This window comes from Melospiza georgiana, chromosome 2 (genome assembly GCF_028018845.1).
Source record: "Melospiza georgiana isolate bMelGeo1 chromosome 2, bMelGeo1.pri, whole genome shotgun sequence".
NCBI lineage: Eukaryota > Metazoa > Chordata > Aves > Passeriformes > Passerellidae > Melospiza > Melospiza georgiana.
In genome coordinates this window covers 37,626,228-37,698,316 of record NC_080431.1, presented here as the reverse complement: position 1 = coordinate 37,698,316, position 72,089 = coordinate 37,626,228, and positions in this window count along the sequence as shown.

Below are 72,089 nucleotides of genomic sequence, written 5' to 3'. Positions count from 1 at the left end.
GCCGTATTTACGACAGTCGGGCTTTACGGCCGTATTTAGGACACTTTTGCGACAGTCGCGCTTTACGGCCGTATCTACGACGGTCGCGCTTTACGGCCGAATTTTACTACATCTTTACGACAGTCGCGCTTTACGACGGTCGCGCTTTACGGCCGTATTTACGGCCGTATCTACGACAGTCGCGCTTTACGGCCGTATTTACGGCCGTATCTACGACGGTCGCGCTTTACGGCCGTATTTACGGCCGTATCTACGACGGTCGCGCTTTACGGCCGTATTTACGACACTTTTGCGACAGTCGCGCTTTACGGCCGTATTTACGGCCGTATCTACGACGGTCGCGCTTTACGGCCGTGTTTACGACACTTTTGCGACAGTCGCGCTTTACGGCCGTATTTACGACACTTTTGCGACAGTCGCGGTTTACGGCACCTTTTACGACAGACGCGCTTTACGGCACCTTTTACGACAGTCGCGCTTTACGGCCGTATCTACGACAGGCGCGCTTTACGGCCGTATTTACGGCCGTATCTACGACAGTCGCGCTTTACGGCCGTATTTACGGCCGTATCTACGACGGTCGCGCTTTACGGCCGTATTTACGGCCGTATCTACGACGGTCGCGCTTTACGGCCGTATTTACGACACTTTTGCGACAGTCGCGCTTTACGGCCGTATCTACGACGGTCGCGCTTTACGGCCGTATTTACGGCCGTATCTACGACAGTCGCGCTTTACGGCCGTATCTACGACACTTTTGCGACAGTCGCGCTTTACGGCCGTATTTACGGCCGTATCTACGACGGTCGCGCTTTACGGCCGTATTTACGACACTTTTGCGACAGTCGCGCTTTACGGCCGTATTTACGGCCGTATCTACGACGGTCGCGCTTTACGGCCGTATTTACGACACTTTTGCGACAGTCGCGCTTTACGGCCGTATTTACGACACTTTTGCGACAGTCGCGGTTTACGGCACCTTTTACGACAGACGCGCTTTACGGCACCTTTTACGACAGTCGCGCTTTACGGCCGTATCTACGACAGGCGCGCTTTACGGCCGTATTTACGGCCGTATCTACGACGGTCGCGCTTTACGGCCGTATTTACGGCCGTATCTACGACGGTCGCGCTTTACGGCCGTATTTACGACACTTTTGCGACAGTCGCGGTTTACGGCACCTTTTACGACAGTCGCGCTTTACGGCCGTATTTACGACACTTTTGCGACAGTCGCGCTTTACGGCCGTATCTACGACAGTCGCGCTTTACGGCCGTCTTTACGACAGTCGCGCTTTACGGCCGTATCTACGACAGTCGCGCTTTACGGCCGTCTTTACGACAGTCGCGCTTTACGGCCGTCTTTACGACAGTCGCACTTTACGGTCGTCTTTACGACAGTCGCGCTTTACGGCCGTCTTTACGACAGTCGCGCTTTACGGCCGTATCTACGACAGTCGCACTTTACGGCCGTCTTTACGACAGTCGCGCTTTACGGCCGTCTTTACGACAGTCGCGCTTTACGGCCGTATCTACGACAGTCGCGCTTTACGGCCGTCTTTACGACAGTCGCGCTTTATGGCCGTATCTACGACAGTCGCGCTTTACGGCCGTCTTTACGACAGTCGCGCTTTACGGCCGTCTTTACGACAGTCGCGCTTTACGGCCGTATCTACGACAGTCGCGCTTTACGGCCGTCTTTACGACAGTCGCGCTTTACGGCCGTCTTTACGACAGTCGCGCTTTACGGCCGTATCTACGACAGTCGCACTTTACGGCCGTCTTTACGACAGTCGCGCTTTACGGCCGTCTTTACGACAGTCGCGCTTTACGGCCGTATCTACGACAGTCGCGCTTTACGGCCGTCTTTACGACAGTCGCGCTTTACGGCCGTATCTACGACAGTCGCGCTTTACGGCCGTCTTTACGACAGTCGCACTTTACGGCCGTATCTACGACAGTCGCACTTTACGGCCGTCTTTACGACAGTCGCACTTTACGGCCGTATCTACGACAGTCGCACTTTACGGCCGTATCTACGACAGTCGCGCTTTACGGCCGTCTTTACGACAGTCGCACTTTACGGCCGTCTTTACGACAGTCGCACTTTACGGCCGTCTTTACGACAGTCGCGCTTTACGGCCGTCTTTACGACAGTCGCACTTTACGGCCGTATCTACGACAGTCGCGCTTTACGGCCGTCTTTACGACAGTCGCGCTTTACGGCCGTATCTACGACAGTCGCGCTTTACGGCCGTCTTTACGACAGTCGCGCTTTACGGCCGTCTTTACGACAGTCGCGCTTTACGGCCGTATCTACGACAGTCGCACTTTACGGCCGTCTTTACGACAGTCGCACTTTACGGCCGTCTTTACGACAGTCGCGCTTTACGGCCGTCTTTACGACAGTCGCACTTTACGGCCGTATCTACGACAGTCGCACTTTACGGCCGTATCTACGACAGTCGCGCTTTACGGCCGTCTTTACGACAGTCGCGCTTTACGGCCGTCTTTACGACAGTCGCACTTTACGGCCGTCTTTACGACAGTCGCGCTTTACGGCCGTCTTTACGACAGTCGCACTTTACGGCCGTATCTACGACAGTCGCGCTTTACGGCCGTCTTTACGACAGTCGCGCTTTACGGCCGTCTTTACGACAGTCGCGCTTTACGGCCGTATCTACGACAGTCGCGCTGTTGCCCGATTGATAAATGACACAAAACTCGGATAAGTTTTGTGGGTGCTTTATTAAGGGCCCGGGGAGCTGGGGGACTCATGTCCCAAAAACCCGAGCCCCCAAATTCACGTATGGGTGCTTCCCTCTTATACATGCGATTCACAACAAAGTCTCCAAGGAACAGTTTCCCCGTTCCCCTTGCCTAGCCTCCAAGAAACAGTTCCCCGTTCCCCTTGCCTGGTCACAGACCCCTTGTGATACATTCCTTGGTTCACAAACAAGATCATTAATCCTCTGCTTATCTTATTCTAAGAGCATTGTATGCTGCCTCTAGACAGGTTAGCATTCTTACTTTCTTGCACTAGTTTAATTATTTATTAAATCCCTAAGACTACCTGCTAGGTTACACACAAAACTCAACACACTTTTCAACGGCTACAAAACTGCTTTTAACAAACCAGTTCACACACAACTCACTATAATTAAATATTTTGCTAAATTTCATTTCTTTTCCAACATTTCCCCCCCTTTTGAGCATCCTTCAGTCCTGCTGCAAGGATGCTCAATCAACAGTATTGACAGTAACATCTTCATAACGAGGTGGGGAATGTTCTTCATTCTGCCGCCCACGGGTCATCGCCTTCAGCAACCGGAGAGATCGCCTCTTTTCCTTTTCGATCACACCTAAGAGGCATCTATATACAATCCATATAGTCACTAGAAATACTAAAAACATTAGTACATACTGTATAGCAGACGTAATCCAGCCAGACAGGTGAAGCCCCAAAGAATCAAATACTGCTCCTATCCAATTATGCTGTGCTTCCCTTTCAATTTCCTTGGTTTTTGTTTCCACTTCTGCCAGTTGAGAAATATCTTTCTCAACTTCAAGTGTAACATTTGGAATGTGTACACAGCAATGATCTATTCTCCTACTCAGGTAACCACAAACTCCATGTTCCTTTAACAGTAGCAAATCCAATGCCATTCTGTTTTGTAGGGTCATTCTTGATGTAGCTTGCAATTGCAAATTTAGATCCTTAAATCCCTTCTTAGTAGCTGCTGCCAACCTTTCTGTCTGTCCTAACAAATTGTTGAGCATTTCCCTGTTTCGATATGTCGCTACCGGAGGGAATAATGACTCCAATATCCATCCAAATTGCACTCCTGAGCCAGGTTCATGCCACTGCTCCTCTAGGGATTCTTCCCTCTTTCTGAGTCCTTTCCTTTGGATCAATCTGTTCTGTTTCCAGTATGGACACAATGTGGGAACCCCTAGGGTGATTTGTGTTATTGATCCATCTAGAGGTAAATGTGTGGTCCACTGTCCATGTCCCAACACCCAGACTAGATTTCCAGGGCTATGCACAGTAGTATATCTGCAATCTATAGGTCCATCCATGGACTCTCTGCTAACCGTGTGATCATACCCCCTACACTCGCATCCCCACTTTAATGCCATTTTTACCGGTACCAATCCGATTCGGTCTTCCGGTGTATCACATGTAAAAACCTCAGTACAATTCCAATCCTCTTTCTGCGGTCTGAACTCTCGGGAAGATGTAGACGTGATAAGGGCCCTATAATGTGACTGATTCTTTACTCCTGACCATTGGATGCACCATTGTACTTCCCCAAGGTAATTATAGTGTTCCAAAACACTAGGTCCCCATAATGTCTTCCAACTATTCCAGGTGTCAAAATTCTGTGTGACATTCTGACAACTCATCTCATTTTGTTGGGATTTCGTTCTTATTCGTACTGTATTGCATGGCTCATCTATTGGGGTTGCAATTAAACACCTCCTGGTATTTTGAATCCAACCATAATGATTGGATTTCTTTTCACATTCCTCTCTAGTCATAGCCTGAATGGTCATACACAAATCCCTCCATACATCTACTGGTTTGGGAACTGACTGGCAGGACCATGAAACATTCTTGAATGTTTCAGGCATTTTGGTTACTGGTATTATTCCCCAGGGAATTGGTTCACCTGCAGCCTGTGGTAATGGCAGGCAAGCTGTTATTTTAGTCACATTCTGCATGATCCCAAAATCTCTGATTAATCCTACCACTAAGTTTTCCTGCTCAGTATTTCGTTCTATTGTATCATTAAACTCCCGTCTACTCCTTCTACTGTGTCTCTGTAAGGATAACATCATTCTGTCATGCCTCTAATTCCTCTAATTCTGTCATTCCATCTAATTCCTTCCACCCACAACCTTTGCCTTCCTTCTCCCACCAACTGGTCCCGTCCTCTATTCTGTCCCAGGTCAGTTCCCTATTTTGCTTCCACCATTTGACCCAAAGGTTCCTTTGATATCTTGATCTTACTAGGAAGGAACAATTTATTCTGAGAGGTGGCCCATCTCACATGTCTACTGCCATTGATACTGGATTAACCTTTATGTTTTCAGCACGATCCCCTGTCCATGGCAAAACCCTCATACTCACTCTTTGTAATCAAAACTATCCCGTATTTTGAACAAACATGTATATTCTCCCGTATCGTTTGTGGTTACCTTGGTAAGATTCAGTGTTTCCTTGTTGTTTATCCTGATCCTAACCGACTCCTATCTTGCCTCGGCTTCTTTCAGCCCCCCGTTGCCATATTGCAATAACTTCACCGGCCTCAACTCTCTGGCTGTCAAAGATAACACAAGTTAATTGAACATCCATCCCTTCCATGACTGTAACCTTTGTTTCTTCAACCTGTACAAGAGTAGACCCTTGAACGGGTACTAGTCTCATGATCACTAGCAGTAATATAATTAAGAAGGCGGCTTTGCGCGGAAGATCATCCGGGTTGGAGACACTATCTGGGTTTCCCACTGGAACGGTGCCTTCTTTACCCTGGTGTAATGGATCCAAGCATCCATCCCCTGGACCTTCACCGCCATGTAGGTCGTCATCATCACCTGGTGGGGTCCGCTCCATGATTCCCGTAGCGGATCCGTGATCCACTTCTTGACGTACACCTGGTCCCCAGGCTGGATGTCGTGGACAGAATTCTCCAGCGTGAGCGGTCTATTCCACTGTAACGTATTTCTTAAAGAATTCAAGATCTTATTAAGTGACATAACATACTCTGCAATCGCCTGGTCCCCACTCACATGTACCTCCCCTTTTAATACAGTTGCATGATATGGTTTGCCATATAATATCTCATATGGACTTACGCCTACCTTTTCCCTTGGTTTAATTCGAATCCTGAGTAGGGCCAAAGGCAAAGCTTGAGGCCAGTGCAGTTTAGCTTCCTGGCAAATCTTTTTGATTTGTCCTTTCAGGGTTTGATTCATCCTTTCCGCCTGCCCACTAGACTGAGGTCTCCAGGGGGTATGCAAATTCCAGGTTATATCTAACATTCGTGCTAATTCCTGCACTACCCCGGCTATAAAATGCGGACCCCTATCTGATGACAATCCTAAAGGTACTCCAAATCTTGGTATTATTTCTTTTAACAAGGTTTTTACCACCTCCTTAACCTGATTAGTTCTACATGGAAAAGCTTCCGGCCACCCTTAGAATGTACATACGTACACTAACAAGTATCTGTATCCCTGTGCCCTAGGCAGTTCAGAAAAATCAACTTGCCAGCAATCTCCTGGTTGTGGCCCGACTTGCAACTTTCCCATTTGTATTTGTCTCCTGACTACTGGATTATTTTTCAAACATACCGGGCACATTGCATTAACTCTTTTTGCCATTGTTAACATCTGATTAGAGATTATCTCATTCTTCAAAAATTTTACCAATACTTCTGCCCCCCAATGACATTTATTATGTTCAGATTCCAAAATAAATTTCATTATGCGGGTAGGTATCACTATTTGTCCCATTGGTGTAACATACCACCCAAGTTAAATCTTCTGTGCCCCTAGCAAGTTTATTAGTTTTCCATCTTCTATTGAATATTTGGGCTCCTGATTCAGGTATGGGGTAGCCGGATTTGTTCTTACTGGTACCAATGCCATTTGAGTCCATACTTCCCGTGCCACTTGCCGTGCTGTAACATCAGCAAATCGATTTCCTCTGTAAACGTCTCCTTCCGCAGTCTGATGTCCTCTAACATGCATTACTGCAACTGCTTTGGGACTGTGTACCGCATCCAGTAGCTGTAGCACTTCTTCCCGGTGCTTGATGTTGGTTCCCTGTGAATTCAAAAGCCCCCTTTCCTTCCATAACGCCCCATGTACATGAACCACACCAAAGGCATATTTAGAATCTGTCCAGATATTAACCCTTTTGTCCTTGCTCAAATACAGGGCTCTGGTGAGTCCAATCACCTCTGCCTTCTGGGCCGAAGTTCCAGGTAACAAAGCCTTTGCCTCTATTACCCGATCCAATGTTACCACTGCATACCCGGCATAGCGAGTCCCATTCTCGACAAAACTGGATCCATCAGTGTATAGTTCCCATTCAGGTTCTTCCAATGGTTCATCCTTTAGGTCGGGTCTGCTGGCATATACTTGTTCAATTACCTCTACGCAATCATGCACCAGTCCCCCAGCTTCCTGGTCACTGCGTAAAAACTCTGCTGGATTAACATGATTAGTAGTCCTTATTTCAATATCATCCTGTTCTCTCAGGATGGCCTGGTATTGCAACATTCGACTGGATGATAGCCAGTGACCCCCCTTTTGCTCCAAAACGGCCATGACCATATGGGGAACAAACACTTTCATTTTTGCCCCCAAAGTCAATTTCCGGGCCTCTTGAATAAGAATTATTGTTGCCGCCACGGCTCGTAAACACGAGGGCCACCCGGAACTTACCGAATCCAGTTGTTTAGAGAAGTATCCCACTGGCCACTTCCAGGATCCCACCTTCTGGGTGAGGACCCCCAATGCCAGTTTTTGCCTCTCATTCACGTACAACTGTAATTCCTTGGTCACGTCAGGGAGTCCTAGGGCTGGGGCCTCTTTTAGTGCCTGCTTCAATTCCTGGAAGGCCTTCTTTTGCTGTGTCGTCCACTCCAACCGATGCTGCTTCAAGGCCTCATATAGTGGCTTGGCTAGGAGACCGAAATTCATGATCCACAGTCGACATCATCCCACCATTCCTAGAAAATATCTCAATTCCTGATGGTTACGAGGCAAAGGAATAGCACATATTGCCTCTATTCGGTTTACTCCCAAACGTCTCTGCCCTTGTGTGATCTCACAACCGAGGTAAATAACGCTATTTTTGACCAATTGAGCTTTTTCCTTAGAAACCCGATACCCTGCTTGGCCAAGCATGTTGAGTAATTTAATTGTTAATTCCACGCACATTTCCCTTTCCTTAGTAGCCAGAAAAATGTCGTCCACGTACTGCAGGACTACATACAAGGATGGGGATATTGTTACCTGGGTTATCTTCCATTCCTCCAGCTCCTTGGCCAGTTGGTTTCCAAAAATAGTAGGGGAGCATTTAAATCCCTGTGGGAGTCTCGTCCACATAAGCTGCTTCTTTCTCCCAAAATCAGGACTCTCCCACTCGAAGGCAAAATATTTCCTACTCTCTACTGCCAGTGGGATGCAGAAGAAGGCATCTTTAAGGTCAATCACTGAGAACCATTTAAACTCCTCTGATACAGATGTTAACAAAGTATAAGGATTAGCAACAACTGGATGTATGTCTTTCACTATTTCATTAATAGCCCTTAAGTCCTGTACCAAACGGTACTTACCATTAGGTTTCTTTACTGGAAAAATTGGAGTATTATACTCCGATTCACATTCCTGTAATATTCCTTGAGCCAAAAATTGTTTAATTAACGGGGCTACTCCCCTCCTTGCCTCAAGCTTCAAGGGGTATTGCTTTATCCTCACTGGTCAGGCCCCTTCCTTTAGTTCCACCTTTACTGGCTGCGCAGCTTTAGATTTTCCGGGGACCCCTGACTCCCATACCCAGGGTACTACAGCCTGCTCAATTTCTTCTGGAATAGGAGAGGCATCCACTTCCTTGATTACAAAAATGCCTGCTATTTGTTCCTCAGGTATTTCCAATTTCACCCTTCCCCCTTCAAATATTATTTTCACATTAAGTCGGGACAACAGATCTCTGCCAAGAAGGGGTGTGGGGTAGTTTGGCATATACAAAAATTGGTGATCTAATTCCTTCCCCCCGAACCTAAGATTTAAAGGTTGTAAAAATGGTTGTTCCTCTAGTTTCCCTGTTGCTCCCAATCGTCTATTGAGTACAGAATAAGTAGCTCCAGTGTCTACCATAAATTCTTGATCCTTTCCATCTATTTCTAAAACTACCCTTAAATCCTTTTCTAGTCAGCTTTGATTCTGATAGTTTCCCAAAACTAGTGCTTGAGCAACTTCTGCTGGTCCTCCCGTGAATCCTCCCACAGGGGCATTCCCCATTGGACCTGTCCTTAATCCCATGTTTCCCATGCCCATACCTCCTCTAACCGGGCATTCATTTTTCCAGTGTCCCAATTGTCGGCAAAACGCACACTGGTTTGGATCCAACCTCCCCATGTTAGGTGCAAACCCAAATCCTCCCCGACCTCTTGGCAACCCCCTCTGTCCGTGATTAGCTCCTCCCCGACCTCGACCCCTAATGGGTCTTCCTCCTGCCCCTGCCTGTTGCATTACAGCCAGAATACTAGCTTGTTGTCTTTTTGCAGTTTCTTTTTCCCTGTTGTTGTATACCTTCTTTTCACCATCACCACCATCACTATCACTCTCACTAGATCCCATTTTTATAGCTATATCCGCAGAGGGAGCAGGGGGCACATTAGGAGCAACCGGAACCCTCGGAGGTGCTATACAATAAGACAAATCTTCCTCGACTGAAGGATACAAATTACGCTCCTTTCTTTCTTTACATCCCACACACTCCCTTTCATCATTCACTTCTAAAACCAAAATACCACATTCCTTTTGCCATTCCTCTTTCCGATATAAAACGAAAAACAAATCCAAATATGGTATTTCATCCCATTTCTCATTCCTCCTTAAAAATTGCATCAAAGATTCCATTATCCCCAATTCCAGTGTACCATTCACCGGCCATCCCGCTTCCCCAATCTCATATTCAGGCCACCAATGATTACAATAATCTATCATTTTACTTTTATCCAATTCCTGATAATACCCTTCACTTTTCCACCGTTTCAATATACAACCTAATGGTGTATTTCCAGGTATTTTACCATTGGCTTGCACTAAGGTTTTAAAAGTTTTAAAAGACATCATATTACAACCTTTAATTCCACTATTAATCCCAATAAACCAATATACCTTAAACCACTATACCTTCTCGCCGTCCTTCCCTAAAACAAACAGGAGGTGAGTTCCGGTCCTGCGTCCTTAGACGTCTTATGGCCGGAGCCTAGGCTTTTTTACCAACCACCAAATCCAAATCCAATTATCACCTTTTTTTCCAATATAAAGCACCTTCGGGCTTACCTTAATGCAGTTTGTCCGACAGGCGCGGGGGGTCGGGCACGACCGATGACTCCCCGAGAAGTGCTCGGTGCCGGCTTGGAGTGGATCGGGACGCGAACCGCCCCAGCAGCCCTCGGAGTCCTGACGCGGTCGCCAGAAAACTGTTGCCCGATTGATAAATGACACAAAACTCGGATAAGTTTTGTGGGTGCTTTATTAAGGGCCCGGGGAACTGGGGGACTCACGTCCCTAAAGTCCGAGCCCCCAAATTCACGTATGGGTGCTTCCCTCTTATACATGCGATTCACAACAAAGTCTCCAAGGAACAGTTTCCCCGTTCCCCTTGCCTAGCCTCCAAGAAACAGTTCCCCGTTCCCCTTGCCTGGTCACAGACCCCTTGTGATACATTCCTTGGTTCACAAACAAGATCATTAATCCTCTGCTTATCTTATTCTAAGAGCATTGTATGCTGCCTCTAGACAGGTTAGCATTCTTACTTTCTTGCACTAGTTTAATTATTTATTAAATCCCTAAGACTACCTGCTAGGTTACACACAAAACTCAACACACTTTTCAACGGCTACAAAACTGCTTTTAACAAACCAGTTCACACACAACTCACTATAATTAAATATTTTGCTAAATTTCATTTCTTTTCCAACAGCGCTTTACGGCACCTTTTACGACAGTCGCGCTTTACGGCCGTATTTACGACAGTCGCGCTTTACGGCACCTTTTACGACAGTTGCGCTTTACGGCCGTATCTACGACAGTCGCGCTTTACGGCACCTTTTACGACAGTCGCGCTTTACGGCCGTCTTTAATAATTGACAATAATTAATAATTTATATTTAATTAATAATTGATTAATAAGCAACACATACCTAGAACATATCTGAATTTTTAAGTTGGCCTCGGCCTATTAAATAATAATTATTAATTGGCCTAATTATTAATTATTAATTAATAAATAATTAATAAGCGACACATACCTAGAACATACTCAGAACCTGCCTATTACATGTATAGAACATATATGAATTTTTCAGTTGACCTTGGCCTATTAATTAATTAATAATTAATATTTGGCCTATTAATTTATTAAATATTAATTAATAATTTATAAGCGACACATACCTTGAACATACCCAGATATGTATCTAGAACATGCCTAGAACATATCTGAATTTTTAAGTTTATCTCAGCCTAATAAATGATTTATAATTAATAATTATTAATCACTTAATAATTAATAATTGATAATTAATTAATATTTAATTAATAAGGAACACATACCTAGAACATGCCTAGAACATATTTGAATTTTTAAGTTGACCTCAGCCTATCAATTAATTAATAATTAATAATTGATAATTAATTAACAATTAATAATTGTTAATTAATTAATAAGTAATTAATAAGCAACACATACGTAGAACATACATGTCTAGAACATACCTGAATTTTTAAGTTGATCTCGGCCTATTAATTAACTAATAATAATAATTGATGATTAATTAATTATGAATAATTGATAATTAATTAACAATTAATTAATAAGCAACACATACCTAAAACTTGCCTAAAACATATCTGAATTTTTAAGTCGATCTCAGCCAATAATTAATAATTAATAATAATTAATTATTAATAATAAGCGACAGGTACCTAGAACATGCCTAGAACATATCTAAATTTTTAAAGTTTACCTCTGCCTATTATTTAATTAATAATTATTAATAATTAATTAATTAATAATTAATAATTAAGAAATAATAATTAATAATAAGCAACACATACCTAGAACATACATGCCTTGAACATATCTGAATTTTTAAGTTGATCTTGGCCTATTAATTAATAATAATTATTAACTAATAATAAATAATTAATTAATAATTAATTATCAATAATTAATTATTAATTAATAAGAAACACATACCTAGAACATACCCACAACATACCTAGAACATGCCTAGAACATATATGAATTTTTAGGTTGACCTCGGCCATTTAATTATTAATTAATAACTAATAAATGAATTAATAACTAATTAATAAATTGATTAATAAATAATATTTAATTACTAATATTTAGTAATTAAGAATAAATTAATAATTAATTAATGTTTAATTTATAATTAATTATTAACGACACCAACAAAAAAAAAAGAATTTATTTTTTCTACCCAAACTTTATTCAACAACTTCTACAAAAAACCAAAAAAAATCACTACAAAACGGAGATTTTCCGTGAATAAATTAGCATAAATTAGCATAAATTAGGAGAATTCTGCAGACTATTCAAGCAGATCCGGTGATGGCGTTGAGTTTTTTCATCAGCCCCTCAGGGCTCGCTATTTGTTCACTCAGCTCGTCTTGTTCGTAAACCTGGAGAAAAATATTCAAATTATATGTAAATTTTATGCAAATTTCATGCAAATTTAATCTTAATTTGATTGTCATTTTGATTCTTAAATTGATCTTTTTTTTATCTATTTTTTAATCCAAATTATGCTAATTCTTTCACAATTCTTTCACAATTTTTTCTAAATTTTTTTCAAATTATATGTAAATTTTATGCAAATTTCATGCCATTTCCATTTAAATTCTATTCCCACTTTGATTTTGAAACTGATCCACTTTTAATGTAACTTTTATTCTGATTTTTTGCAAATTTTTCACAAATTTTTTCAATTTTAAACAATTTTATGCAAATTATATGTAAATTTTATGCAAATTTGAAACAATTTTCATCTAAATTTGACCACCATTCAGATATTTAAATTGATCCCGTTTTTATCTAATTTTTATTGCAATCTTTCCCAACTTTTCCCCCATTATGCAATAATTTTATGCAAATTTTATGCAAATGTAATCTAAATTTGATCCCCACTCGGTTTTTCGAATTCATCCTGTGTTTATCAGATTTTTTTCCCAATCTTTTCCAAATTTTCTCCTATTCTAAACATTATGCAAATTTGATGCAAATTTAATGCAAATTTTATGCAAATCAAATGGGGGGAAATTGAAATAAAAAGGGGAAAAATTAGTGAAAAAATCCGAATAAAATTAGGAAAAATTGGGAAAAAATTCAAATAAAATGGAAAAAAATGGGAAAAAATTGAAATAAATTGGAGAAAAAATGGGAAAAAATCAGAATAAATTGGGGAAAGAAATAAAAATAAAATAAAAATAAATTTTGGATAAATTAAATAAAATTTGGGAATTTTGGGGGTTCTTACATTGAAGGAATTCTTGGGGTCCTCGGAAGCTTCCGGAGCCGTGGGGAAGACGGCTTTCATCCGTCTTGGAACAAAACATTAAATTGAAATCCAGAAAAAGTCTGCAATTGAAACAGATATCCTGTGTTCTTTGGCCAGATGGATTTGTTTTGATTAGTCTCCAGAAAAATCTGTTGCACTGAATGTTTGCCTAGGCCAAATATAAGGGTGATGGGGCGGTTCCTCTGGAAAGTGGAGGTCAGAGGTCAGGTTTTTTCTGCATGAAAGAAATAAGTTAGAAGTAGAAAGGTTGAGACAGCTGTGGTGGTCCTATTTTGGATAAAGGATAGGATCACCTAATATTACTACTGAAAAGATTTTACACACATTTCTTGCTCTAGAGGGGACAGCGAGGTTTTCTGGGGTACGAATGGTAGCAAGGGAAGTGGTTAGGGCTGTAGTCTGCTATAAGTCTGGTGAGTGCTAGCCTGAATCCTCTCATGAAATTGTAACTTCTGTAAAGTCCGTGGGAGCTTTCTCACTGACCTACAGGGAGACAGAATTTCCCACATGCTCCCAACAGCTTGGTCTTGAGATGTGATGAAAACACTAACCAAGCCAAATAGGTATTGTCTCTCTGTGATGATCACTCCTTCAGGTCGAAGTGTCTCTACAGTCTAATGGGTTGGAATAATAAATAAACTGAATTATTTTGCTTTTTTACCTGCACTAGACAGCCGGGGTGAACATGTAGATTGGGGAAAAAAATGCATTATCATAAAATCTACATAGTACTTCACTGAGCTGTTTTGTTGAATATTTGTCCTCTATCAGGACAAAGTTTTTGCGAATGTGATTATGAGAATTCAAAAGGGTCTGGCTGAAATAATAGTGGACTTGGAGACTATGTCAAAACATCTAATAATCTTCCTGGTCTTAAAGGACTGTTACTAAAAATTGAGAAAGTGAGTGTAGACATGGCAAATCTGAAGCACTACCTACATTTTTTTATAAGTCAGTAAAATGCCTAATTAAATCAAGGTGAATGCTATTTACATTTTTTGGATTCCTGAGTGAGAAAAGTTTCCTTTTTTCAGAGTTAACAACTAAAATATTTTCCACAGTTTCCTAATTTAATGAACATACACCACAGTGAAGATTTAGACAAAATAGCAATAAGAAATCCACAATAATTCCAGTTACTCGGTGAGACAAAGTAAAAGGTACTGTTACCCTATAATTTATTTTAAAAAACTATAAGTCTTCAGGTTTTTTTTCTGCATATGGCCTGTTTGAACTCACATGTAAGACTTTAAAGGAAAAGAATTTGCAATGAGCAATCAAAAGAAACTTTCATTATTTTTAATCTTCACTGCTATTACCATTGTATTACTCCGTGAAATTGCAAGTAAAGCACATTAGCGTCTATGAAATGTTTATGAAAGTTTGGGGTTTTTTTAGTTTTAACCTTGAATGTTAGAATATAATTACAGTATTTTAATATAATAACTCAAAATACTTCATTTTGCCAATCAAGAGATTAGCTTTGCGGAAATAAAACTAGAGATTACTTTGGATTTCAGTATCATGACTTTGCAGATCATTACCCTGTGTAATGTAAAGCTGTCTTGGAGTAATTTGAACAGTATCTTTGGTTACAATAACCAACGGTCATCTGTAATAATAGCTATGGTCTCTGCCTGAGCAAATAAAGAAAAATGTCCTGATGGATGGCTGGATGGCTTTTATGCGTTATTTTATAACAGGCAAGAAGAAAGACCTGCTCCTGTCAATTAAACACTTTATATGTGCCATTTTCAGTTCATTGGCAGAAAGTGTAGATATGAATTTAAACAGTGTTCACATATCTTCAAAAAAATAAAATCAGAGACCTTAAAATTTCTGATGTAGCCACAGTCTGAAAAGAAGCACGTAAAAACTAATCCCATGAAGTCTCAGGAAAACTCAGGATCAGATTTTTAGACTGATACTCTTCTAAAATGACAGAACAGGAGATAATAGCAAAGGGGTAAAAATATAGGGAAGGGCAAGATATAGTTTTTAGTGTTTGAAGTGTTCACACAATATTGCTGTAATTTGTGGAACTGTCCCATTGTGTTTGCACTGGATTAATGAAAGCCAGTTAATCGAAAGTCATTGTCATCCTAAAAATGACCCTTAAGGCTGTTTACATTAAGGAAAAAAAATATGTTCAAGTGCTGCATCTTCCATATTCTATGTATAAGATTTGGGTCCACTTCAGGAAGCTTAGAATGGTGTTCATAAATTGCTACTAACTAACCATGATATCATTTCCCAAGGTACGCACAATAACAAGAGTTTTTCTGGACTATGACAATACACTAAGTGAATTCTACAGACACAGATGTCAAGCAGGTGAGAGGTTTCAAACAATAAGACAAGAACTGCTGAAATAAAACCTCAAAGACTTTCATGATTTTCTTGTTTAAATACCCATCACTTCCACATGCCTACCAAAAGAGGGAAAATGGGGAAAATCCAATTTTTAAAGTGAAAAGAATTGGCTGTAGTTTGTAGTTGCTCTCATATTGTTTCTCAAAGTATATGTGATCCTGAGCATATCTAACGCAATTATACAATTTTTGTGAAGCAGAAAGTAGAAAATTCTTGTCAAATCCTGAAAATAAAAAGGGAAATGATAAATGACCTGCAAATTAGAGAGAAGTTCAGCTACCTTTTTCATGAAGAGCATAAGCTCATTTCATTTGTCCAGATGATTTAATTGCAGATTATTTGCTGAGGTGTGAAACTGCACTGTTACTGCTTATTTTTCCAGCAGAAACAATAAGGTGCCAAAAATGAACACCTAAAAACTCTAAATAAAAGCATAGAGTACCTAAAAATCTTTAATAAACCATATATCAATTTTAAAGGAAATGGAAAAAAATAGAATACATAATTTAAATGAAGGCATACATACTGCCTATAAAACAGAAGTGAAATCTGAATATTTAAGAGCTGAGATACTGAATAAGTAAGGGTTTGTTTTTTTTTTTTTTTACCACTAGCACATGTATTATTTTTTGAGAGAAAATCAGGAGTAGCTAAGAGAAGTGTTAATCTGGTAGTGATGGCTGCCTCTGTCTAAGGTACTTTTCACACCTCAGTGATTGATTCTGTGATGTTATGAATTAATCTGCAGTGTCAGTTGTCTATTCCTATTTTTCTCTGTCATGATGACATTCCTTTTATCACAGCAACCACTTGCTTCCTGATGAATTTCTGCTCATTGTCTTTCCTACAAGGACTCAGCATTTGTACTAGAGCTAAGAAACATTTTTGAGACTGGGTGCTCAGGATTATCAATAAAAGATTAACAGTGTGTCACCACCACAAATACAGAGGTTAGAAATTCACATATTACTCTGAAATCTGGTCTGTGTAATGAAAGTAAAAAGTAGTGAAAAATTTTTAGATGGGGTACTAGAGAATCAGCTACAATATGTTATAAAAATGAACAGCTGTGTGGAAGTTATACATAGGTGACAGGGTCCTGAGGACTGACTGTCCCTATCCAGCCTTATCAGGGCTACCCCTGCCCACAGCCCAGGATCCCATGGCACCTCCCAGTGCCGCTGTCACCTGCCCCATGGGTGCTGCAGCAGAATTGTTCTCCAGCTCCCACTGCCCTGTCCAGCCACGCCCCTGGTGAGCCAGGCCCACCCTTATACCCTGGTGCAGCCTCAACCTGTCACTCTCCTGGGGGATATGCCCAGTGCCTGGAGCTGTCCCACTGCCCCTGGCTGTCTGGCAGCTGACAGTGTAACTGGGAGAGGCCCTTCTGTCAGGGTCTGCCCTTCCTGCTCCACTAGCACTCCCCATGCTCCAAGTGCTCCCTCCAGCCCAGGGCTGATTCCTTGTCCGAGCCCAGTGAGCTCATCTGCTCTTCCAAACTCCAGAAGACAACCTAAATGAACAACCTGACACAATCATTTTACTTTCCAACACCAAGCGCCCCTATCACATCGCATTCCCAGTTTGTTCTTCCTGCCTTTGCTCCGTGTCCCCTGGCAGAGCTGTGTGACAACCCACAGCAATTAAACCTTCCTTCAGACCCAAATCTGTGTGCCCTGACAACATACTCAGACTTTTGCCAGTCCCAATTTCAAATACTGCAGGATGTAAAAAAGCTGACCTCTCTAAGACTCCCTATTTATTTATTTATTTATTTATTTATTTATTTATAAATTTAACCCTGGTTAGGTTAAATTCATAACAGGTGACTGGCCTCACCTGTGTTATCACATTCAAAAGACTCCAGACTAAGTCTTTCACCATGGCATGTGTAAGTCTTACACTACATGCCATGTTGTTTGGGGTATCTGACTCCTGTTAGCTCCCACACTCCATGTCAGGGACCAGGAAGTTTATAAATTCTCATCTGAGCAACCTGGGTCAGTATCTACATCACATAACATTTTGACTTAATGAAGAAGAAAAGATTAGTATTATGGAATAACTTTTGCTAGACATCATTTGTACCCTGAAGAGGAAATTGTCCTTATGCCTTTTATGCTCTGAGTGTGAAGGTAAGATGTGCTAGTGGGTCAGCATTAAGTGAAAGACTGTGACTGTTCTCTCTGAAACAGCTTTCACTGCAGCTAAAGGCTAGGGAGTTCAGCATGAACACTGTGAGGGCCATGCTTTATTATACTTGTCCATATTTCAATGAAAAGCTTGGAATATGTGGGTTTGTCTGGAAAAAAAGGAAGCTGAGACACACACAGGATGAGAAAATGCTACAAGAAAAAAGACGGCCACAAAGAGGTAACCTTTCCCTTCAGTCAGAACAGAAAAGAACTGAGCTGAGACAAAAATTTGTTAGTATAGATAGTAGTTGAGAAAATTTTTTTAATGAGTCACATGATTAAAACACTTAATGATGTTTTTTAATAGTTTTGGGTGTTGTAAGGGTAGCAAAGAAATATTTTTAAAAATTCATAGAAAAATGCCTGCCTTAAACTTACTTGATTATGCTTTCATTAAAAGACAGACTAGCTGATACCTTAAAATCCCTTCCCACTCTATTTAACCACAGTTCTATCACAAATGGGATGTTTATAGGGATGTTTACAGGGTTGTTCTTTTTCCAGAGCATCTTCAGAAAATACGTTTAATTTTCGGTTTGTGGGTTTGGGGTGGGTTTTTTTGTTTTGTCTTGCTTTTGGTTTTTTTGTTGTTATTTTGGGTTTAAGATGTTTTTAGTTCTTTTTCTAGCTTATTTAAAATATTTTCTCGGCAGTCCAATATGAGAACTTTGAGTCAGCTAATGTAAGGATAATATCTTCCAACTACTTCCATAAAAATGCTTGAATAGCAGCTTGAGTCATAAAATATTAGATGGGCCACTGCATTTGGTTTCTTTGGTTTCTTGATCTGGGTGGGATCAGCATGTTCAAGATCTTTAAGTCACTATTCATAGTTTTCATTGCACATTTCATTTTATCCCAACAAAATGCTCTGTGCTAACATCTGCATCAATCTCCTTGCAATGCTTGAATATTTAAATAGAAAAATAAATGAGAAAAATAAATCCTACTGTGCATAACTTAATAGACTCAACTAAGGCTCTACTCCTTACATTGTTTATGCTTTTTTGCATTTGACAATGCCTGGGAACAAAATCAAAACTAGTTATCTGGTTGTGCACAGAAGCATTTTACTTTTTTTTTTCCCTTATGTAAATAAATCAATTTTTCTCTGCATATCTTCCTTCCAAGGAAGATGCCCACACTTTCTGTGCTGCACCATCAAACAATGTAATATTAATAAAAAGCTGCAATTTGTTGCATGCTTGGTGTTCATTTCTGAGAGAGATTGAACCCACCATTGTCATTTTAAAGCTCAAATGTGCTATTTTTTACCCCTCTAAGAAAGTTCTGGAGTTATATTAGCTTGAGTGTAGTCTTCCATTCAAGGTTTTTAAACTTACAAATGAGCTAATGTCAGAAATACACATTTTCCTTAATGGAGAGTAGGCCACTACCAGAGGCATTGTATCAGCTAAGAGTAGCTACAGCTCTATCACAGCAGGCCAACTCTTCTGTTGTGGTGTCTGTGTAAAGAATTACCTCAAGGGAAAATAAAAATTCATTTTCCATGCAGAGGGCACCATCATAAAATTAAATTAGTAGGAAAAGACTGTGCTAAAGGTAGAATGCTAGTTTTTCCCGTCTTTTTTCATTCCCAAAGATGTATATCAAAATGTTAGAGTATGATTTTGCTGAAGAAATAGATGATAAAACATTCTAATTTAAATGAGAGTCCCACCAGTGCAATCGCAGAAAATACAATTGTAACACTGGCAAAACTTATAATTTGCTTTGAAAAACATAAAATGAAAAAGTTATTGCATTAAGTTTAGCCTCAAATCTTTCTGTGCACTAATTTAAAATCCTAAAGGATAACATTCTGTCTGCAGAACTAAAAAATTGGTGTATTGTAACTGGAATTTTCATTTAAAAATTGTTTGGGGTATTTTTTGGTAACACAATCAGAGCTGTTCCACTTCACTGAAATAATTCAATATGCATCCAACAATAGAAATAGTATTTCCTAATACAAGTAACCTTCCCAATACAAATCTACATAATCTCATAAAATATTAAATTGTATTCTTCAAAACTGTGCAAGATGAGTGATGTTGTTCAAATATGAGTCTTGCCCTACACCATATTTCTTTATTAATACAACGTTTTTCAGCTTTCTGGATATGAAAGAGTTTTGTTGCGTGATATGCTTCTTGTTTTTGTTTTGGCTTTTTGTTTGTTTCTCGGTTTGATTTTTTTTTTTTCTGGAGGCAGTCCACTTCACAACTTGCCTATACCTCCTAAAAAGTCCAAAAATAATTACACCAAAATGAAGAGTAGCATTAAATGTCTGAGGCTTTTTCCCCCTGTTATGCTACTGTTATTGGTCCATGTAAAACTGGCTGAAAGGGTAGCACTACTATCAGGCTGTGTTAAAAAGTCTCAAGGATGACGTGGTAAGGAGTATGTATATGATCAGACAGACATATTGCTGTCCATTAAAAGTTTTGAAAGGAATCACTAGAGAGCACTTAGCAGAAGCCAGAAACATCCTCAGTATTGAACAGATAAGGTTATCCAAACCCCTTAATGCCATCTCCAGAGACAAGCCTGAGAAACCTGATTGAGTTCAGAATATTTTAGCTTTTATGTTGACAAACTGATGCTACTAGAACTGTAAAAACGAAGCTTAGATGACAAAGTTGGCAACAACAGCATTTTTCACAGCAAAGAAAGCATTACCTGCTTACTATAACTAAAAGAATAAGGAGCAAATGGGATATAAAATAAATCTCAAGCTGCCAAAAATTTAAAAGAACATTTAAATCACACAGTCTGTTCATTCTAACTTGTTTTCAGCAAGAGTTTTTACATAAGTTGTAGCTGATTTCCTGAGGTTTTTATTTTGTTTGCATTAACCTTGATAGAAAACATGACAACACCAATACTGGAACAGAATACAACATATGGAAATTGGCTTAAGATTCTGAAGCATTAGTTTTTATTTTATATTACCATAAACTAAGATGTCTAAGACCATTTTTCATTTTTCTTCTGTCTGAAACAAGAACTAACTGTTCTCTCAAAGAGCACCCACCAGTGACATAAAACCAAAATATTATTTTTGGTATGGTGTACAACCCTCTCCCCTCCATAGCTGACATTTTAGTATAATTTAAGTACCAGTTCTGTTTTTTTTTTTTTTAATCATTGCATCAATGAGCCGAAGGGAAAATTATTTAACACATAAACTCACTCTTAGTAAGATACATAATATATTTTATCATTCATGTAGGTTTTTTTGGTAGAAAATCAATTTATTTTTTCTGATAGACTCCTTTATCGTGACAAATAAATTTAAGAAATGTTTTGTAAAAGTGGAGAATGTATGTCTCATATTTTTTCTCCATGACTATCTATCTATATATATATGTGCATAATATGTGGCAGGAATTGATTCTATGACTAGGCTGTGGAGACATTTGGGAATCCAGTAACATGCAAAAGAACATCTGCCTTGGTATTTGTCATTTTACCTTAAGATAAAAATTTTAAAAAATTATGCATTTGTGAAAAATTTCAAGAACAATTATCATGAAGTGACAGAGAACTTCTTGTTTCTTCGCAAGAAGGAAAAATTACAAATAACACCTTGTAGCTGTGCAGCTATTTATAGACATTATATGTCAAGTACCATTATTTGAAATACATCTCAGCCATCTGCTCCAGTCCCAGAATTCAAAATGGGAAGATTGTGCAGTTATGATATGCAAGTCTAAGACAAAATGTGAAAACGTGTCTATAATCAAAGCATTCTTGTCCAGCCTAGTCTAAAAAACATTATCCTCTTATTAGTCATAGGCTTTACATTTGCAGCACAGATAGGAAGAGTTTTTGTACCTTCCAAATATCAAGAGTAACTTTATTAAAATAAAAATTTAATGCACAACTCTATTACAGAGTGGGCAAATAAACATTATGCAAGTTTACTGCAAAGTTCCTAGAAGAGTGATCTCCAGTGTTATGCAGTAGGAAAATTCGCAGGCAGATTATTTCCTGCAATAGGTTACCATGAAATTTGAAAAATCTTTCAGCATTTATGCCTTATACTTTGAAAAAATCCATTTTATTCAAGACATTTATTAATTTGGTATTCTGTCTTAGAAAAAATCCCTTCATACTGATGATTATGGGAGTGTTCTGTATGTGTGTAGATACAATAGCCACGCCTAAAATGACATCATGTGTTCTGTATCTGTATAGATACAATAGCCACTCCTACAATGACATCATGGGCCACAGGAAATTTACTGCTTTCCTTGAAACTGCAATGCTTAGATCCATGCTGAATCAGAAATTGACAGGTCTGGATCCGTAAGTTCCCTCCCAAAAGAGGAAAAGCATCTGAAATATACTATAATTTTTTTCTTTTAAGTACCTTATTGTTGAACTTCACATAGATTCATGTTTATGCCATAGAAGTACTATACAAACAATTTCAATAGAACAGGGTCAAAACAAGATAACTGCTAAAGCCACAAAAGAAAGGGAATCTTAAAAAATAATAAGGTAGGTAGATCTTTCTGAAAGAAATCTGAGCTGAAGTTATATGATTTGACATAGAGTGATGACTGTAAGAAGAAAAATACTGGAACAAAAATATAAATAAACTGTGATATAGAATTTACATGTCTATAGTTTTAACTTCTGCTTAACCTATGATACTAGATATTTTCATGAGATATTTTCATAGTTTCACTAGATTTTTACTAATGCCGTAATTTCCATAGCTTTTACAGAAGAGAGGGAAGACAGTTTTGTTCTTGTTTAGGTTTTTGGTTTTTTTTTTTAAACTATTCCCATAAAGCTTTAACATAGGGAAGCCTTATGTCCACAGATCTGAACAGAAAACTAACCATGGAGCAGTTCCCACAGATAAGTATACCTCTATGTGTATATATGTGCATAGTTAAAACACAAGTTCACTGTAATTCCCTAGGAATAAAGTTCAGTTTCTGAAAAATTTTTCTTCTAAGTCACTTTTCTCTGGCTCCTAAACACCGCTGCACTTTCCTCATACATCTGTATTAGTGACAGCATCAACAGATCTTAAAATTGCACCACCCTTTTATACACAATTTCCTTATTCTTAGTGTTGAAGAGCAACTCAGCATCATAAATCATACCTCAGTCAGCGTAGAGAACCTGAAAGCTGTAATTCTTACACTATGCCTCACAGTATATTGGCATGGCAGGGGTTCTTGGCAGTGGGCTGAGTCCTTTCACACAGTAATAGCTAATGGGCAGTGCCTGACTTCTCCCTGTCAAAATGAAAAAGGGTTTGTGCAAGAACGATATTTATTACTACATGTACTATAGCTGCTGTGTTCCCTTTCCCCTTCTTTACCCATTGTGTGAGACCTCAAATCCCCATTTCAATGTTCCTCTCAGTGTGAAGAACTCACCTTCATTATCCCCATGAAAGGGCTCCAGCCGTGTTTTCAAAGAAAATGGCTGCAACTGCATTTCACTGGGAATTCAGTCTTCCTGCGGTATAAATATTTCAGCAGTGAGAATACCTAAGGGTTCTCTAGTTATACTTTCAGAAAAAAAAACAAAAACAAACAAACAAACAAAAAAAAACCAAAAAAAAAACCCCAAAAAAACAAACCCACCAGTCACTGATTACTGACAAGGCAATCCCTAAACCACTCAGTTATTAATATAAAAGTACTCAGAAACTTTAGAGCTGAACATGAAAGCAGCTGCCAAGCTATTGACAGGGATAAGCATTGGTACAGCAGGTTTTTCCTCTCCTTGTGTTTTTTTGGAATCTGCGCCCTAAAATACACAGGAGGTTAATATTAAGTTCTTAAATCCCTTGGTAAATCTAAAAATCATAGAATACAGCAAATCTAAGGTTGCAGCTGCACCCTAGTGTTATCACTGTGATCCTTCCCTTTACTAACATAGTCAGGAAAGAGTCTGATTTATTTTCATATTACATTCTCTTTCTATGTAAGGGTACTGCAGCAAATAAAAAAAAAATCTCATTTGTTCATCAGCTGGGTTATTTTAGAAAGCTTTGCAGTGGCATATAATAAACTGCATATGAACATGGCTCCCTCTACTGACTGCCTTTTAGAGGCTCCAAGAGTTTGTTTCCTCTGGCTTATTTTATGTCTATACGTTTACAACAATAACTATATAATAATCACAAAACAAATAAAATTTTGGAAGTTTCTTCAATTCTGAAAAACAATAATTTTATTTTCTTTGTTGTTTTTTTTTTTTTTTCTCTTCATATTACATGCTCTTTGGCCAAAACATTTATTCCTTTAAGTCCAAAATTCCAATTTGCTGCTAGGGCACTCCTGCCAGTTCAAAAGAAATTTTAAAAATCCTCAAAAGGGTATCTAACAAGTTAATTAGCAGAATGATATTTGCTACACAGTGTCTGAAATCTTATTTATTAAAAATATTGAAATATAAAGAAGTCAAAGGTTGAAATCTAACATAAAAAGAGATGGATAAGGAAAACCAGTAATTAATAGAGTTGTCCTGGAATAGGTCATTAGTCAATACAAAACAGCCACCACCAAGACCAAAAAACTCCCAAACAAAAAAAACCCACACAATCAGCCAACCAATCAAAAACAGTGAAAAACCCCAAAAACTCACAAAAGACACAAAAAACAACCCACACCAAAAAACCCATGAAACAACAAAAAACCTACTCAGCAAATTAGAGAGAACATCTTTCATTTCATTTCATATAGCTACTTCAGAAGAGGTTTGTATCATTCACAGTTATCATGCTCCAGAAACACACATTGTAGAAGTGGTCCAGGTTTCCCTTATAGTCATTCCAGGAAAATGGTCTATGTAGCAAGCATGGGCCTCTGACATGTTTTAGATGTCTTTACAGCAGGAAGAATCACCCAAGTTGTGTGGGAGTTTCAATCTGCTACAAGGCTCTACAGAGGTAAATGGAAAGAATTAATCAACGGGCCAAAGACAACTTAATGAGATTAACAAGGCCAAGTACCAGGTCTTGCCCCGGGTCACAGTAGTCCCTTGCAGCTCTATGGAATGGGGACAGAGTGGTTTGAGAGCTGCTCAGAAGAAAGGGACATGGGAGTGCTGGCTGACAGTTGAATATAGGACAGCTGAATGTAAGCCAGCAGTGTGCCCAGGTGGACATAAAGTCTAGTGGTGTCTTGGCCTGTATCAAGAATTTTGTATCCACTAGGAGCATGGAAGTGATCGTTCCCCTGTACTCAGCCCTGGTGAGGCCTGCCTTGAGTGCTGTTCTCAGTTCTGGGCCATTCGCTTGAAGAAGGGCCCTGAAGTGCTGGACTATGTCCAAAGAAGGGCAACAAGGCTTTGTGAAAGGTCTAGAAAATATGTCTTAAGAGGAATGGCTGAAGGAGCTGGGTTTATCTAGGCTCAGGAAGAGGAGGCTCAGGGGTGACCTCATTTTTCTCTGTAACTGCTTGACAGGAGGGTGTAGTGAGGTCTCCTCGGCTGTGTCTGAAGTTAGAAGACTAGAAGAAATGGTTTTAAATTTAGACAGGGGAGATTCAAATTAGATACCAGAAAAAAAATTTCACTGTGATCATTGTGAGGCATTTGGTTAGGTTGCCCAAGGAGGTGATAGGGTTTAGTAGTTTAAGGGGTAACATGGTAGTGCTGGGTTGATGGCGGGACTTGGTGATCTTAAGGGTCTCTTCCAACCCTGGGGATTCTATGGTTCTTTAATTTCTGAATTTTCCCAAAAGTTTCAAATATTTTCAAAATCTTTGGCGTAGATGTAGTAACTCAGCGACTTCTCATCCTAAATTGCAAAGTGAAGCTACATGCTGTCTTAAGGCAGAATAGAGAATTTGCTGTAGCTACTGTATGCAATAGTATTACTCATATACTTTTCATTATACTTTGCTCTTTTATTCTTCAATGACTCTAAATCTACTGCCATTACATTGTTTTTAGGGTTTCTGTTACTATAGTGATACACAACGTGTGCCTAGCTGTCTCTTCTATCCGTGAAGCCTTGGTTAGTAATATAGATATTGAAAAACTTCACTTAAAATTCTTCCAAATTTTCACTGCATTACATGAAGCCTTGGTTCAGGTCATAGCTTAGAATTACTGATCTTTGACTTTCCCATTCCTTGGGTAATTTGTCTGTTTTTGCTAGGCAATTGTGTTACTTGAAGCACTAGCCCACTAGCCTGTATTACCAACAATGCTGCTAAGCCCTTCTCGCAGCGTTGTCAATTCCAGTCATTCTTTATGGCTGCAGATCTTTGTGCAGAAATTTTAATACTCATCAGATTCTTTTGCATCCATGATAAATGCAAAATGTGGAAAAATACTATTTACAAGAATATGTACTGGTAGGAAAAAGGGGAATGGGTTTAAACTAAAAGAGAGTAGGTTTAGATTAGGTATTGGGAAGGAATTCTTCATTGTGAGGACAGTAAGGCAGTGGAAGAGCTTGCTCAAAAGTTACTGATGTCCCATCCCTGGAAGTGTTTCAGACCAGGTTGGATGGAACTCTGAGCAACATGATCTAGTGAAGGATGTCCCTGCCCACAGGGGAGGGTTTGGGGCTAAATGATCTTTAAGGTCCCTTCCAACCCAAATCATTCTCTGATTCTAGTCTAAAATGGAGGGAAACTCACCTGTTGTAGTGCTAACACATAGGGGTCAAAAACCCCAAAAATTCTATCCAAGACTATATATTCTTATGAAGGCTTTATACTTGTTGATATTTATTTAATAAAGATATGATTGACCTTCCAAGAAAAAGACATCTTCTGCAAGTTTAAGTTCAAAAGGACTTAGTTAAATTTTGACTAATAGAAAACACTTTAGAAAAGTAAAATAACTAGCCATATGGGTAAGAAATATCTAGAAGAAAAACATCTAATATAAAGGAATTTTTAAACTAAAAATTTACAAAATAACAAAATTAGAAACTTATTTATCTAATCTGTATACTAATATTATTCTGTATATCTATTTCTTAAAAATATACATTCTTTTTTGTGACATATAAGTATTTTATAGATTCAGGGATTATTAGACTAAGTCAGAATTAATAACTTGGAATATGGGACAGAAACTACAGTCCTACTTATCTGAGATTCATAACTAAATCCAAGTAAAATAAAGAATGTAATGTGAACTCAGTCGACAACAGATACAAGATAATCACATTTTCTTAGTAAAAATATAGCTCTCAACAAACTAAAATATTCTTGCAAATTATGGAAGCTTCGGTCTGACAAAGGTGTTAGTATCTGAAATTGTATGACATATGCAGTGGAGGCATAGCATTTAATTTGGCAAGCTGGATCTAGATCTTTAGCAGATGTTAGTAAATTCTTCTCTACTTTTAATCTTAGAGAAAAGGAGGAAAAGTTAAATTTAATCCCATAACTAAAACTGTAACTATACATGCACTCTTACCCAAAATAGTATAAATGTAGATGTCCTGATTAGAGGCAACAGAGAAAAAATAGACAAACAGGTTTAGCAGTGAGGAAACTGAATAAATTGATAAAAATTCAATCATAAAAACAATATAAAAATTATATGTCAATGAAATTCTCAGTCTCAGGAATAGCTATTGAACTAAGGATACTTGCTCCTTGTCATGTGGTGAAGTGTGCACTAAAACAGCAAATATACTCAAGAATAGCATATAAGGACACTTAAGCTAGTCTTAAATTGTATTTTTAAAAAAGTGAACATTTTTACAGAGCTAAATTAGATAACTGCATAACTGAAAATGAAAATAAATTCATCCTGGTGATAAAAGAGAGCAATGGAGAAGATCTTTTCATAGGGGTTCTTTAAATTGATGAAAGAGTCAAGATGCAGAAAAAATGTAACATTCATTTAAAAATGACATGCACTCTGGATGTCAAACCCATTTGCTTGGCACAAATTCACAAGGTAAATTTTAACTTAGGCATCTGAGCTGGAACTAAATGTGAACATTGATAGAATCCAAAGGTTTACTTCAAAAGCCTCATTTTACTCTGTACCCACATAAACTCATAGAGCTAACTGTTTTTTACCAGGTCTAAAACATCTTTTACAATACTTTGTAGGTGATGGCTAAAGACATAGATTCTACTTCAGGGATAAGAAGGAGAACTAGGTATAAATATATCTAATCTATCTTATTATAAAGATCTACATTTGGGCTGTTCCTTTAAGGTCGCCCTTGTGGTAATTGGAACACAATACTTCAGAAATCACATATTTTTGATTGTTATTTTGATCCATGGACAAAGGGAGACTTAAATGATTACTTAAGATGATATCTGCATTATAATATGGCTAGAAAGAGGTAGGAATACTGTTTAAAAAATAATGGTTTTGATGCTTGTAATGAGAAAATATGTACAGATGTGAAACTACCCTCTTTTATTCCACATAAAGGTAAATTGTAAATGTTTAGATTAAAGTTCAGTATAAAGACCCATTGAGAGAAAGCCACATTACAATTTCCAGTGGTGATTTTTCATGCCATGTGTGCTACACTTTAAAAAATAGAAAAACAGAAATAATTTTTCAGTAGTTCAGAAGCTAACATTGTCACCATTTACATTCAACATTACAAAGACCATTAGACCTAGGATATTTGTATTTATCTTGTCACTAAGTCAGAGTGATATTTCATCAGATTCTTATCCAGCAGTTTTTTCTGCATTGTCCTACAAAACTCATTAAAAAGAAAAGGAAAAAAAAGAGTCACCTTGCTTAATGAAGTTTCATCTCTGATGCTATCAGTCACTGTATTGTGCTAAGCAAGATGATTTTATGAGCTGGAGAAAACCCATGGCTCATAAACTCAGCAGAGGTGAGTGAGTTATGATAGTCGTTCAAATGCGCTAATGAAATTCCTAAAACATCAGTACGGTACATTAGTCTTCCTAACATTTAGCTTTATTAAGCACACAGATCAATGGGAAGCTGTCTTGTGTGCCAATTGTTTGGCTTCTTTAAAATCCCTAAATTTTTAAACTGCTTTTCTGCCCATAGCAGAGGAGAAACTTAGATGGTCCAATTTCAAACTTTGGATGAATCTAAGGATTTTGCAGGTGTACATGCGAGCTAAATCAAATCTGTCATTTCTAAGAAGTTGTCATTGTGAACACATTTGTTCACTAATGGTAGTCCTAACAGTATCCCCATATAATGTTTATCTACAGCTCTTGACTTCCATTAAATTTGCAAGTGCTCATGTGTTCCAGAATCAGTTTTTGGAACTGCCTACACACATTTCTCATTTTTACCCTTGTGAAAGTAGAATATGATGTCATGGCACATATTGCCAAGGTAGTGACAATTTTATGATCAAAAAGTAGCAAGAAGTTTTTAGAGATATAAATCTGATTTTCTGAGAGAGATTTGAAACAGAACTTCTGAAAAAGAAGCTCAAGAGATTAATCATGATTTAAATGAAAAAAGCCTGCATTTCTATTCTGAAAGTAACAAATGACAATTTTAAACATTAATAATCTTTTGCATGGAAATATATTTACATAGAGTACTTAGTGATTGCATTAATAAAGAACAATTAAGAAATTGTATAATGCTTTGTATTTGAATGCAAAGGAATTGAAAATAGTGAGTTAGGTCACTTTGTCCATCAAGGGACAAATGCCCATTGAGTAAGTAATGTAGAAAATGCTCACTCTGTATACTTGCTGTAAACAATACACCATGCTATTCTGCATTTTACAACACAAAATGTACATCTCAGTTTGATTCTTATGTGCCTTTCTTATTTTCCTTGTTTTTTTCTTTTTGCCTATTTATTATGAATAGAATAAAGCTAACAACAGCACTAAAAAGCACAACCCATAGAGGAGAGAAAACTCTTGTTTCCTTAGATATATATGAAAAGCATGTAAAAATTCTCCACTTCAGATGCCTACATCCTCTAATTTAAATTTTTGTTAGATGTTCCTAAATTAAGAATATTAAAAAGTTAGTAAAATTCTGGAATTACACAAGGTCAGTAGATTAAAAAACTGCCAAGTGAAAAACATGGAACAGTTGCCAGTGTTGAGAAATCACTGTTTTATTTGAAAAGAATCAACTTTGGATATTGTACAGTAATTGAGAGAATCAACCAAATTTAACAATGGATAAAATAAAGACGTACGGATCACAAATGGTGTTAATAATAGTAAAAATAAAAAAATAGATGCAAACAGAAGAGTCAGAAAAATTAGTCTGGATGACTTTGTATTTCAAAGTAAAGGATCACAGTCCAATAAAAGTGCTGGAATTCAAAGAAATCTGTTCAATAGGAATAAAAAGAAAGCAATGATTCTGAAAAAGATATAAAGATTATTGCAATTTGCTGAGAGTACCTATTGCAATGTTGGTGGAAAAGAATACTTAATGACATAAAAAGAAGGATCATAAGAGTAAAAGGGGTGATATTATCTCTGCTCAGCTTAGTGAGACCAATATACACAGTTAGTGTCCATATTTTTAAAAGATGTAAAATTGTACAAGGTATAGAGAAGAGACATTTCCAACAGCTATAAAAAATGGCTCATGGTGGAAGATTTAGAGCACAGTCTGGTTGATCAAAAAGATAAGTGATTTGACTACACTTATAAATACTTATATGGGGGCAAAATGCCCATTGCTAACAGGCTTCAATCTGGCAGAAAAAGGGCTATCAAGGACCTCTGCCTGGAAGCTGAAGCCAGATAAATTCCAATTAGAATTTAGGCACATCTTTTTAACTGCAAGGACAATTAATCACTGAAACGAGCTACCGAAGGATGAAGTAGATTTCTCTGTCTGTGGAAACCTTTAAATAAAGAATGGTTGCCTTTCTAGGAGATATACTTCAGCCAAACACAAGTTATTGTCTACTCAAATAAAAGTTATTGAGCTCAGAAGAGCTCAATAAAACTGGGTAAAGTTTAGAGTTTTGTAATTGAAAAGGGCTAAGATTGATGATTTAATGGTGCTGTTTGACCTTACTCTGGAAGATTTTGTGGTGGATATCCTTAGTCATTTCTGTGCCACTCACAATTTGTTTATGTATAAAAATCTTGGGCCAGAAAACTCAATCAACTCTGTGAAAACCCACATTTTGTCTTCTTTTACATTTGCAGAATAGGTATAGTGTTTACTAATATGGAACTTTGTTGGTTTTATTGAAGGGAATAAAAAGCAATAAAGATAATATTTTTGTGATTGTTCCAAATATATATATATTTCAAATATACATATAGCCTAAATCAATATTCTTTTTAGCTGATCCACATAAAATTCAAGTATTGTAAAAAATAACACAGAAGACTGTAGATCTCAAAGCATCATGGGGATACACATGATTAACTTTACCAAAAAGGCAAAGTACCAGTCTGAAGTCAAGTAATGAAGTCAGTGGAACTGATCACAGTCAAGTATGTGTACAAATTTTTGAAGCGTCAGTGTTTTAGTTTTATCCCTGTAATGATTCAACATAATTTTGAATATATGTGAGAAATAGGCATACAGAATAAAATATTCTAATATTTAAACTATCACAAACAGGTCAGAGATATCTTTAATGGCATGGAGGTTAAGTAAAATATAGGCCCAGGCAATTGGGGATAGGGACAGCTGGGATGTGAGTGACAGTGTTGTGGATGATCTGAAGACTGATCCCACTGCAGTGTTGCTGCAGCAGAGGCTGGTGGCCCAAGCAGTGGCTGAAATGGGTTTCTGCTCATCAGTCACTGGTGGGGGGGGACTTAGGGAGGCTGGACAAGAACAATGAGGTGAGGGCTGGTGGTGCCTGCAGGTTCCAAACACTCAGCAATATCAATCACATCCCCTCTGGCCCCAGAAAATAGGCCACAAAAATTTTAAGTAAGCCATCCGTCTCCATGCCCTTTGTTACTAGGTACCCTACCTTACTGGGAAACATGTTAAGGTTTCTCATGAACCTTTTACTTTGGCAACGTACTTAGAGAAACCCTGGGCTTTGCTCTTTCCTTTTCCTTGTTAATTTAATCTGCAACTGAGTTTTGGCTTCCCTAACTCCACACTGCACACCTGGGCAATGTCCCTCTATTTCCACCATCCCTTCTTCCACCTTCTCTATGCCTCATTTTTGCATTTGAGCTCAGTCAGGCAATCACTGCCCAGACCTTGCTGGCTTTCTGCCTTATTTACCTGACCTTCTGCAAGAATCAGGTTGCTTTTGCACTCTGAGAATCTTGTTTCCTGAAGATCAATTATCTGTCCTGGGCTCCTTTGCCCCTCAGAGCAATTTCCCATTGAATCTTTCCAAGCAGATCCCTTGACAAGCCCAGAACTGCTCTCTTGAAAAATGTCTCTCTAATTCTTCTACCCTTCTACATCTCACTCACTCAGGGTACACTCTCTCCAATTCTCCGGAATTCACAACAGCCAAGTCTGCCATTAACCTTCACAGCTCTGGCCAGCTTTGGGGTCAGTAAATCTAGTGGCACACATCATCTTATTGGTTTGTGGAGCATGTAACTCAATAAATTGCCTTTTACATTCTTCAAAAATCACCTGGATTAACTGTATTCAGACACATTGCCTTTGCAGGGTTCTGCTGAAGTGGTTGTTTCTCCCCATGAAAACAAATGCCTGCAGGTGTGAGATTTACTTTGCTGTGCATACAAGACCTGCTAAACAGACACTATCCCACTGTTAAATATGAAATCTGGACATTTATTTAATGTCAACAAAAATGCACAATTAGATGCTTGATAATTACCAGCTTTTTCTGGGATGATATTTCAGACCAAATGGTAAAAGTTACTAAAAACTTTTGACTAATGAAATGATCATCATAGAATTAGTTTTTAAAGAATTGATACAGTCTAAATGAAAATTATTATTTATCTAAAAGAATCTGAAATTTTGTTCTAAGTGCAAATGAAACCACACATGATTCAAAGTAAATTTTAAAACATTTCTTAAAGAACATACAAATTAGGAAGATAATACAAAGAGAAAAATAATGAGAAACTATGTGAAGACTTGGTATAATATGGCACTATATTCTACACTCCTACTTTGATATATGTACTTCTCTCTCTCTTTCTCTCTCTCTCTATATATATAGAGAGAGAGAGACAGAGAGAGAGAAGTAAACAAAGAGTAAGGTCCTTAACATACACAGTCTAATGATTAAAAAAAAAATCTGTCAAACAATTCTACTTATTTCCATTGTCGTAAAATTATGACCCAGATTTTTATTCCTATTTGAATATTGTATAGAGATTACAGTGTTTGCAACAATTATGTCATTTATTTTCCTCTGGTCTGGACTTGGTTTGTGACATCAATTAATTTTATTCATTGACTAACATAATATTTATGGCAATGTGAGAGCTAAATTAAAAAAAAAAATGGGATTTGAGAGTCTTTAATATAAAGGGCCAATATTGCACTATAAATACATGGATACTATAAATAATTATGATTCACATGGCAGGAAATGTCTTCCCAGCCCTAAGCAAAGGTACAAAGGAAGACAGGCAATATGATAGACAAAACTGCCCTTGAAGGGTTGGAAAAAATACAGGTAACATTCTCCTTCACAATAGTCACAAGCTGGTTTAAAGTTATAGAACTCATCGTGTATCCTTCAAGAGTCTTTTGGTAGATGTCACTGAAGTGATTTAAGAAATAAAATACATCATATATTGGCAAAGAAATATGCCAAAATTATTTTATATTCAAACTGTTATGAGACATTTCTAAAAAGAGAAGTATGATCACAAAGTACAGCAACTGCATTCTTATTTAATAAATAGATTTTTTAAATACTGAAAAATACACAGTGAAGTTTTTGGGAATTTCTAAACCAGTCCATCCAGTTAGTAATTTAAATCCATAAACATTTAATGCACATCAATAATACTCTAAGTAAAAATGTAGCTTAAATGCTGACACACAAATATAATTATTTCCTTTGGAGAAGGATTCCAAATAGCTAATCTGCTTAAACAGATGCTTTGTGGAAATATCTTTCTCAAAATATCTTTGCAAAACTGATAAGACTATTTTGAATAATGCATTTCACCTCTAGTTCTGAAAGGAAATATACATCAGAGGACACATATATTGTCAGTCCCCACATCCAGTTTGAAGCCATTCTTACACTCATTTTGCAGAAAATTAGTTTTTTATGTAACAAAAGATGATACACATGCATGCATGTGCAAACACACAAAGGTCTTTTCTCAGATGCAATGAAGGCTATATTGCATCTATTTTTTATATCACAAAACACTATTCATATCTTTATTTTTCATATCTTTATTTCTAAATGAATTCTGCACATACATTTCAATATTAAGATGAATTGGATTTTTTTTTGTTCAACAATCCCTGGCATAGCAAATAATGACAATTATGCCCATGCTGAAAAATGGTTCCACAGCTATTAATATGTTCAGTTGAATATTGAAATATTAGAGGTAAAATGTTCAAACACAAAAATAAATTAAAAACCTATGGAGGGTGGATGGAAAGGTAATTGTCACCAGTGCTATGAGAAGGATTGCTGCAGTTTTAACATCACTTCATCATTACAGGAGTTTAAGTATGATACAACATTATCTCTGTATCAAACTTAAGGGTTCTGAGAGCAAAATGTTACTGCAGCTGTAAGAAGTAGTCATGGAAAGAACATAAGATTTAAATTAAACATATTCACAGGATATTTGCTGATTTAACTAATATATGAATGATCAACTGATTGAATCTTACACTTTCCTTGTTAACTCATGAGGTAAATATGTGATACTATGATACTACTTGAAACTGTAAAAAACTCAAAATAAGATATTTTGCAGAGATTAAAAAAATTACTCTAACTTTTTGAAATAATTAAAAAAAAAAGTAACTATAAGTATCTTACTATATCTTAGTGGAACAATGCATTTTCTGAACCGAATTTTCAAAAGCTTCTGTTTCAAACATTTTAGAGCATAGTTATTCATGTACTTAGCAGTTCTAAGTGATTACTTTTTCCTGAATAATTAACTTCAGGACAATACAGATTATTCCCAATGACATCCCTGATTTAATGTAAGTCATTAAATCCCTAGAGACATTTCTAAAGGAGAGCAAATCAGAAGATGGTTGATTCCTTGTGAATTCTTAAGGATGGCAATCTCAAATATGCTTGTAATGGATTATATGCTTGCCCATATATAGTGAACATTAGCTATGAACTCTTGATTAAATTTTCCAGTTTTACTGTAGTGCTATTCAGAGAAAACTGAGAAAAAAAATAGATTTCTGAAGCAATAAACCTCTTAGCCTGTGTGGCACCATGACTGAAATAAAAGTAGCTGCTAATTGCTGACTCTTCCCAATTACTCTCAGAAATATTAGTTACAAACGATTCAAGTAAATTTGAGAAATACTCATATATGTACTTCCATGGGCTGCCTGGAATATCTGGCCATAGAAAGTTCAGTTCTTCCAAAAGTGGCTGAAAAACAATTAGCTTTTAGTATGGAAAGTTGGTTTAAGCCAAACTAAACTAAACCAAACCAATGAAAACAAACAGAAAAAATAAAGGGAATGTCCATGGTCACTGAAAGGTTTGCTGTTTTCATGTATGAAAGATTGGCTTGTAAAGCTGTGGCCAGTCATATAGCCTGTACTTAGGCTTTGTAATTTACTTTGTAAATTTTGGGTTTAGAAAACTACGAATCATAATAACAGCATAAACTACTTAATGATTCAATGATAAACAAATTTTGCTAAAATAAATACTTTATATGGTATCAAAATGACTCAAACCCAAAATTAATCTAATGTTTCCATTAAAAGTTTGTTAAAACTGCATATATATTCACTATGCGCAACTCCCTTTTACAGTAAGTTGTCCTCTTAAAAAGCAGAACAGAAAAGATCCCTAAACAGTTTTATATTCAGCATTTCTCCAATGAATCTTATACTACTTTAGACAGTCTGAAATGTGTTCTTTGTCAGTTGATAAACAAAAACTGACAATATTTTTTCATTTTGTCTAGCTGATGATTAACTGAAAAGAAATTATTCATTTTGACATGCTTTAGGTTCATAGTTATCAAAATTTTACATGACAAATGTTGCCCCGTTACTTAAGCATGTCTGCAGTAGTAGTATTTGAATAACTATTATTTTTATGCAGTATCTCTTAACTATTTTAAAATATTGCAGTAACTTTTACAGTTGCTGATAAATTTCTGTGAAGGATTAGGTCCTGTAATTGGGTTATGCTACCACAAAGGCTGTTAACTCTTTTAGCTGCAGAGGGAAGTAAGGGCAACAAAGGTCAGCAAGGCCAAATTTTCTGGTTGCCCTGGAATCCAATTTCATGCTTAGACAGTACACAGCACAGCAGGATTGCCTAAGGGAGCCTTTCTGTAGCCCAGGAAATATGATGTTTTGTCATTGCTTGTAAAAAGCCTCAGGCTCTGAAGTGGCCTGGCAGTGCTGTCTCTCAGGACTCTCTTGCACTTGCTTTGTCCTGAGCTGCTGTTACCTTGCTTTCCCTTGTTGGTAATTGTCTCACAATCTGGTAACTATTGCCTAAATCTGCTTCAGATTATACAGCAGTAACAAGCAGCCATTCTGTGTGAGGGGAATTGCTGGTGACAGCAGCATTAAATGTGGTGTTGAAGAGAGTGCATATAGGGTGACATCAGAAGTTGCAGCTCATGAAAACAGAACCCAGTGGTCAAAAGCTGATCAATACAGGAGTGCAATTGTGTGAGCCAGCTAAAACTAACTTCAGAGAAAAAGTAGAGAACAGAAAAATTGAAGCCCAAGGCAGAAGAACTCCCTACCATTAACAATAGATGTATTTTGGCAAAAAGCTCAGGACACTGATGGGTTGTTTTAGCCCCCCCACTCCCACCTAAGGAGACTGATGCTCTTGACCTTAGTACCCAGTGAGAGGAAAGGGTAACATAACAGACAGGAATATATAATAGGAAGCTGATATTTATTAACTGCTTGTATTGAGTCAGTGTTCTCTCTCTTCATTTTAGTTTTTACTGAGTGAGGGCTACTGTTATTGAAATTTTAAGTGTCACTATTTCTTGCATTATTTTTAGATTTCTGAAAAATTACCAGGAAATAAATTCTTAACCCCATACATAGCATGACCCTTTGTCCTGAAGAAGACTCTCAAGAGTGTTTCTTACCTCTGTTCCATGAAAGTATTTTCTATGTCTTCTTCCTAGGACTGTGGTGATTCTCACAGCTCCCAGACATCAATTTTTGTATCCTTCTGAAGCTTGGTAATCTGGTTGATTTAAATTGTTATATAACTTCTGAAATGTTAAAAAAAAAAAAAAAAAAAAAAGTACAAGTCAAGCAGTACCCAAGTAGGCATAAGAAAGTTATTGCTACTTTGTGCAGAAGACACCTTTAATTCAGTAAAAAAAAGTCCATTTACAGATTAAGTGAAACTCAAATTAAAAGCTAATTAAAGACTTTTAGTTGAGGGATTCAATAAGAGTAATGCAGTTTTCTTTTTTTCTCTAGGAAATGCACTCTAGTGATAAACAAGATACACCTCACCATAAAATTGGTTTAGTAAAGCATATCTTGCTTTTTATCTGGTATGAGTGCAGTCCAGTAGTAGCTCTTTTTACACAGAAAGGAAGAGATTAACATGTCCTTCTCTACTGACTGACTAAAAAAAGAAACAAACCTTAATGTCTCAGAGTGAGAACATTCCTACGTGGTCACATTCTTAACTGCTGTAAATTGAGTTAGTTTCAGAATCACTGAGCTATACCACCAGTCTCTAATCTATGTCTCAGGTAATTTTGTAAAGCTATTATGTATAAAAAACCCAGAAACTTTTCCAAACTGTGTTTACAGGGTTATTTGGTCTAAACATAAGTTAAACAGACAATTCATCAAACAGTTGCTAATCACTCCTTTCTATAACTGTGTAAAACAAAACAAATTTTTAATAGAGCTAATATTTCTTTAGCATTTTCCAAATAAAGGCTTTAAAGGCTGTTGTTTTAGTTATAATGTTTAAATGTTTATATAAGAAAAAAATAATTTCCGTAGTCTCAGTAAATTTACTTCTGTATTTTTAAGAGTAATCATAGCTTGCTTATACTGTCAAGTAATGCACCAGTTTGTCTGCCATAAAAGTGCATATCCTTAGTGGGTACTTGTAATAAGGCAGCTACTCTGCTTTAAGTTCTCTTCCCATTGTTCTCTGGATTTGACATTGCTCCAGTCTCCCCCTTGAAAAAGTAGATTTTTTCATTCAAAGGATAACAAAATTTCAATATCAATAACTCCTTGTCCCAGCTAACTTCAAAATTATGCAAAGGTGGTGGCATATGAAAACCCTTCACCAACCACATTAAATTATATTCCTCTCCACTGTGGTAATCTGAATATCTTTCAATTCCTTAAGTCATAATACAGGCAGGATAGAGGAAGACTCTTCATATTTTTGAATAAATGAAACACAAAAAAATCTGTGTTCAGAAACCAGCATACAGAATTGTGTTGGTATTCATCTCATCTCACTTCAACTAATTAAAAGTTCAATGCTTCCTCTAAATGATTTTAATGCCCCTTATAAATTAAAGAGAATTAAGAAGATTTGAAAGGTTACTTGCTGAACATAAGCCATCCGAGGATACTGTGGGGGTGACTATCCCTTTTTACTGTCCCTAGAGGTAAGGCAAAGACAGAACTTTCAGCTTTTTGATTAGGACTAGATGAGCTGCCTTTTATTTTAACATACACTATGATATAATGAGATTTGGACACATTGGTGTGTCCAAAAAACACAATGGACACATTGGTGTGTCCATTGGCTGAGTAAAAAATACATTGTTCTCAAAAAGTGTAATTTTCTTCAAGGCAAAATAACACAAAGATCACCCAGAATTTTTTCCATAGATGGAGGTAAAACTTGTGTTTGAGGGAGATGATGCAGTCATCCTCACTGGAAGATGGTTTTACATCAAAGGGCTCATGACCCATATGACAGGCCCAGGCCTGTGCTGTGCTTTGCTGTGCTGAGCTGGATGTGCAGCCTGGCCTTCAGGACCTTGCTGTGCTGTGCAAATCCCTCGTCTGCAAGAAGAAATTGTCCAGTAACAGAGGAGACACAGGGACCACAATTTTGTCACCTCTGCGGCCTTGTCTTTACCTGGTAGCACAGCAAGTTCTCATGCAAACATCCCTTCTGTTTGATAGTGAATATGAGGAATAGTGTTTGAAGAAAAAAATTGGAAGAAAATTCTGTGACAGCTTGAAGAACCAAAAGGAAGTAACCCTCTTCACAAATGTGGCCTTCATGGTGCGCTGCCTGTGCATTGGAGATGTTCAGTGATGCATTTCTCAAGGTTCTCACCACTGAAATAGATAAGTGTTTATATTTCTCTCTCTTCCCTTATAATGCTAGCTCTAATAAATTTAATTTCAAGTGAGACTTTACAAAGTCTAAGTGTCTTTGTGTTTTCATAAAGCCCCAGCACCTCCTGGTATAAAATAGATGATCAAAAGTTTATTGTATAAACACAAATGAAAAAGACATTGTCTAAAAATTTAGAAATGTTCAAGAAAGTATTCAAGACATTTTCATTTCCAAGAAACAGAAAGTTCTTATAATGTATCTTACCATTGCATTGTCTGAATATTTTTCAAGTTGTGTGTTAAGTGAGGGATATAATAAAAAACAAAAAATTGTTATTTGTTCTGTGTGACAAAGAAAAATTTGTCTGCAGATTAAGTTTTCCAATATGTACTGTTTTCTATCTGCATAAAAAGGTTATCTTTATGAAAAAATGCCAAAACAGCATTCTTCATGTTTGCTGAGGTTTCTGGCAGCTTTTTGGCTCCCTGCAGAGGCTCTTACCTTCATCATCTGCACAGAGAATTGCCCTTCTGGATAAAAAAAAATTCTGTTGACTCAAGGAGCGATGTTCACTGTTCTGATTATCTCTTGAGAGACTTAGGTTGCTATTTTGAATAGTGTTTGATCTGTTAATTGAACTAGAGCATTATATTTGATGTATTTGTAATACTATCCACTACTGAGAAGAGCATTGCAAGGGTTTTCAAAGACCTGATGACTTCATTGTTAAATGCAGTCCGTGGATTTTATTCATACTGCAGGGAAAAAATACACATGCAACCAAATGAACGCACCTACAACCAAAACAAGGTCATTTGCCTCTCAAATCTTCTCAGTGAACTTGTGACAGTGGAGGAAAAACAAGAATCCTCTGTGACTGACAAAATTACATTTTCTTGTGTAAATACCTGGCCTGTTCTGTGTCTCAGCTATGGCCCTTTTTAAGGCAAAAGAGTAAAGAAAATTATAGGAGGTTGGTTGAGTAATAAGTGAAATGAAGTATAAAATTGCTCAGTATGTTGGCTATAAAGGCTTTAATGCTAATCCTATTATTTCTCTGCTCCAGTTGTTAAAAATTTGAGATTTATTTAGCTCATTATCTGATTTTAGAGTTGCTTTTGCTAAAATTGAAGACATTAGACTTTTACTAACACAAATACTGAATTTTCTTAGTCCTTTCTCTATAGTCAATGGGAAAATAATTTAAGTTGATAATTAGATAATCTCTGTTGAATTTTCAATCTTAATTGCTGAACTAGAGTTTTTTAGCCTGCTTTATAAGTAGATATTAAGGCATAGATTATCTCAGTCTAAACACTTAAATTTATGATCATTTTCTGCCTAATTTTCAGGAGTTGCTGTGACTATTCTAGAGAGAAGCAAAACATAAATAATTTAGGCCATCTCTTCTTTAACTGCCCAATATTCTCAACCTTCTGTGAAAGTACAGTTTATAAAGTCATATTTAGAATGAAATAGAAGCTGATAAATGGGCATGTATAGTTGCCATCTCTAAAAGTTTTTCCCAAGGGCATATGGATTTGTATGGATCTAAATGGGTTGGATTTATGCATAGAGTGAAGGAGAAGAGGCCTTAGCAAATGGATAAACCAAATCTTAGATACTTGCTGAGATGACGTGGCAAAGATCTTTGATAAGAGATAAGAATGGTAACAAGCTAAAGAGTAACCCAGAGAATCTCACTTCATTGAAATAGTGATAATTTCAAAAAAAGAGAATTATTGAAGCCAACCCAGCGTGATAATCTTCAATACACCTCAGCTCATGCCACATGAAAATGACAAATATTTGAGACTCTAGATACAGCATGTCTGAATATATTGCTACAGTAAAATCTCACTCCGATTTGTTATAAATGAGCTAAACTTATCTCTTTAGAGCTGGAATCAAAGTTTAAAATGTAACCTATTAAAAGCTAAAATTAACCCAAAATTCTACTGTGTAATTACACTACCAAATATTAAATTGCTCAATTGTAATTATAGTATTAAATTGGCAATGCAAATTAAACTTTTTTAACAGTTAAATTCCTCTAGATGGTGATTATGATGTTTTTATTACTATTACTATTAGTTATTATAATTGTTGTTATTTTTATTTATGCTTCCCTGTCACATTCAATTTTTCTAAAGAGAAAGAAATGTCCTAGCTTTTATTCAACTCACTCTGTAACATACTGAGTTTTAAGCCTTTCAGAATTTGTGAGGCTGTGCATCAAAGTTTCACCTCAAACATAGTTTCCTGTCAAAATATACATGCATACTATTATATATGATTGAGCTATATTGTTATACAAATCTGCACAGAAAAGAATGCACTATAGAGATCAGTTTTATTATTCCACGCTATCATATTTTAGTCTGAAATTATGTAGCAGAGCTTCATAACATATATTTACAGAACTTCTTGCAATGTATATTTATGATAATTATTTAAAGAAGAAGATGCTGACTTAAACCAGTGAAGTAAACAATTTCACTTTGAGGGGATAGACATTTTTCTAGTAAAAATTTTGAGGACTTGATAGCAACCAGAAATGAGGTAGCATATTATTTTCTTACTGTTATTATGTCTAAATTGGTTAAATTGCTGCTGAATAGAGTGAAACATAGAAGCTCTGAAATTGAATGTTTTGAAGTAGACTTTTATACAGTGTTGAAACTAGAACACTAAAATTAATAAGGCAACTCTTTCTATCCATAAACTTTATGCAAAGCTTTGTTATTTTGTTTATCTGATGTTGATAAAAGTTGATAAACTCTTGAATAATTTTCTTCAGAACAATTACTAACAGTGGAAAACATTTTAGGGGGAGGAGTGGACAGCGAACAGAAAGAGAGAGAGAGAGAAAGAGATGAGGAGAGATGCAAATTTCTTTCCTGCAATATTTATACTTCCTGATGTTTTTTTATTAATCTAGAAATGAGTTGACTCTAGCTAGCAATTAAGTGCCCACCAGCTGCTCACTTAGTCACATTCCTCTTAATGGGATGCTGGAGAGAATAGGAACAATGAAAGCAAGAAAACTCTTGTAGGTCAAGATAAATCCTGTTTAATAAATGGAGGGAAAGGAAAAAATAATTCCAAACAGGTAAAACAAAATCAGCCTGTCATCATCTTCTATGAGCAGACTATTGCTAGGCCAGTCTTGGAGTAAAGCCTGGCTGGGAAATGCTCCTGGCCAGCCCCTCCACATTTTTATTGCTGAGCATGGCACTACACGGTACAGAATATCCCTCTGGTCAGCGGGGTCAGCCGTTTTGGCTGTGCTCCTTCCCAGCCACTTGCCCACCCCCAGACTCCTTGTTGGTGGATAGAATGAGGAACAGCAAAGCCTTTGATGTTGTGCAGTGTTCAGCAATAACTAAAAGACTGATTTCCTATCAACACTGGTGTAGTCACAAATCTAAACTGCAGACTCATATGGCTGCTTATGAATAAAATTTGTTGTCTCAAAGCAAGACCCAGTACAAAGGCTCACGTTGAATAACGCAATGGCAGCAGCTTGACAGCACATAAAAGTGAAATAAAATGGAGAAATACTGGTGAGCTTGGCTGATAACAGGCAGTTAATAGAAGGTGTGTTACAGAAATCTATAAAAAGGGAGGTAAAATATTTATTCAGGGCATATAGCAATGACTATTGGTCTCATCAAACAAAGCATAGAAGGAAAAACAGGAAAAAAAATAGCAACAGTGCTTATTTTGTGTGTTCCAAGAAGCAAGTGCTGTTGTTGATTTTCTGCACAGTTTCATTTAGACAAGACCAGATGAGAAACTTTTACTTAATTACATTTTTCAAGCCATCTGTTTGCTTTCTTAAATAAATATGTGTCTGGATATCACAAGGATTGTTGACAAAGCCACATTTAGAAGGACCTTCAAGACATTACTGTCATTGCACCACTGCTTTTTCACACAAGTAACTACAGAATCAGTAGATTGTATCAATTTAACATAACATTAAAATCAGATAATCAAAACCCAACCAAATTACCTTTTACAGAGAGAAACAGATAATTCCTGAGGGCAACTCGTCTAATCTTAGATGCATACTACAGCATGTATCAAATGAACCTCTCCCTGAAGGCACAGATAATAATTGTTCTTTGCTCTTCTCCAGGTAGAGTGACTAAGATTACAACTTGGAAATGTTCCATGTTTGGTGTTTACATAAGTTATAGCTCTTCCTACTTCATATAGAAATTCATATGCAAATCCTGCAGTTAACTTGAATACCAAAATTGATCAAAGATAATAATATACTTGTCACTTGCAAATCAGCAGAGGTCTGTTGCCTCAAAAGGGAGCTATGTTGACTTAGTTAAATACAGACATCTAAATCTTGAGACACAAGTTATGTGAAATGATTTGCGTCGCATAATTTTAAAGTCAGAAAGATTAATCTGCATTTCTCATTTTGAGGACTTCACTGAACAGCTGTTACATCTACTACAGGCCTTATTTTCAGGAATTTGTGACTCACATAAAAGAATAAGTGCAAAAAAAATTCAATTGTATTCTCACTTGTTGCAAATTCCATGGATTCTTTAATTTATTCATGTAGCAGATAATTTTCCATTGAAGACTGACAGACATGCCAAGTTGAGCAAAATTATAATTTACTTCCCCACTATGAAGCTCTTTGCAAGGCTAAACAAAAGCCTATTTTAAGGTTTGTGTGGGGAGTAGTGCTAGTAGATAGGATTTGCTTATTTCCACGAGAACAGTTACTAGGAACAATTTAAAATTGTGTTGTCAAAAGAATAGCTTTTCCTTCAGCTCTATACCTGTGTGCATTATTTTTACTGATACATTTAGAAGTATTTGGGACTTTTTCAAATACTTTTTGAAGTTCTGGACCAAGAAATTAATATGTGTGCCTCATGAATTTTTCAAGCAGATCAAGGTATTTCAACAAAATGTCACAGAAAACCCACAGCGATTCTAAAGTGAAGATTATCCTGCATTGAGCTATTCTGATTCCAAAAAACATAGGTGAACTTATTGAGAGTGGCGGGTTATGCAGGTGACTTACCATTTCTGTTGGAAATTGAAACAGAGTATGATTTATTTTTCTGTCTTTTCCAGGCTTGAAAATAAAAGCTGTATAAGGAAGGGCTTCAGTAAAACTATAAAAGATGCCATAAGCAAGAAAAAAATTCAGTATGCAGCACATTGTTTTTATTTCATTAGATTTTAGAATAATCTTATTATCTTCATATATAGCGTATTTCATTCTATCATGCAGTGAAATCAGTATGTAAATACCGATACTTTTTGTGATGGATACAGAGGATTATAAATATGTTAGCTAGTATAAACTTCGTGAAAGATTTTAATGGAAACAGCTATTTCAGAAATAATAAAAGTGTATGTAAATTTTGCCAATAATGTTCATGAAGTGTAGAACTGCATCAAAACTATTTATCTATAAATGCAAATAAGTTTGAAGATTTGATGACACATATTAAAATGCAAATAATAACATTTTAAAGTCCTTTTAGAAGGTGAAGGTTTGAATTTTCATCTTTCTCTTTCCCTCTCCTCCTTTATTGTCTCACTCCTGGTAGAACAGAAGAGGAATGATTTAGTTTTTCATGGTGACTTCCTTAGAAAGCATTATTACTCACTGGTGTACAGCTTCAGTACATGACTGTCTAAGTGAAGGCATTTCCATCACAGTGTTCTCTCCTTGAAGAGTGACTACCATAGAATATTATTGATTTGCTTAGTGTATGATGATTCAGAGGTTAGACAGCTCAGAGTACAGCTGTTTTAGAAACTTCATGTCAAATAAACTTAAATATGATTCTCTAGATGAAAAACTCAGGCATTTTCTGCCCCCTAGTGAAAATATAATCTTTATGGTTTTATTTCATTTGTATGGAAATTATTTCTTTTTGACCTCAAATCAAAGAAATACAAATCAAGAAAAAATAAAAAATTTTGCAATTGTTACACGTAATACAAAAGCTTATTTTCAAAAAATTTATTTGTCAAAAATAATGCACAGGCACAGCCTTGTTTTCCACACTTTAGGCAAATTTAAAAATATTGCATTAAAGAAGAGCCTGAAATATTTGGGGTTTTTTTGGTTATTCAGCTCAGTGTTTGGTAACAGAAGCCAAATATTTGCATTATTTCACCATGAAATGCAATTTCTCTTTTGTATTTTCATAAAGGCTTCCCAGAGAGAACTAGTACTTTGACTGAAGAGAGATTTATCCATTAATATCCACACCCAGGATAGGAAGGAACTCAAAAGTCAAGGAAAATCTTTCTAATTCAGAGGTAAGGTGCATTTCACACCAGCTGGGTAAATTTTGCATCGGCTGTCGTTCAGGTTTCGGGGGAGTGAAGCTGGGTTGGGGCAGCTGCCATCTGTGTGATAATGGTTTGAGCTCTATCACACGGCAAGAACGAGGCCAATGCAAATGCAGGAGTTTGCACCTGCAGCTCGGTACAGACACCACAGTTTCTGTGTCAGTGTCTCTCACTTTAGGAGCCCATCTACCAGATTTAGTTTCTCAGCAGGCTGGCCAGAAGCACCTGGGATAGAAGCACCTTGAGAAAGTAGAGAAGCTGCAAAACTGGGATAAAAGAAGCTGCATAAATTCAGTCAATAAATGTTGTGTTTAGGTTAAAGAAGTCAAATGTCTCTTGGAACTCCTGCTAAGCCTCATTTGCTCTAAAATGCCTCTTCCAAGTCATGCAAAAGAGAAACAGAATTCATTGTCTTCCATATGCCAGCTAAGCACTGAAACTTTTGTGTTATTAACAGTCCATGGTATCGATTTGCAAAGTGTCTTTCGCAAGTAGCACAACTCCAAAATTTTTAATGCAATAATTTTCTTTTTGGAAATGGAATTCTTGTTTTCAAGCCAACCCATGGCACTGTGGATGTTAAAATGAAGTGAAAGCAAAATATTCAAAACTTGTTACTGTATTTCAAAACCTCCTTAACACTGATTATTAAAGCCTTTTTTTCTGCAATAGTATTTTCTTTGACTGGGTCAAACAATTATCCAAAAAGAGAGAGTAATACATAAAGCTGATAGATCTCTGCAAGTCTTTACAGGGCAAACAGCTGAGTTCCATAAAACTTCAATTCAGAAAGGTCAACAAGGCAAACAGAGCAATTCAGAGCCTCACAAATCACAAGTTCTTGCCATCATGCTCCTTGTTCTAGGAGCAAGAGATTAATATAAACTTAAAGCTTTCTCTTACAGTGATAAACAATAGTAAACTCTTCACCTCTTTTCATTGCTATTGTAGTGATGCCAATTTTGATCCCAGAGGAAGCTATGAAAGTGTAGCAAGGGCTGATGAGAGACCTGTGAGAGACTGGAAAGCTGATGGCTGAAACAATCAAGGTGCAAGCTGATGATGTCCTCTACTCTTAGGTGCACAGCCACCACCTCAGGCTCCAGCTTGGTGCTGAACAGGATAAGGAAAGAGTCTGAGGCAGATCCTGGGAAGTGGGGTAATGCTTTTTATCATACCTAAGTCCTTGCATAAATGTCTCAGTTGTGAAAACTCCCCTCTGGGAAAACACGGTGACATTCACCATTGCCTATTCACCCCTTCTCATGGGCCATAATTGACTCAGCTGCACTGGCATGAGAGGCAGCTGTAAAACCTTAAACCATAAAGATGCCTGAAGCATCCTAGGATCCACATCATTACATCATTCAGTGTGAAAGTCCCTGCCCCAGTGGAGGTACCTGGGCATTCCCACTTGAAGCCAACCTCTATCAAGTATTTCTGACATTGTCATCACAGATATTAAACACAAATAAAAGTGAACAAAAAGCCCAGTACCACCACACAAAATGTAACAAACCTTCACAAATCTAACAAATAATCTCTTAGAAATGAGATTTCTATTGACATTCATTGTAGTGTCAGTAAAGGGCCATTGGATCATACCTGTCCTTTGTATGGGGAACCAAAAATCTGCCAGATTACCATAAAACACCTGGACTTTCATGCAGTCCTCAACAAAAAATATTAATGCAATAAAAAAACCCCTTTTTTCTGTAAGCATTTTAAAAACACTTTTGCAGTGTTAAATTCTTAAAGGTGTTTAGTAAAATTCCCACAAATCTTAGTGAAAAACAGTAAAGACCACAAAATGATAGTGTAATGTGTTTGCAGATCATAGAGCAGATTTCAGGCTATTAGGTAGCTGTAATAGCTGATGTATTTTTCCAAGCTTTACTCTTGAATATCTTTTCAAAATGTACTAAGATTTTTTTGTTTGTTTTTTTTTTTCTCAGCTTCTTCTTAAAGAAGGATATTTTTTTTAAAGTGAAAAGCAAGAGAATCTCAGCTGTAAAGTAAAGTACCAGATAATTCTCATCTGCAATTCTGTTAAAATTGCAGCTGTCTATTGGTTTGGAATACATAATTTTCTCTTGCATTTGACCCTATTATATACATGCTCAGAGGAGCAGGCTCTGACTGAGCCTTCTGAATAAAATGCATCTTTCCCTAATCAGAGTGTCAGCACTGAGTACTTATCTGTGCCACAGAAGTCTTGGTGACTTCCAAGTACTTAAGACAACAAATGCTTTGAAATGGCGTGGGTTTTTTCACTTCAGACTTTCTCTGTATTCACAAAAAAAAATTCCAAACAGAACACAAAGCTTAAGGGGAAGGGGACAGGAAGAGATAAAGAAATGAAATAATGAGAAAGTCTCTTTTTTTTAAACTATATCTTGGAGTACACTTTTCTGATTCCCCTTTGTATTTTCTCTTGCTGGAGATTATAGCAGGGACACTTTTCCTCACTGTGTACTACCAATGAAATATAGTTTCTCTTAGCTTTGAACAACATAATGAATAATAATACAAATAAAATGTTACTGAAATAGTAGAGAACACAGTATGGCCTAAGATGCAAGACCTACTGATTATTCTAAGGATAGCTTTCTACTGGTTTCTAATGTATTATTTTACTTCACTGTTCTTGTTCTATTTCTGCAGTGTATATATCAGTCCTTTAATGGAATATTTTAATTTACTTCTCAGCAAGACTAAATCCATCTAGTGTGAAACATCATCTTAAGCACAGACAGAACACTGTTAACCAGTGGGAATGTTTCAATTTTGTATTTGATCTGTAAATGAAAATTAATGAAATAGTGTCCATTCCTTTCAAATAACAAACTAAAAATGCTACATTCAGATTAAGAACCAGTGCAGATGGGCCCATCTCTCAATCCCTTGTGGAAATGACTGCTCACTTCAATGCATAGCCAAGTGCATAAATTTGAGGGGAGAACAGGAGGGAGTGAAATTGAACTTTCGTGTCTCCCCTCCAGAGACTCTGCCTTCATCTACTTCCTTGTCCTTTGCTTTCTAGCCTAAAGACTGCATCTCTCTATTTCAGTCTGCTCCTTCAGAGTTCAGTATAGGATCTGTTTCCTGACACATGATCGCTGCAGAATAGTTCAAAGAAATTAAAATCTCCATTGTCCCTTTGAGTACAGTTTACTTCTCTGCCCCTGAAACCTTCAGGACAAAGCCAAAGTGAATTGGATTTTTATTAACGCTTGCTTTCTCTCTCAGAAAGACATTAATAACCAAGCCACAAGAAAGATATACTTTCCTGAGGGACTTAAGATTATTTTTTCCTAAAATTATATTTATAAGCTTTTATTTTATGTTGAGGAGATCTTTAATATACACACATAAGTTTAAAAAATGTAAGGTACCAAAATTTAGAGCTATAAAAACATATGTATGTTCAGGTATTGTTTTGAGTTTTGTAGTACTGGCTTGTAAAGTGGTCCTAGATTATCCTATTGCGTCATTGAATCCTGCAAGTCTACAACTGCAATCCATTTATCTTTTCACTTTTTTTATGATACATAGAAATAAGCGAAGATAGGAACTTCTCATCCATACAGAGATATTTATTTTCAGGTACCTTTCCCTTAAGTACCCATAAAAGTTTGTAAAGTACTATAATGTATTCCGGTTAAAAATTAAAATTCACTTAGTCTATCTCGCTGCAGTGTGTGATGCTCTTTGAAGGTTATTTTCTGGCGGGGTACATTTCTGTTAGGGAAAAATGTAGAAATATCCATATGGAGACAAAACAGGGCAGCTGTGGCCATTCCATCTTTGCCTGAACAAAACAGAGATTCACTTGTAGCCCTGCATATGCCCAGAGGAAGGCTCCTTGTGGCAATTTTAGTTTCTCCCAAACAGAAGATAAACTGCTTCAGGTCGACAGGCTGTTGGGATGTGCAGCTGTCATGCAGGGCCGTGGCCAAGGTGAGAAGCAAAGGTCACAAAATGTGCTTTACATCCCTTCAGCAGTTCCAGCTGAATTAACAGCTTATATGATGAATTCAAAATGGCAGACTTCGTATAGCAAAGTTTTATGTCACTTGTGATACAGATTACTGGGATTTAAAGTGACAATACAAGATCCAGGAGATAATAAAAGTGACAAAATATATTACTGAAACACACTGAAAGCACCTATGTTAGTAACTTAAATTTCACTTCTATGAAATCAATAGGAAAAATCTCAGAAAAATAAAGAGAAGAAAACCTTTAATGCTTTAAGTAAATGCTACTTAGGATGGGAAAATTGAGTGATAAAGCAGCTTTCATGTTTCTCCTTCCCTCACAAACAGAATCTATATCACTCCCATGTGCTATAAAAATTTTAGAGAAATAACTAATCTGATGACATCTGGAAAAAACCACAATGCTTTAAGTAATGTTCTAAATCTCTATCTTTTTGTGAGGTAAGGAGAAAAAGAAGAAAACATTCAGTTGTTATGCATGACTCATATGATTCTCAAAATTGGAGAAATGATTCAAAGCATTTTTGAATCCTCACTGTTAAAAGACTTCCTGTCTTGGTTAAATGAATTTTTGCTTTTTTTTTTTTTCCTTATGGAGCAAGTAAAATAATTATATTCATAATTAAGTTCATATTTCCTTCAAAGAATAGCCATACTCAGCACTGATGGTTCTTCTGGCTATTTCAGAGACAATTAAAAAAATCCCTCCCCCTTCCTGCTCTACATTTAATCTTCCTATTTCACAATGAGGTATTATGCTGAGGTACCATGGGGAAACAAACTTGGTGTCAGTGGCTACAAGATTATATGATATCTTTCCTAACTCAAATTATATAGAAACTTAAGCAATCAATCACTGATTTCTACTTAAATGAAAAAGAAATTAAAACAAATAAAAAATATATTAAAGACTATTACAAATATTTTTTTTGTAAGGTAAATTTAAAGAAGGCAAAATTACTGAATTTAGTTATTTTGAAGATTAGCTTGAAAGCATTTATTTTCAAGTCCAGAAACTTGTATTTTTTATTAAGTTCAGAGAAAGGACATGAACCTCTATGGAGTTAATCTAAGTCTTTACACATCACTGACATTTGAAGATACATTTTATTTAACTGCAGTGACACTTTGTCACATTTTCACATACCAAACTCCTTGTGGATTATCATTCTACAGAGATTTATTTATTTTGCTGTTGAATAACAAAAGAGATGAATACTGCCAGAAAAATGAAAATGTGAAATGTCATATGTAAGGGATTCAGTAAGTATGTAGTAATCTGATTGGATGTGTTTGTCAACTTCGAACTAACAAAATATTTAGGAACAGCAACTCACTCGGCCTTCCTGTGCCTTTAAACAAAGGAAAGATCCAAACAGAATGGCAGGAAATAGCAAAGGTTGCTGATGGCTTTTCTTGGGCAGTAAACGTTTTCTCACTGCAGCTCTGAGAAAGCAGGAATGGTAAACATTTGAATGTTGAGATGTTGTCTTGGTTCCAGGTAGGACAGGGCAAATTTTTGTAGTAGCAAGGATGGGTTACGCAAAGGTTGTAATAGTTAAAAAGGTTATAAAGGTTTGTTGGGATTTTAGCTGACTAGAGATTGGAAAAGTACAAGGCTGTGGCTAATTCCAAGTCCTGCACCTGCAAGATAGCGTGTCCTTGGGCCTAACTGTAGTATGATAACAAATAGTGAAAGAGACATGAGAAAAGAGAGACGTAACCCCTAAGAATTGGGGAAGAGCTGATGTTGTGGTGTGGCCAATGGACAGTGTAAATTACAGAATATTCATGAGCTTATTACTTGCTGTATAAGTGTCTGATGCTCTCTTCAATAAACGGAACTTGCTGATGACTCATATTGAGCCCCGAGTTTTCCCTGCACCCGACAAATGCCTCATCCCCGACAAACGGCTCATTCTGCCACAAAGGTTAACAAAGAATAACCCAAGAAAGGTTATTCTGTACTAAACCACAGCTTTGCTGGAAACAGGGTGAAGGGGCTCCTCCATTACCCTGGTAGGGAAATGCTGGTTCAGAGCAATAACATGTGGATTGTTTGCCTATCTTGTCTTAATATCATTGATGTTACTCGTTGCTTTCTCATCTCATCAATGTTTCCAGCAAATTGCTCTCATTTCAATCCATGAAATTTACCTTTTGTGTCTCCAATTCTTCTCTCCAGCCACCTGCAGGGGAAGGGGGGAGCCCATGCTTTGGAGAGTCTCCGTGGGAGCACTAAATTGGGGAGTACCATTCTTAAATCACGACAGATGTGAAAGCTAGGATGAAGGTGTCTCAGGAAAACTATAATTTTTAATTGGAAGGGTTAACATGTTACATAAACTGCAGATGAAGTAGATGAATTAGTATCAGGTACATGCATTGGAACGCTTTTAATTTTTAACTGAATCATGTAAACCCACATTTATCTGCTTGTTTAGATATTAAAAAAAAAAGTGGACCATTATAATAATTTTCTCTGGTTTCCTCCATCATCAGTGCAGTCAATATGAGAGAATACTTCCTTAAGTACCACATTTGTCAGAAATAGGTTGATTAATTATTCAGAGCCTTAATCCCCATTTGTAAATTTTCATAAATGATGAAATTACACCATATTAAAACTTAAAAACCAGCAACTTGTGCCTGCAGGATGACACAGACTTGATATTAAAAGGTATCTGACTGTTACTTCCTTTTCCATGCTTGTCTTTTTTTTTTTTTAAAGCTATTTTATTGGCTTCATGTATTGTAATAAATTCCTGTTGAGATCCTTTTTCTCCCTGGGAAAAATCTTCTATTTTACTTCTGGAGGTGACTCAGGATCCCCTCCCTGGTATTAAGATATTTTTTTTCCTCACAGAAGCCTGCAAGTCTCTAATAAATTCCCTATTCAACCATTTAATACAGAAATTCTCTCACTTGTTCATGTTGTTTTAATCATAGTGGAGTGTCATTTCTCCCAACCCCAACTGAGTAATAGGCCATCAAAGCAAGAAAACCAGTCAGGATTCTTCCTTAACCATGTTTTTCCATCTAACAAAATATTCAGTGTACAAATTATGTACACACAACTATGTGTATCCATAATGAGATATGGATATAAATATAGATATAGAAATATAGATATAGATATATAGATACATGATGTAGATATAGAGGATATAGGTAAATATAGATATAGATGTAGATATAGATATAGATATAGATATATAGACATAGGTATAGGTATAGATATAGACATAGGTATAGATATATATACTGTAAAATTCTTAATTGATTAGTTTTACTGCTCATCCTTACAAATAATATCTGAACCACTGGATGGGTTGGGTGGCATGGAAGAAAGGAAAAGAACCTAAAGGCTAAATAAAAGAAATGCTTACAAATGTCATAACCTAAAAAGAAGCAAATGCTTTGGCTGTGTTGTCCAGGATGAAGTCTCAACATTTAGAAATTTAGAAATGAAATCTCTTCAAAGTCTTTCTGATATTATAAAGGCATAGCAATATACTCTTTTTTTAGGAGGAAGTGGACTCAAAAATCTGGGATCCTTACAGAAAAAAGCCAACATAAATTTAGTAAGACTTCGGCAAAAAATCATTAGTCTTGACATATATTGATACTGCAAAGTGCTGCAGAGACTTTTGAGCTAAATTTCTGCAGAACAGTTAAGTTTTCTTACTCAGAGGTCCTTGTTGCTTTGTTTCACATCACTGGTTTTGGTGACAAGCCTAGCAGGATAGAAGGTTAGGCTGAATAGCCATTTATTAATTCATTGAATGCTTTAATTTTCATTTCCACCACAAATTAGATTCTCGAGGTAAAGCTGCTGATTTTGGCAACTAATAGTGTAAAAAAATCAGTCAATATGTGCTGGGGATTAGGGGGTTTAAAAAGCCTGCTTTTGAGGCTTCAGTTTTATAGGGGTGATGGAGGGCATAAACATAGTGCTGTTATCTGGACTAATTTTCCATTAAAGATTGCCTTCCTGGTCTTCATTTTTCAGATGCGTGAAGGCAGAGGTAGGCACACCCTCACCTGCACCCCAAGTGTAAATGCCTGTGATTTTTTCAGTCTGATGGTAACTTTACACTGGTTGCTGTCATCACAGGCAAAATTAAACTCTGAAGTGTTTCTGAAAAAGTGGAAAGATCTCCTGATTCATCTACCATCAAACTTTTCCAATTGCAGCCCATGCAAGAGAAGCCCAGACCCCTGTCGAGTGACCATTTTCTGTGCATCGAAAGCTAGACCAAGAGGTATGGTCTCTGCAGTAAATTTATTTAGTGGCATCCAAAGGACCACATAGGAAAAAACTGGTTTTCTTTTCCAAGTCCTTGAAAGATCACTGATTGCTTTTGCTTTCCTGAAAAAAAATAAATTAAACTTGAAAGTGAAGATTTGCATGGTATATGGATAAAACCTTACAAAAGAAAGGCCTTGTAAAATCATGGTCCAGGCCTTGTTGTTTCGGCTGGGTACAGCTAACAGCCAGCCTGATAAGTTCCTGCGAGAAAGGAATTGTAACAGTGAGAATCAGCCTGCATATCAGTCTGTTTCTGTGGGAACCAATTTGCACCTGTGAGGAGAAAGAATCTACCCATGTGACACATCTACTTCCCAGGAGACAAGAATGTAAACATATCCAGAGAGCAAAGTTTTTGATGGACATGTACACTAGCCATTACCAGCCAATGAAGTAGTTGCAATAAGTTGCTAACCAATCAGAATCAAACACGATGCCTTCTGATAACCATATAAAAATGAGCTGTGAAGAATAAAGATCAGCGATGGTGGATAAAGAAACAGTTGTCTTTGTCTGTCTCTACTGCAACAGATCTGGAGTTCAAATCATGAGTAAAATATGTAAGATTTGACCATGTGCTTTGTTTCCTGAAAAAAGGCAAAACACCTTCCCTTGCACAATAATCACTTTGCTCTTTATAGACCTTGCAAAACCAAAAGGCATTTAGTGCCTGGGCCATGAGCGATTATAGCTGTAGGAACTGCATGTCTTGCTCCTGTGGTCTGAGGAGGACAGAGCATGTTACTGCTCTATGCAGCAACACTTCGGTTCCTCACAGATGACCTCATTGAAAAAAAGAAAAAAACAAAAAATTTATATTGCTCAACTTCTGTGTGCTCTAGAGTCAGAGTTAAAGCTTATGGAAAGAGCAGTAAAACACTGAAATGTGAAAAGTCTGAACCTGATTCCACTTAATGACCTTACATTTAAGAATTTTCCTCATGCTGTCAGTCTAGATAGGGCATGACAGTGAGGAGTGGCATATTTCAAAATATTTTAAAATGGTAGAGCAGGATGGCAAAACACCTATAGTAAATCTTGGGAGAGCAGGAGGCAGGAAAAATAGGAATCGTTGGCAAGGCTCATGTCCAGGGACATGGAGGGAGAGGTGGAAAACATTAGGTGTTTCTCTGCAGCATCTCAGAAAAAAACCAGCTTACTAGAGTACTTATGTAAGGAAATGCTCCATAAACAGGGACAATGGTTGTAGCCAGGTGGGGGTTGGCCTCTTCTTCCAGGAAACCTGCAACAGGATGAGAGGACAGTCTCAAGCTGTTCCAGGGAAGGTACAGGTTAGATATAAGAAGGAATTTCTTCACAGAAAGTGTAATTAGACATTGCAATGGGCTGCCCAGGGAGGTGGTGTAGTCACCATCCCTGGGGATGTTTAAGGAAAGACTGGATATGGCATGCAGTGCCATGGTCTAGTTGACAAGTTGCTGTTTGGTTGAAGACTGGACTTGATGATCCCAAAAGTCTTTCCCCAACTGATTCTGTGATTCTGTAAAATCTGCTCAATTCAAGTAATCACAACTGTGTTGATAATTTTAGCTGCTGTATCTGAGTTTTGATTTCCTATGAGCAGTAACACAACTTGGACAAAAAAATCTAAAAACATTTTCCTTTCATTTTTATAAACAAAGCCAAAATTCACTAATTATTGCTACACAGAATCACACAACTTCATGTTCCCCAAAGGTATATTTTGTCTCCCCAAAATGTGTCAGGTACCATGGAAACAGTGGAAGTTATTGCAAGATGCATAGGCATTGCTCTTTAATGAACTAGAGTTTTGTTTTTACTTAAATACAGAGCTTTAATAACATAACATTTTCTTCTTCTTACCCTTAGTTTTTTCTCTCTAATTCTGTCACTGCTCTGTTTTGTTTCTTCTCCAGGGGACATTTTTTCTCATCAGACTATCATTAATTAGTTTGTTTGTGGCATCAGCTGTCACTTATTATGAGATCCTAAGCTCCTGATAAAAGCATTTTCCCTTTGTCTCTTTACAGCCTTTCTTTTAAATCCTTAATGGGCCATCCACCCTTTGTTTCTTCCTAAGAAATAAGGCAGTTATAAAAATAATACTATCCTTTTTTTTTTTTTTTTTCTCTAATATGTGGATTTTTTAAAGAATTTATTGTCAGTCCCTCCTTACAGATTCCTATGGTTGCCAAGATGATGTTTCTTATGGAAGCAGATGCAGATATTTTATAGTCCTATATTTTATAGAAGCTAGAGAGAGTATTAGGAATATGCATGACACCAGCTGACATAAACTAAAAGTAAAAAGAATAGTAAAATTTCCCCCCTAGGTAGAAGTGAGTGAGACAGATCATGGGTAAGTTAAAAGTACTGCTCTTAAAAGTAAAATACAGATTTATTTTTTTTTAATTTATATCTATATTTTGATCAGGGGCTTTATTTTAGGTCACAACTTGTTAAGAGCAGCAAGAGAAATCATTGTGAATGATGTAAATCTTGTTATCTGCAGAATGATTATTCATTTTTTGGCCTGAATTACAATGATTTTAGTCCAAGTACTCCTCATCCTCTAAAAATATTCAGTAGGCTAGATGTCACATAGGAAAAAACTGGTGGGAGCATAAGTTTAAGTACTAAGAACTTTAACAATCTTTTTTTTTTTGTTTTTGTTTTTTAAATCCAGACTTCCTTGTATCAATTGTTAGCTATAATGAACTCAGGCTGTGAGTTACTGAAGACATAATTTTTTAAATATCTTTTGCAAAATATATAATGGATCTGCAACATGTTGCCAGAAGATATGGGAGATTGAAACAGAAGGTCAAGGAACAGCTTCCAGCTTGGAATATTTCCTGAGAAGATGATACTAGCATGAATTTTAGCACCTGATCTTTTGGTCTCAGTGGCATGCTGTGTTTTCAATCAGACATCAATTACTCTTCTTTCAGCAGAACTGGTTCTGCTATGACATGCAATTGCATTTCAAGACAATAATGTACAAAAGAGGATCAGCTACTGCAAAAAATGTTGAGATTACTTTGAAGGAAAATTCAACTAATGGTGACATCTATCCTCATACCACATCTGAAATGCTATGGTCATTGTTCTTAACCAAAGCAAATAGATTATTCATGTTTGCCCTAAGTGTACCTAACACTGTGCATGTGCTAGTTGTTGCTTGCTTGCTTGTTTTTTAAACTGGATTACCTGTTAATGTACTGTATCTTCTTATAGTTCAGTGTACTATATCTCCTGTTTAGTGCCAACGGTGTATTAAAATGTTTCATGGAAATTCTGGAAGAGCAGGTTTCATTAGAGACATTAGAAGCAGTCAAAGCTCATTGTTTTTGGAAGTCAACACTAAAAGCCTTCACCACTCTAAACTTTGTTAGCCTCAGAGCTCTTTCTGCTTCTGACAAGGGAAAATCCACAGCTCTGAACAAGTAGCACTTGCACTTCCTCTGTAAATATTTTCTGTTTTCTCTGTGGTCTTTGAGTGGGCTTTACTTTGTTGTACATGTCTGTTCCTCTTTCACAGAGTATCATTGTCTAAGACATTAAAAAATCTGTGTTATGAATGCTACTCTTGAAACTCAGTGCCTCTACTTTAAATACTACTACGTGCAGTAAAACTCTTTTCCTTTTTTTTTTTTTTTTTTAAATCCAGTCACAGACTAAGTTCTACGGGTAGGACCATAAAGGATGTCATGAAAACTGTCAAAACCAGCGCAGCATTTAAGCCTGTTGTGCTTGCAGCATCACCGCTGCAGCTGAATCAAATCCAACAGACTCTGCAGTTTGTTTAAGCCACATTCCTACCAACATATTCCCATTGGTCCTGCACATCTCCTCCCTAGGCATGCAGAGCTATTTCCCATGCTCAGTCCGGCGGGGTGCTCTTCTCTACACTGCAGCGCCAGTGCAGCGCTGCCGCCCAGGGGAAAGGAGGCGGCCGCGCTTCTCCGCAATCCCAGCAAAGCCTGGCAGCGGGAAGCGCAGCCCTCTCACCAGAAGTGACGGGGTAATGACTGAGTGACAGCTCCTTTGAAGGATTTAGGAGTTGTCTAAAAATGCAGCTGCGTCTGTTTGGAAAGACAGGTGTAATAAACTTCAGATAGAAGGTATTATCCGGGTAAATGGCACTGAAATGATGCTCGCCTGTCACAATGGTTTTCAAAACTGTGACAGAATTTTTTTTTTTTTAAGAATATATTTAATCTGATTTTTTTTTTTCCTTGTATTTTGTGTGTTTTGTTGGTTGGGATTTTTTTTTAAGAATAAAAATTGATACCAAAAATTCCTTCCTTAATAATTTCTCAGAAAAAAAATTTGAAAACTACTCACCTTGCTATCTCTTCTTGTTTTGTCTAAGCATCTTTGGCATAACTCTCTTTTCTCAGCATCTCATACCTCTCTTTTCAGCCTTCAATGCCTCGGTTCAAAACAGCCAAAATACATTTACTTGTATTTTGATAAAAATTTTTGTTAGGAATATCTGGGAAGAAAAAAAGCAAAAATACCTGAAAACTAAACTAGCAAAACAAAAATTGAAGAACAGACCAAAACAAAAAATATTTTTTCAATCGTTTAAACCTTCTTCCTCACTTTTTTCTTTTCCTCAGAATCAATTCTAAAAACTTTTAAGTACTGTTGGTTCATGTTTGGTACTCTTCCACACAACTGTCTGCAGGAATGTGTGATGTCAGCTTACTTCTATCTTACAAACAAGACTTTGGAAAAGTCAGGTAGATATATCCAGGACTAGACTTTTCATATCTTAGTGATGTCTAGGATGTTGCTGGTGCACATCCTGTCAATGAGAAGTTCAAGAGTTTCAGCAAATGCATCTGGACACGTCCCCAGTGAGTCCCTCTTAAGAAGCAATGTGCCACATGGAAACCTCTGGCAGCCTGGCCAACCTGATCACCTTCTACAACAAAGTAGGGTTTTCTGTGGATATGCACAAAGTGCATGAAGTGCATATCCACAGAAATGCAAGGAGTGCATTCAGTTTAGCTGGACTTAAGCAAAGAACTGGACACGGGTGCCCATTGCCTCCTCCTAAACAAACTGGCAAGAGTAGAGAGCTGTCCTGTGAGACATACAGAGCATTGGTTAATAGACCACAGACAGAGGGTGTCCACCTATGGCTTTTACAGGTGAGACACCCAAAGGCCTGACACTGCTCAATTTCTCCAAAAATCTTCTGGAGGATAGGACTGAAAGTACCCTCATCAGGTCTGATGATGCAAACAAACTAAGTGGTGAGATGGACATGTCAGAAATAAAAACCTCACTGAGAGGAAAAACTGTTGCTGAAACGATCTCCCCAAGGATATGGCGAGGCGTTTATTCCCGGATGTTTTCAAGACAAGCCTGGACATGGTGCTAGATAATCTTCTTTAATTTCCCTTTTCCATAAAATGTTTGGACCAGATGATTTTTCATGTTTTATGATGTTTTATGATTTATTGATTCTATGATCTGGAGGGTGTGCCTCATCCTACAATGAAAGGGAGGATGCTCCAGAGGAGATGATGATAAGACTTCAGGGCATAAAAAAGAGAAAACTAAGGGAATTACTGTGAGGGGACAATCTGTTTCTCAAGACAAGGTTGTGAGAGCATTAAGGGACAGAGGGGAGACAGCAAATTGCCTGGCCATGAGGACTGTAAGGAGGAACAACCCAGATAATTAAGGAAGCAAAGCTCTGGTTTCTGCAGCCATAATAGAAACAAAAACAAATCCACACAAAACCTGAGAGACTATGCTAGCAGAAACTGAGAAACAGAGAAGTCATAGAGGAGAAGGGTAGAGTTGATTGTTAGTTCTTTAACTTAATGCTAAGCAATCCCTTTAGACTTTCTCTAAATAGAAAGAAAGAGAGAAAGAGAGAAAGAAAGAGAGAAAGAAAGAGAGAAAGAAAGAAAGAAAGAGAGAAAGAGAGAGAGAAAGAAAGAAAGAAAGAAAGAAAGAAAGAAAGAAAGAAAGAAAGAAAGAAAGAAAGAAAGAAAGAAAGAAAGAAAGAAAGAAAGAAAGAAAGAAAGAAAGAAAGAAAGAAAGAAAAAAAAAACAAAATGGCAATCTCGTTAAATTTTAGTGGAATATATTTATCTGACACTTCATAAGTCCCTGTGTCTGGTGGTTCTTTCTGAGGCACATACATGCACACACACAGACTGAGCTGTATGGTGACGCTGGGCTTTCCAAATTGCTGGTTATGTCTGTTCTGCTTCAGATCTGACCTCAGGCAATGGCACAGCAGGAAATTGTGAAGCATAGAACAATTCTATTGTGAAGCATAGAATCCACATCCATCCTGTGGGTGGATTTGGTTTATAACCTTCCATTTGGCCCTGTTCAGAGAGAAAAAATTAATCATTTTGCAGTATGGCTGTTGCTACACTCTTTTTCAATAAAATACCAAATGGATTAGAATATGTGCCTAATATGTGAAACATGTACTAATCCAGTCTTCTGGAGGAAAAAAAAATAAAATAAAGAAATCTAAAATTGTATAGGGAAGTAGAAGAAACTCAAGACATGACATGAAAAGCATGATCTCCTTATGACAAATAAAAATTTGTACAAAATCTCTAATGGGATAGCTAAGATGTCTGTGTGTCCATAAGGGTTTTTTGCCTCTGAAATATGAGGGGTTTCATTGGTTTGGTCCAGAAATAAAATTTTAGGCCAAGTAATAAATTACTTAGAGAAAGAAAAACAGTAAATAAATATTTATGAAATATCAGCTATTCTATATTATCTTCAATAGTTAATCTTGTTTCTGATTTCTGTATTCCAATACCTGTGCAGTTGAACAATATCCCTTTTGCCAGCATTGAATTAATTTCCTTTGTAATATAGTAAGTATGGCTTTAAATTTTTATGCTTTAAATTTTAACTGGTATTAATCAGAAACTAAGATATGATGATGAACAACCTACATGAAAATATTAATGAAAAAGTGCAATGGCTGTTTTTTCAACATCTGTATTCTTTATTTCCTATTTAAATCACACAGCTTGCAGAAGTAGGTATGGAAATGCCTACGGTGAGAAAAATTTTAATTGTTAAGTAATGTAAAAATAATCACAATATTCTTCATTGCAAACAGAAACACTCCGGATTATCATTTTGATGTGCAGAAAATTAATTTTTTTCCTCCCTCTTTCTCATATTTTAGCTAGATTGTAATCTCTATTATTAGCCTTTCACTATATGATTTAACTTTAAGGGATCTTTTTCCTGAGTCACTCTATCAGTAGTCTTTTGAAAGCGTTATGAAATTCATTTCTCTTTTATCTACTCCTTTATTCTGAACTGAATATAGAAGGTAGGTTAAAAAAAATTCTTATATATTAGCAAACTACAATGTCCTTTGAAATGCTGTTTGTGCATACATAAAGTTACCCCTACTGGTTTACTAGTTTTTAATTTCAATCATTTTTCTAATTCACATGTAAACCCTGGTAATATTTTACTCCTCAATTGATACCTAAGACCTATCCTTTTATTGTAACTTTTTATTGTTTTAACTTTTAATTCTCCAATGTAATAACTATGTGTGGAGAAGAGAGCAAATCTTTGCTGACATCTCACTTTAAGAGTGTTCAGAATTATATGGTCCTCAGGCAAGAATTATGGAAGTGGTATTTTAGAGGAAGGCCATTTTGAGACATTTAGGCTCCCCTGTAATTCTGTGCCATAAAGTTCCATAAAGGATTTCTAGTAAAACCCAGTTTCAATTTTTATGGACTTTTTTGAATTTATCATTCAAGCTGACTTTATCAGGAGGTTCATACATTTATTAGAAAGGAAATTTGTCACTCAGGAACACTGTTATCATGTCAGAAGTAGCAATTCTGTGTATAAGTTGGTGGAGCTGCACGAAAAATATCTGAGTTGGAAGTAAAAAGTCATCACTACAACCATTTTGGTAAATTATTAGTGTCACAATATCTTCCTGGGCACAAGCAACTATTTCTACTGTTTATTTCACAGTCTCTGGCTGGGTTTCATTCTAAGGAAACTCAGCCTTTTTCAAAGACTATCTGAGAACAGTTCAGGAGTTAGTATATGCAAAATATTGTTCCCTAAAGTCTCTTTGGAGGTGACTCTGTGACAGCTTCAGGGGCAGAGAACCATCATAGGCTCACTGATCTGGATGGAGATTCAGGCTCTCATTCACAGATAAACAAATGTCTCCCCAAGACTGTTCACCTTCTTAGGGAGATGCACAAGACTGGTTTCTTCAATCTTCTTCAAAACCAGCCAGTTTTCCCCTATGAGAGTCTTTCAGAATTTTTCCTCATCTGCCTCACGATCGTCCTTGGGAGACCACTGAAGAGAAAACCCCTCCTGTCTGGAATCTCTGGCTCTGAAGGAGAAAGTCGCACACCACGAGCCCTGAGACCTGAAAGCTCAGTGTAGAGCTATTGTTTTCACAGGAGTGTTTGCTGTATGCTAAGAAGGGGCACCATGTCCCATTTGCAACAATAGCAGCTCTGGAAGCTGTCCCACCTCTCGGCCTGGCTGGACTTCTCCTGAGTTTCGGGTGATCTCCCACAGAAGACCCTCACCTGTTTTACAACCACCGTGACAGACAGACTGAGATGGAAGAAGCTTCTCCATCAAGGACTGAGACATGAAACTCCTAAAAGGCCCCTCTGCTCCTTCCAAGGATTGGGACTGAAACCCCCAGCCCTGGGGAGGTGTGTGGGGGAGGCAAGCTGACCAAAGCGAGATGTTTGCCTGCAGGTTGTGACCACTGGAGCAAGAAAACAATGGCTCTCACTTACTGCTGAGAACATAGACTACCTGTTACATCTGTTCCCTATTGTATCTGTTTTCTCCCCCTCACAATTTTCAGTAATAAAAACCTCTGAGTTAGCCAGAGCCTTTGAGATCTCCCCAGCGTAGCAGGCGGACCCTCGGCTGGACTGCACCAAAGGACTTTGTCTCTGAGTTGGTAGCTATATCCCCTCTCTCTCCTCTCTCTCTCTCCTCTCTCTTTCTCTATTTTTTCTCTCCCTTAATCCCTCTATCACATTTTTGCTGTGGTTATTTCAATAAAACTGCATTTGATTTGATTATCACTGCAAACTCCCTTGTACCGTGTTGTTTTTTGCACTCTGAGATCATTCCTACGAACCATGAGGCCATCTGTTCACTAAGACGGATCCTGACATCCCCCATTGACAGTAAGGACAGGTCAGACATACATGATTTTAGGTGACAAAAGCTAGGTGTAAGAAATCTGACATGATTACAAAGCCTTATACAAGTATTGGTGTTCACACATACATTGAATAAATCATATGTGTTTTCTTCTTCAAAGCAGAAGTGCATCTAATCACAGACCTTTTAACAGACTAAGAAATAGTAAATTTAGGGGCTGTAGGAATTTCATTCATAAATGGTTGAAAAATGCTACAGTTATTCTAAAGTTTGGCCATTAAACAGATTTGCTTGATGGTTTGCTTGTTTGTTTTCTTTCAGAGTTATCCATTTTAAAATTCTCTAAAAACTCATAATAAAACTCTTCACACCCTTTGGCCAGGAATTAAAAAAAAATTTGTACAGAATAAAAATGCTTAAGAAAATGTATAGAAAAATATATTTATCTGACTTTTCCAAGCTCTAGTTTTCTAAGAACTGCACTGAAAAGTTCATTAAAAACCCAGTACATGTCCAAAAAAGAGCTACTGTAGCATTTAAATTTTTCATGACCATGAAAAATATTATGAAGAAAAATTTAAAAAGAGCAATAGAATAGGGATTTTCACAATTTAGGATGCCTTTTATCCTCATAAACACAAGAGATTCTCCTTTAAGCAAAATCACAGAAACACATAGTGACAGAATTGCTGGTTTTGGGAGAGAGACCTCTGGAGAACATCTGGCCTGGCCAACAACCCTGCACAAGTAGGGCTGTTTAAATCTTGCTTGTTCAGGATCATGTCCAGAAGGCTATTGAAAATCTTCAAAGAGAGAGATTCCACACCCTCTCTGGGCAATGTGTGCCAGTGCTTGGTCACCTGGAGAATAAAAAAGTTTTTCCTCCTGTGTTTCCATTTGTGCCCACTGACTATTTGTAAATACTGAATATAGCACTAGGGATATGATGGATATGATTTGTCTATGCATCTTCATTTAGGTGATAAACAGAGATGGAAGTTACTGGAGAGTGTCAGGAGACATGCTGTTATGAGTGTGATTATGTTGTTCTAAGTTGCTGTCTCAAAAGTTTATGATGAGGTGGAAGGAGTTGATTGATACCAAAACCACTGAATTAAATGAGACTGAATATTTTCCCACTGATAATTTTCCAGTGAGCAAAATTTTGTTTGTAAAACAGAGAAGTAAGCATTACCTTATTTGTTTAAATGTATAAAGATCAGAATCTGAAAATTTTATCTAGTACAGATTTATTTAGATGGGGAAATAATGATATACTCTTTAGCTGACACTGAAAACACGGGATTTTAACAAATTAACTGTGCATGAGATGTAAAATCCAAATCACTATCTTTTTCTTTTTTCCCTTCCCAATGTGCTCTTTGAATCCCAAAAAGAACTTAAAATCCCTTTTCCTTGTCACTGTGGGAAATTTTTTCAGTTCCTGTGTTATCTGCTTTGTATCTGCCAAACACAAATAAGATTTTTTGCTCTACAGTTTGATAAACCAGTGAGAATTAAGTTTTGTCAGCATTTGCTTTAAGGGACAGTATATTTCCATCTTTAAAAAAAGTAAAATAAAAGTGCTGTTATTAGCTTATAATAAAATCAAGGTACACATTACTTAGATTAGGGGTTTGGGTTTTTCAAATTATTGTTTTATATAATAAAAATTACATTAAGTATACTTGCAATTCTTTTCTAAATGAGATTAATGACAAACTTACATGTTGTCCTACTGACCACCAAGTGGAGCTCTAACCTAGGAAAAGAATGTATCAGTTTCTAACAATGCAGGTACCAGCAGCATTTTTTAATATACTAAGCTAATGCAAAAAAAAAAAAAAAATTAAAAATTTAAGACCAGTCAGCACATGCTGTGCCAATTACACTTGTGCCAATTCATTTCTTCAAGACCTGTTTTGTCTGTACCTCACTGTTACAGTCAAGTGCTGTAAAAATAAAGCTCATTACAGGAAAGCAGAACAGTGATTTAAATTAACATGGAATTATATTGCAAAAGACTGAAGATTTTACTTCAAAGAAAGTGCAGTTAATGGAAACGATGCTCGATCCCTCAAGTGCTCTGTGTTCAAGGATCCAAGTTACAGATAAAAGAAACTGACTTCTAAATTGTGTAATGATTAAAAGAACTGAATAAACCCTTAATAATACACATTTAATTGCCCTGATTAGATAGACTTCTACTTATATTTGAAAGCTGAGTGACCTATTTTAGAGGCCCATCTAATGTTTAAATAATCTAGGCCAAATGCTATGGATTGACATTTATAAACAAATTGTTATATGTCAATTAGTTAGTTGATTGTCTTTATAATATAGTGTTGTGATTATTTAAAATACTATTTGGAACAGAATTACTGACTTATTATATGCAACAAATAAATTGAGTTGTTCTTGGTTTTGGTTTTTTTTTTTTTTTTTTTTTTTTTTTTTGGTTCTTTTTATGTTCTTTCTACTTCCTTTTTTTTTTTTTTTTCCTGGAAAACTTCTGTGTACTTAGCAGGTATAAACTCTTAGAATATTTTGCGCAATTTCATGTGTATTCTGAACATACTATTCTTATAGTAAATAAGAAAGAAATTGTTCTGAATTTAACTTTTCTGATTTCAGTGGCTTCATATATTAATGAGTTATTGCAGTTTATATACATATTGTAACATACTGCTCCTAAGTAAATTCAAGCGCTCAATATTCATCATGACAGATGAAGAAAAACAAAAATTTTGCATTAGGAATTGTCTTAGAAGAAATATAACTATGACACCTTCCTCTCTATAATCTGAATATTGGCCTGAACAAAATCTGAGTATTTTAACAGCATTTAAACACAGATCTTATATTTTAACCTTCATTTAAAAAATACTACTTGTATCTTAATTGAACTTATAGAAGTAACAACTAAATAGCTAAACTTCTACTTCCATTCACTCTGATCTGGAGACAAACACTGAACATCCAAACATGATTGCCTGCTTTAGTTCACAGCTTTGAAATCTGATACTGAATAGCTGATGTGCTGTACAGAGACAGAATGAAAGCAGGCAATCTTATTAATCAAAGTTTTACCTCAGAATACACCTTATTCTAGAATGACTATATCTTGTAATGTGTTTGATGATTGTGTCAATAATGTTTATGTAATTATATGTTCTCTTGGACTAGTACTACATTGCTTCCGTAGAGTATTATGCTCCCAGACTGTCTGACCCTGTATCAAGCAATCTAAAATCACAGTAAGAAGCTTGTTTCTGGGCTCTCAGTATGAAGAAGCCACAGAAGAAGCCTGAGACCCACAGGCTGTTCAGCCTGTGCTACACAGTCCAGGACCTGTGGCATTCATTGCTTGCTGCCTCAGATCTGTGTATTGAAGAAAAATTATGATGTACAGCAGCGCCCTGAACCCAGTCAGAGATTTTCTAAACTCTGCTTTCAATCTCCTAATGACTTCTGGGAAAATACTCCAAGCAAGATACTGTAGTCTTTGTGAAGGAATGTTTTTTATTAAAATTCTCTTTCATCATGTTTCCACAAATAGCTCTTGTTGGCAGATCTCCACTTTCTCTCTGTCCTCCATTTGGATATTATTTCTCAGCAGTTTTTGATGTGTAGATCACAATCAGATTTTTCTTTCAAAATCTCTTGGTTAGCTCTTTAGTTATGCATGGATTCATATGCACTCATACATATAATAGCTAAAGATTATTTAAATCAACTGATGTCATCACCACCAGAGAAAATTAAAATGGCAAAGGGCATCTACTTTCCTGTTGTCTTTACCCTGAATAAGGCATTGGCTGAGGCTGGTGGTTATGAATCTCTGTTACAGGTCTCAGGTAGATATAAAGAAAGGAGATGGCTCTTCAAACAGATTTCAAGGGAGTGAGAGGCCCTTTGTAGGACCTACTGAACCGATTTATAGCCAGAACATGCTGCAAACATGAGACTGTATTATAATACTGCTTCTCAGACAGTGTCATGCATCATTGCATAAAGTAGTACTCCCTGATATCTTTGCCTGTAATTTGTTGTGAAATCATGCATTCTCTCAGTGAACTCAGAATAAAATGATCAGCATAAATAGTTAATATAAATACTGAAGCAATTCCATTCTATGACTGAGTGAAAATGATGTTGCTGTGTTTTTCCATACACACTCATTAAATAGTTCTGCAAGGACCATAAAAGAATAGGCAGGACTTCTGTGTGATGCAGACTCACACACACCTTTCCAATGATACTGAATTTTAAAGTGAGTCCCAAATCATTATCCTCCAGAAGTGCAACACCTTAATGATTCCATGGTTGTTACTTCTACAGAGTATTACTCCCACGTAATATATTCCAAAATATAAATTAATAGAATGTATTTGTTGCTATTTGCTGAGTACATATTGCAAATAAAGCTAACAATTAGGATAAAAAAGACTAATAAAAAAGCACAAATTTTCACCATTGAAAATTAGGTAATTTTTTTTAAATAAAAGAGGCATTCATTTTTAAGCAAAAAAGAGAATGTTTGAATAATTTATGATATTGGAAAATAGACAAAACAACCTCAGAGTTAACTGTGTTTCTTTGCAGTCTATGTCCCTTTATGGATCTTTTTTTCATTACCCAATCTCAAAATTTGTGTTGCTTTTTTATAACTTGTTTTTCTTACAAGTTTTAACTTTGGTGTTTTTTAGTACGTTTCTGCCCATCTGTGATCCAGCACCAATGATTCCCCTACTCAAATTGATTCCATTTGAAACCACAAGATTTGTTTAAGGCTTTACAGAATATGTTAAAGGCTAGAACACATCCAATAAGTACATCAGTGAATGGGAAGTGGAAAATCTTTTAAAGTTTCACAAATATTTAAAAATAGTATGTTATTCAGATTTCTGAAGTCATGTAAAATTCACACCTCACTGTACTTTTTGAGTTCCCAATCAAATCTTCAAGCCTTTTTTTTTCCGTTGGAAAATTTTCAACCAGCATTTCAATTTATTTTAGTGTTGTGAAGATGTAGTCAGAAGCTATGATAAAATGCTCCAGTGTAAAATAGTCTGAAATGCAACATGTTAATCCTTTAATTAGAGACCAGCCTGCATAGGTAGTTAAACTATACTGTTAGGTAGTGTAAATTATTACTAATAGATTCTAGTAAATCTACTATAGATCCTCTATTCTAGTAGATATGACCCTGAGCAAGGACATGCTTTGTAAACTCACTCAGCTGTAGAAATACTGCGAGAGACATTTTATCTGACTGTGCTGTGTTTGGCTGCCCTTGAGAGCAGATTTGGTTTGTCCAGTCAGCACCCTGCAGGTACAGATGAAGGTCATTCCTAAAATATGTGGGGTTCTGTATGCCTTGGAGTTGTCACCAAGCTCACAAACCACATTCACCTTAACGTGCTTGCAGGCTGTGCTGCCAGAGGGTCCACGAGGCTGCTTGCAAAGCCGTGGGTCATTATGAAGGGTATTGACATTACAATTTTGTCTTCTTCCTACTCGTACTTTGCAAGGTTATGTGTTTCTCTGCTGCCTCTTCTCTCTTTCTCCTCATTAGTCTCTGCTACTTTACTTTCTCTGGCAAGTATGGAAGAGTGTGAGAAGGCAGACACATGTGATCTCTTAATTTCTGGAGGTGAACTATTTCAGAGAAACATTCTCTATGGGGTTGCATACCCCATATTTACACCTGAAATTTAAATTCATATTGTTTCTTACTGTTTATCCAAGTTTTCTCAGTGATGATGGAAGCACTTCAAGATACTAGATTCCTTGCTTTCTTAAAAAAATCAAAACAGAAAAACAGAGAAAAACAAAAAGAAAGAAAAAAGAGTGATGGGAAAACCAGAATATTAACACTATCTATGTCTTTCTATTTCACTGTTTTTCCATAAGCATGAAGTTGCTGCACACCAAGATCTGCACTGAATTGAGCACAAAATCAGTTTGTCTTGTTCCTGTTTCTGCAGTGTGCACTTTTTGTAAACATTGAGATGTAATGAAAAAAATAGATGTTATTTAAATAATCTAATGTATTTTTGGGGCAGTTTTAAACCTAGAGTATATGAAATAAAACCAGAACTGTTGCAGTGGTGATTTTGCAGCACAAAACTAAAGGAATGTAAGGATATTTAAGGTTGTGACCTATGAGTACATTCAACCAGAAGGATGCCTGAGTTAACAAACTGTGTGGGGCAGTATGACCCCTGATGGCAGTATTCATATTCTGTACCTGGACTGGGGCAATTCCAAGAAGTGCAGGCAGTGCAAAGAATGGATACCAGCCCTAGGAAGAAAGACTTGGGAGTATTTGTGGACAAAAAGTTCGAGGGCTCATCAATGTGCGCTTGCAGCCCAAAAGGCCACCTGCAGTCTGGGCTGCACCAAATGAGGTGTGAAACCATCTGGAGTGCTGCATCCAGCTCTGGGGTCCTGGACTCAAGAAAGATGTGGATCTGTTGGATTGAGTCCAGAGGAGAGTTACTAAGTTGACCGCAGGGCTGGAACACCTCTCCTATGAAAATAGGCTAAGGCTGTTCAGCCTGGAGAAGACAAGGCTTTAGGGAAACTTTATAGCAGCCTTCCAACACTTAAAGGGGGACTGCAAGAAGGCTGGAGAGGGACTTTTCATAAGGACCAAAGGGTTATGGCCTTAAGATGAAGGAGGATAGGCTTAGGTTAGATATTAGGAAGAAATTCTTTACTGTGAGGTTGGTGAGGCACTGGAATGGGTTGATGAAAGAAGTTGCCATTGCCCCATTCCTGGATGTGTTCAAAACAAGTTTGGATGGGGCTCTAAGCAACACAGTCTAGTAGAAATTCCCCTGCCCATGGCAGGGGGGTTGGAGCTTGATTATCTCTAAAGCCTCCTTTCAACCATAACCATTGTTTTCATTTTATATTAGTATGTTATAAACTGTGTAAGTTACGGGAGGTATGTGTCATTCATAAATAAGTATTCTAGCCACCGAAGCTCAGAATGCTTTTTTTTAAACTGTAATGTGAGGTATGAATAAGTATGTATAAGTAATCCATTACATTAACAATGATATCCTAAATTACTCAAAAGTGTCAGAAATTTACTTGAAATGTAAAGTAGCTTTTTAAAGAAAGTAAAAATGACCTATATAGAATGTGTGTATCTTTTAAATTATATCATGCACCCACCCCCTCTCACACACACACAGATTTCAAAACTAGTCATGAATATGAAGAAAAGAGAAACCTATTAATGAAAGTTGTGTAATGAGTTGCTATTGTTGTTTTGCCAGCTTTCCCTTAAATAATAGAAACACCATTATATAATTGCTATTTCTTTCTTCCTGGGTAATTGGTGACTATCACCTTCATGTTTAAATTAAAACTTAAAGCAAGAGCCACAAAAACCCAAAACCACTAACAACTGAAAGCCCTGTTTTCATTTTAATTTTCTAAAATAGTAAGACTCACTGACACTTCATATTTTAAAATATTAAAAGAGGTGAGTGGTGCAGACTGAGTTCATGCTTTCATCTGGGAAAAAAATGGATGCAGTCACCAGCATTCTTCAGGACATTTCTCTCCTTTTTACCTTTCTGTACATGATTGATATTTCCTCTAAATGAAATATATTCTTGCTGAAAGACATTAAAATAATGGCAATAAAACCAAAATTTATCAAAACACACCTAAATTATATAATTCCTTCTCATTCCTTCTTTCCTTTTTTTATAGTTTGCTTGCAAATTATTTTTGTGAGAACAGTCATTTTTATCATATACAGGATATACAAAAAATTACTAATGATTGTTTTCTTTTTGAATAAAGTTTTAACAACCATTTTTAATACCTAGTTCCCTTCAGAAGTACAGATACAATTTTTGTGTGTGCATAACTACAAGAACTGAGAAATGGTGTTTGTTTAACAGTGATGTTGTCTTAGGTGCAAAACAGGAGTCACATTTCCAAAGTTAATCAGAAAATGTGGAATTGCTTGTTTTTAAAGGGACTATAATGCTTTTTGAAAAAAATATGATGTCTGACTAAATCATAAAATGCTGTTCATAAACACAGCATTTTAAGGGATACCATTTTGAAAATCATCAACTTTCCCAAGAAGTCAAAGCAGTAAGTCCTTAGTATCTACTTTCACTTACTGAAGTAGCAGTGATGTGAAAAATACAGACTATAAGTTTAAAAGTTGCAGCGTCAATAACCTTTACCTGTTCTTGAGGATTAGTGTGACTGTTGGATTAGGGATTTGTAAATATATCAGCAAACAGGCAGAAAGCATATTCTGTCAGTGATCTCTGTGCTTTTTCAGACATACCTTTCATCTTGGTAGAAAGAGGAGGGTGGAAATCAAGAGTCTACTTTCTGTCTGTGGGATCTAGGCTACAGCACTGGTTTCAGCCTTTCAAACTCAGCCTTTTACCAACCCACAAATGTTAATGCTGAAAGTCTGTCTCAGGATGCCCTCCTTGTGCTGTGTACAAGGGAAGGAACTGTGGTGGGAAGCAGCTGCACAGGCTTCACCACGTTTGTGCCACATAAAAATTTTCAAAAGAGCTGTAAATTCACTGTTGACTGCCAAACAGGACTTGAGCACTTGATTTCCTGTGAAGGAAAGAAATTAACTATAACAGCTGTGCACAATTTCCCACTCACCAGTTCATTTGTATTTGACCTTGTCTGAAAGCTACCCCTCTTGTAAACTATGTGACTGAATGAATTTTTAATATTTCTGTTGAGTTTATGAGGTCACCTTGTTAAACTAAAAAGGTCAGATATAGGATAATCAAATAGGAGAAATATATTGTTGTTTCCCCTCTCCCAAAATAAAAGAAAATTAAATTGATTTTTTTTCCCTTACATGACTTCATGTTCCCATCAGTGACAAGAAATCATAGTAACAGATTCTTTTCAGTACATTCTGTGGATGAAAAATACTCAGATTTAGAAAACCCATTCTTATTTTTTGTAACA